This window comes from Phoenix dactylifera, unplaced genomic scaffold (assembly GCF_009389715.1).
Source record: "Phoenix dactylifera cultivar Barhee BC4 unplaced genomic scaffold, palm_55x_up_171113_PBpolish2nd_filt_p 000840F, whole genome shotgun sequence".
Lineage (NCBI taxonomy): Eukaryota > Viridiplantae > Streptophyta > Magnoliopsida > Arecales > Arecaceae > Phoenix > Phoenix dactylifera.
This window is the reverse complement of record NW_024068205.1, coordinates 145,675-204,456: the sequence shown is the minus strand read 5'-3', so window position 1 is coordinate 204,456 and position 58,782 is coordinate 145,675. Positions and strand designations below refer to the sequence as shown.

Below are 58,782 nucleotides of genomic sequence, written 5' to 3'. Positions count from 1 at the left end.
AAAATCTCATAAGAGATTTTCTACCATCTCGTGTACAAAAAAAGATAGAAATACATACAAAATAACCTTTACTAAGGTTTGACTTTTTTATTGTAGCTCGAGTTTGATACTCTGAATATTGGAATTCTGAAGAATAGAAGTCATCTCTTTTCTTTTCCTTTCTTGTTCACTCTTGATGTTATGGTAGAACTCAATGATTGGAAGTTTGAAGATCTTTTCTCTATAGATATTTTGAAAGCTCTCTCTAAAGTGGATGGAGGCTTTGAATGATCATTTCTCTCAGATTAATCCTCAAGCTGAATCTCAAGAAGTGGTGGTTGATTTTATTTCTTTTTTCTACCTCATCCATTTAATCTCCTTCATCTACTATCTTCTCCAATTCAATTTGGAAGCTTTTATAATATGAAAAGTTATTAGAGCCATTTATACTTGTTGGAGAGGTGAAGATAGCTGTTGGAAGTGAATATAGTCATTCTATTTTCGCAGAAAAACTAGTCATTACTATTGTTAGGCTTAAACAAGTCCACTCAACTTCTTCAGGGGTTGGCTCGACTTCTTCAGAAAACGACACAAGAAAGTGCTCATTTTTGCTGTGCTCTATCTTTCACCTATAATCATTGAGGGGTCGACTCGTGATCCACTAGGGTCGAATCGCAAAAGGGCTAGTTTACTAGGAGTTATGCATACTTAATTCATTTATGTAAAATATAAAGTAAATAAATATATATCTTAAGAACATACATCATAAATGCTTTATAAAATATTCAAATTAACTCAAGCTAATATATGTTCAATTAAGTATATACTCAACTTACTCTCTCCTCCTTTTTGATAGCATCAAAAAGTTACATTTTAAAATTTATAGCAACTTTAAGTTTATCCCCAATCAAATTTTAGGTTAATTGAAGAGCTTAAATATGCAAGCATGAAAGGTAAAATTTAGAGCTTTTAATTAAATTTTAGAGCACTTTAGGTTCAAGAGTTAGTTTTCTTCAGAAATTTTAGACTCAGCAATACTTAACTTTCTCTCTCCCCCTTTTCATTAAATTAGAACTATTCAAAATAAATTTTATTGGTGCTAAAAATATCAATATGAGAGTCTAATGTTGCACTTACACTTTGCCAAATAGAAAAGATCTTTTCTTCTAGGTTTTTTATATTATAGTTCATCTACTCATTCACTTAGTGTGGAAGCTAAAGTTGGTGGACCGGTTCATTACGATGGATATATCCTATTAAAAGGTGATTTTGCTAAACCTTAATGTCCATATTTAAAAATTATATGCCTTGCAATATCATTCTGATGATGATATTGATTAAAAAAATTATTGTTGAAGGTTTCTTGTGTGCTTAAGGGATTATGTACACAATCAAGCTTATCTTGAGGGCTCGATTGTTGAAGAATATATTAATGAGGAGTTTTTTGATATTTTGTTCGAGATATCTTGAAGGTGTCAAAACTGCTTCAATCCATCTTAAAAAAAATTGTGACGTTGTAGAGAAAGCAGAAGTTTACAAGTCCTCATGTGATGGAAGAGTTCTAGGAAAAAGTTAAAAGTGTTGTTCTGACAAAAATCTTTAGCATAAAGGAGATATACCAAAAATATTAGGTATTTAGTTAAGAAATTTATGGGCCCAACGATTGATAAACATGGTTGGTTGAATTATTTTTTGAATGACTTTTCAAACAGGTTAGACATTTAATACATTATTTTTTTTTTAATTTTAGTGGATATTAACATTGAATAATTAATCATTACTTCTATCATTTTTTAGGACCAACGATGATGGAGAGAAATTGTTCCGATGAATTAATAGTCATTGCTTGAGGTTCGAACAATATTATCAACATATATGATGGGTTCATCATAAATGATTTTAAATTTTATATTAAAGAGCGTGTAGAAATTTAGAAAAATTCAAACAGTGGCGGTTATGGTTGAGGCGGGATAGAAAAACTTATTATGGTACCCTAGCAGATATTTATGAGCTAGATTATTATAAAAGTTTAAGGTAGTATTATTTCAATATGATGGGAGATATAAACTTACTTAGAGGTTTGAGGCAAGACATAAATGGCTTTATACTTACAAATTTTAAGATTGATACATACTGGTGTGTTTGTGGTCGAGGAGTCATTATCATCCAGCGAGATTAGCACATAAAAGCTCAGGTGTTTGCCAAATTGATGGGCTTGAGGCGTTTATGGTTGAGTGAGAAATATGCCATTAGAGTTATCCCCACTCAGTAGTCTACAGTGAGTAGATATACCCAGATATTAGACAAAGTAGTAGCACTGTAAAGATTTATAGTCTGAAGGCAATGATGAAGGACAATGAGGTAGAGCCCATCAGACGAAGATGGAGGAGATGAGGCAGAGCCATCATATAGAGATACAATCTTTGAGGGCTTAGCTTGACCAGATTGCATCTATGTTGCATAGGTTTGTCCCTCTTTAGGTAATAACTACATCCAATTTGAATATTTTACATAATTTACAATATATTTTTGTATTAGCATAATGACTTTCGTATTCTTAACTTCTAAAGTTTCTATCTTTTCTTGCAGGTTCTTGATACTTCTTCTACTCGTAGAGATGATGATGATGATGCCATCAACCCCCTGATAGCTCTTAGACTATTTTTTAGGAGTTTATATGTATAATTTTATATTTTTTCAAAGCACATTATAAATATAAATTGACAATGTAACTGTAATCATATTTGGCAATATGAATATTTCGAATAATCTATTTGATTGTGACATGCGTCTGCTTATATGACTTTTGTTGTATATGCGTTTGGTGTATATATGAGTTTTAATTTTTTTTAAATTAGTTTTTTTTTAAATAACTTTTACGACGCTTTAAATAAAACTGTCTATACTTATAAGCATCGGTATATTACAATAAAAAATGTCGGCAATGCCTAATTTTCTTATTGTGATGGCTTGCTCATCCTGGTGGATTACCTGATGCTCAAAAGCCACTTAACCAGACTCAAATTCAACTTCTAGTTATAACTACTTTACCTGATCCTCAAACCTCCTATTTACAAGGGTTGGCGAGGAATACATAGATGAAGAGGATGGTGGCTTCATTGCGGTGATGAACTACGTTATGGGAAAAATTCACATGCAATGTTTTTAAGACATCAAATCTAGAAATTGAAAGATTATTACATTGAGACTGTCACTATGATCGCTCTCCACGATTTCTCTATATTGTAGACTTATGAAAAATGGACCATGCTTGATTCCACTTTAGACTCTGGCATTTGCTGCTTCTCACAATGTATAGGGCGAAGTTTGACATCAATGGTTTTGATGAGGTCTGCAATATCTACCCTAGAGGAAAGGTTGAACTTGTTCCATCATTGACTGTGCCATTTATTTTGATAATTGTTACATGGAAACAGTAGAAGGAGAGTTTCTATTGGTTATCAATTGTTCAGAGAGCAACGAGGAAGATGAAGAAGAGGACTCATCCTGGATGAGGAGCATTTCCTTCTTTATACATTGGATGAGAGTAAAAGACACTGGTTGGAACTCGGTGACAGGATAGTGTTATTAGTTGGAAATCATAACTCGTCTGATTCAACTTATGCTTCTAAATTGAAAGGAAATTATCCTTTCTTTCATGCAGACCAATAAAGCTTATTTGAAAGGAGACAACCAGCTTCATCATTTGGAAGTGCTCAAAATGGAGAACGACGGATGCAATCTATTGCCATGTTACTGGGATAACGATCGTCCAGGTTCCTTAGGACCTACTAGGGTGATATCTGATCTCTGTTAGCAAGATTATGAAGCTTATTCAATTTGTCTTAGACTTGCAAGTTGTATTTAAACTTAATTGTTGTGGTGATGGTGTTTCAAGGAAGAATTATTCATGGCCTGTTGTAATATGGACAGCATATCCTATTTTCTAAGAAGTGTTCCTTTCTCCTACAATTGATTTCTATCGAAAAGTTTCTATATGATATGATTAAAATGTCCTGCATGACATCATTCTTCTCCTAACAATAATGTAAAAGTTTTAGATTTACAACATTCTGCAAAGTACATAAAAATCAAATCCTTGACACAATCAAATACCTAGTACAAGAAATACAAGTTATCATGTCATCAGCTTTTGAAATATGTTGAACTAGCACTGTTTCTCCTAATTAATCACCTTGGGGGGTGAAGGGCTGCACCTAGGTGGTCAGTCCCCCCAAGAGAGACTAGTTTTGTGGATGTTAAACCCTGATTCTTTGGTTTGCATGTAGGCTTGGTGTTAATTACTTGGCGTTTATGTGCTCAACATCACTGCTCAATTATAATCAAAATAGTACTATTCATTCCTCTGAATCATTTTTTCTGAACCAACAAGCTTTTATTAATGACCTATTGGAGTTTCACATGCATGCTACCTATGGATTGTCCCATATTTGACTAGTCCTGCTGAAGAAGACCTATTGTATTTCCTCTTAAATTCAATCACCATGTCTGACTTCTAACTTCTTGCAGGCAAATAGAAGATGGTAGGTTCCGGGTCAACCTGTAATAGATCATTGAGAGTTGTGAGAAAGCAGGATGCACCCAATGATAGGAAGCTGAACTGCTTCAATTCGTATACCAACATTATTTTACCATTCCACTTTCGCAGTTTTAGCTAATGATTTCCTTTGCACAGTATTGATTAGGTTATCACCATAATAACATTCCCTTATCTGCATATTGAGTATTCATTTATCCTTATAATTTGAATGATAAAGCTGGTTGAAACATCAACTTGTGAAATTTGGCAAGATCAAACCCTGATTCTCAGATTATAGTGAGATTAATAAAGTGTTTAATAAAAGGAACATTCGTCTTGGCTATTCAGGAATAGTTGACGCTTTTGACTGGAATCTGAATGATTTCTTAATGATCAAGGATGCATGTCTCGCATCTCTCTTGCAACTAAAGTTGCAAATAGTGCTATTTTGCATAATATTTAAGTTCCCAGTAGCTAGAGGTAACGTAGTAATATGATGGCAATGGGCTGCCTCTAAATGACTTATAATTAGATTTTGACTGCTGCAGTCACACGTCGCGCAAGGCAGGCATAGAACTGAGTTTATGCAGCATTTTTGCAGTTTATAATAGAGAAAATTATTGACCAGAACCAATGTCATAGTCTCACATTAACTAATAAAAAGGATGCCACATTGATTTATTAGCCTAAACCGATTCTCCTCCTAACAGCTTAACAGAGCCACACCCCATTATAAGTCACAATTTTTATTAGTCATATGGGCCCTCACTAATAGATATTGGAATCAACGAGGATCCAGTGGTCAAATAAGACTCGAGCTATAGGTAAGCCCTATCTATAACACCTACCCCAGCTAATAAGAAATTGGGCTTACTTCGCTTGATCGGCTTAGATATAAGAGTTGGAATAGAAGATCGAAAAAAAATGGATAGAGCCTTGTTCGACTTGGAGTAGGAGATGAACTCCTCCATTTCGATATTCTACAGGAGCTAGGAAACTTAGTCTTCATCGGTTATTTAAAGATCCCCACACCTCCTTCCGCCTCACCACTGACAAGTTTTGCCGATCACCACCGCTAGACCACTATCGATTCCGTTTTTCTTTCCTGTCCGGACTTCCAACGACCTTGAGTAATGGTGCTCACCAGAGATTTTAATTGAGCGCTCGTCAGAGTTTTAGATTTTGAATGAAATTTTTGAAATTAATTGAATCTATAGTTTGGTTTTGCTAAAGTAAGTAATATAACCATTTTTTTAGATTTATTAGTAAATTGTAAGATAATTATATTAATAAATTGAAACTATACTATTTATGATGCATGAATTTGATGGATGGTATTTTATTACTGAATATGCTTTATTTTGGAATATTATGATGATTCATGGTCAGAAATATTGAACTTGTTAGATTACTTTCAATATCTCATGAATTTTTTGTATTTTTTTTTGAACTAAGACATGAACTGCACGATTATTTTGAACTCTCGGCATAACTATATTAAGAACCTCGCCAATGGACGCTAATACATTGGCACTTGGTTAGTGCTAAAGGTTATGTCATAAAAAAGATGCGCGACATACCGTAAATAGATATGCGGTCCAAAAAGACTTTGCCACAAGATGATGCATGGCACATCGCAAGAAGATGAGAGGTATCATGATCTTATGAAAAATATGGTCATAGCTCATGGTTGACGAGATAAACTTGATGTTTTGAAAGAATTTAAATTTTGAGAAATATTGAATTTGGCATGTATAATGTTTTGATAATGTTGCATATCTAGATTTGACTTTTAATTGATGAATTATATATGCTTATTTTCTATAAATAATTATTTAAACTATTGTCTGATTAATCTGGTTAAAGTGTTTATTGCTTGCTGGCTGTCTAGCTCATTATTTCATATCATACTGTTTTTAAGATTCTGTGCACTAGAGGGCACGAGGTTATGATGGAAAGAGTGATTAGAGGCAAATTTGACATCTTAAATTTAGATTAAAATTGACTAGAGTTTGATATAGGATCTTTTGAACATTGTTGGTTCTGTGACACATTAAAACTTAGTTCTAGTTATTTAAATTAAAGTTGAAATATTAGTTATTTAAATTTATTTCGCTGGTTGCTTTATGATATCGTGATGGAATGCCTTGCCTGCTTATAGGAACAGTTCCCTATGAGAATGCGACAGTTTCCGCGACCCCAACTCACAAACTCGGGTCGCGGGCGTAACACCATCTCGAGTGTGAGCCAACCATGACAAGGGCATCATAAAATTGGGTAAGGGAGATTGTCATAGCCCTACATTAGCTAATAAAAGGGGTGCCACATGGATTTTATTAGTTTGGCTGGTCCTCCTTCAAACAAACTCTAGGAATGGCAACGAAAAGAGTACCTACAAAATTTACCCAATCCATATTCAAACCTATTTAAAATCCTACTACTCGAACCCATCCCAAATTCAATTAAAAATTTGTCCAAGAATTGCAAACCCATCCGATCAAAAAATGGTAAATTTGTTAGATACCCAAGCCTATTCAATTAATCTTTATTCGTATCAATTTATTCGGGTCAAGTCAGATATCCGACCCCAAATTACAAAAAAAAAAAGAGAAAAGAAAAGAGAAAACATAAAAAAAGACCTTCGTATAATGACCTGAATATAACTAATATCAAATAAAAATCAATAACATGTAAAACTTCCAATTGAAACTTAAATAAACAACTATAATCCATAATACCAACATTAAGTCCATAATCTCCTCACCTCTCTATTGTATAATATTTTTCTAATATTTTATAAAATATATAATATTATATATAATTAGAGTGGAACAACAACTACACAAGGGTCAAACCCAAACACTATGTGGTTTTGCTAAATGGTTCTATTAAAGTTTAGAATAGGGCGGATATCCCAAAGAAACGCGTCTAGCCGCCATCCCCATCAAACACTGACAAGAAGTCCCTCCATACCTTTTTCCTTTTTAACACTCAGTCCGCTTGACCACTTGTCTTTAATTTCCGGTCCCTCTCCACGCTACACGGCGCATAGAGACATGGCATCGGAGAAGGACCGCAAACTAGGCCGTTCAATGACCCCTTTCCTTTACACGCAAGTCCGCGGAGGGGCTGCGTGTTAAAGTGCACCATACCATCAGGCCTTTCTAGGCGGTATCTAGGTCATCCATTTACAAAGCCAAAAGCTTCAGATTAAAACTTGCCAACATAACTTGAATTGCATGCCTTGTTCATTGATTGCTGAAAGCTTGGTCCAAACAAAGAGAGGAGAAATTTGCCACCAAGATGGTAGCTTGGTGGTAAGGGGGCGATAATTCCACCCGAGTTGTCCGGATTCGAAACGCACGGACGTCGATTAAATCAGGGAACCGGAAGCCCCATGCCCGGACGGCTCGTTGGCAGATATACTTTTCTTCCATCTGTACCGAGGTGGCGCTGGGACAACATACCCACACGTGAAGCGGTGAGCCTACGGATCGGGAAAGGCACGCAAAAACCTGCGACCTGTATCGAACATTTCCTGGTGGAAGGGGGGCCCAGTAGTGGGGCTGCTACGCGGGTGGGTTGGTTGCTCCCCTCCCCTCCTATTTTTCCACCAAAAAAAAGAAAGAGGAGAAATTTCCTTTTCCAATCCTCTAAATATGGGTCTCATGAAAAAAGTTACAAAGAATTTTATAAAAACAATGCAGGAACAAGATTTTTGCCACTTTTACATTTAAATTCAAGGTACAAAATTATGGTACAGGCATTTAATAAAAGTAAATCTATGTCTTCAAATCCGAATGCGATTCATATTCTAGTTAAAGAGATTAAATCCTCCTAAAATAATTAAAAACAAAAAATAGTCAAAATTATCCAGGAAGCTTGAACTCGACTATTATATCAACTTTGTCAATCTATAGGTGTTGCCAGAATCTTCACAGGATAGGAGATAAAACTTTAATCAATGATTATTTTGAACTGTAATTCAAGTTTGATCCGGTATTTCAGAATCCCAAATAAACTCGAGTCAGGGCCATTTCAAGCACAACGAGCCAGTTGATGGATTGCCACATCATAGATCTCATTGATATAGTCAATTTTAAAAAATAAAAATAAAAATAAAGAACAACTGAAACAGAGATTTTGTTGTGCAATCCAACTCGAGACGTGGTCAATTTTGCTTGCAAACTGTCTCCAGACCATATTTAAAGTGGGCTGGTTGGGCTGCTACAAGCTCTCAAAGAAGATGGGCATCACCTTATTCCTCTTCTTTTATTCTCATACAACTTTTTAAACCCTTAATCATAAATTCATGGTTGGAACCACATGTTCATCTTTGGAGATTCGCTGAATCTCTGCCGATGCAAACTCTCAGAGATTGTATTTATGCAAGCTTTTAATGGAATCCCCATGATCTTGATTCTCAACAGAGCACCATAGGAAATGCATTTCTCTGAGAGGGGCTCCTACCAAAATTTTGAGCAAGGGCCCAAGAACAAGAAGAAGAAATTAAAGAAGCCCCTTCAAATTTGAGATGTTAGAAGTCTCATTGTCCCTACATTTCTTGCAAGATAGATTTCTTAGATCTCTCTCTAAATCGAATTGATCCTACGAGTGGTCATGAGTGGCCTTAGAATAGGAAACCGTTCAAAGGTCAAAATCAGCTATAAATAGTATATCACAGTAGACCAGAGACTTTCCTAGTTTCCTCCAAGAAAAAAACAGTAGACCAGAGACTTGGCTTCTGTCATCATGTAAACTAGAAATAAAGGGGAATAAATCTGGTAAAGATTGTTGACTCTATTTGGAATGCAAAATGTATCTAATTATGAACGTGATTTGGTGTGGAAACTACTAGTGAATGTGAGTTTAAATTAGGTACATCCATGCTCTGCCCAGTCATAGGTGTACATTCCCACAAGGTAGACAGCCATGATGGGCAAGCGATATTTCTATTGTTTACAAAACTACTCTAACAATTGAACAGGATGGTTTTTATGGGAGTCATCAGCTGCTTACCTAATTTTGGCTGGTAGATGGATTGTTCTGTACAAGCCTTTGGAAAAAGGAAAAAATTTTAGATGCAGTAAAGCATCTCGACACGAACAAGTAACCATGAAGATCAGAACAATATCAATACAGTACGTATCCCTCCGTTCTGTATCATAGGAACCGTAAGTCAGAGACAGTTATAACCTGGTGCAAAAACTGCAACATCTAAAGGGGCTTCCACTGGCTGACATGATTAAGATCATGCTAATGTATAAAAGAATCACATGACTCCTTGGACCGATACACTAATTACTATGGATGAAGAACCTTTAGACACATCTAACACCTCTAGAGCCCACTTCTCTGTAGTTACATATCAACCACACTTCGTTGCTCGCCATTCAAACTGGCAAAACTGCAGCAGGAACAGGAGATGCAACAGAAAAAAAATTGGTCTAAAACTCAACCTCGTAGTCAAATAATAACAGGATATATCTGAGCATTTCAGTGTCAATGGCAAAATGCCCACAATGGAATCCATTTTATTTATCATTCAACAGATGTATATGAGACCTTGTAACTATATATCCATAAAGAATTAATAGGCCAAAAAGATCTTGCACTCCAATTTCAGAATGAGTAGGACATTCATGACAGGAAAAAGCCTACAGTTAAACATAAATAGGAGAATAAACAAAGGATAAAGATGGGTAGATGTGCTACTACTGAAGATATGCATGCAAAATGCCATGAATTGCACACATTACTGTGTATGTCTTGGTTTGGAACCCTGGCCCAATTCTGACCTTTGTTTTGCAAATTCAACAAAAATGACCCTGCCATCCAAGAACTAAGAATAAAAAAGAATGGTGAGTTAGTGCGTGAATGGGACGATTTTTCTTTTCTTTTTTATATGATTTCAGTTAAATTGTAGTAAGTACAGAAATGCACATAAATGAATCTAAGAAATATACTAAATAAAGCAAAATCATATCATTTTAATTACTGTTATTATTATTATTATTACACTAAATGGCCATTCAAGTAGAAATATAAGTAAACACTATAACGTAAAAGATAGTTGTTGATCATAGTTATTTTTTCTCTTCTAAATAAATATTCTGTTACTATTTTAACGGTATTTCATCCATAACCTTCAATAATGTTCAAGTGCAACTAATTAAAATTGATGCAAGATAGAGAGAGGAGGAGGACAAGAAGAAGAAGAAGAAGAGGGGAGAAAAGAGGAGGAGGAGAAGAAGGCAGAGGAAGAAAACAATATTCTGAATTCTTAAATATCAATAATGCAAACTATATTCTCAATTAACATAGCAATAAATATATATAGACAACCCAAAATCCTAATAAGACTCCGTATAAAAAAAAAAACTGAAGTCCACATAAAATTCTAATTCTAGAGTCCACAAAATTCTAGATCTAGAGTCCACATAAAAATAAAATTTTTTAATTTCTATATTTGTACCTAACATAAGTACGCCTACATTCCTTATTAATGGACAATCCTCCATCAAAAATACCCTTGCAATGACAGTTAACTTACAAAGTGCCTAATGGATAAGGAAGTATGTGGTACTTAGAATCCACAGATAGAAAGCATCTACTTTGGGACATCTTTGGATACCTAACTACCACCCTATCCTAAGATATTTCCCACCCAAAATAGAGCCCCAAACCAAGAAGTAGAAGAGGAATGGGGAAGAGGGAACCCTCCAATCACGCACCCAATTTTAGTATCTTGAAATTTGAACATATTGTAATTCAATGAAGAGTTGATTGTTGTCATCTTGAAAAAACTGACTTTTGGGTACCCATAATTAAGGTCAGAAGAACCGGTACCGGGCACCGGGCACCGGGCACCAGGCACCGTACTAGTTCTCCGGCGGGACGACTCGGTACAGGTCGTGCTGAGTCCATACTAAGGGAGGGCACACTGCTGAAGCTAGAGAAGGAGAAGAGAAAGAGAGAGCGAGCAGGGGAGAGAGGAAGAAGGAGAGGCGGCGGATGCTGGCGGAGGGCCCTAGGGGGCCGACCGAAGGCCTCGATCAGTTCTCCTGTTTCAAATGAAACAGGGGTCCGACTGCGGCTAAGAAATTTTTGAAATTTTTAAGTGAAGTCGGTATTTGCCGATTTCACTTAAAAATTTCGAAATTTCTTAGCTGCAGCTGGTTCTCCTATTTCTGCCGCTCGCTCTCTCTTTCTCTTCTCCTTCTCCGGCTCCAGCAGCGTGCCATTTTTCTAGCCTGAACCGCACCGGTGAGCCACCGGTACGGCTCGAAATGGGCAGAACCGCCCGGTTCGGGACGGTTTCACCGACCATGCCCATAATCCAGTGAAGCATCAAATTGAGCACATGATATAGACAAGACACTATATCATTATATTGAGATGGCAAATCCTAGAATATATGATACATACATCACAGGGATCCAATAATAAAACAAATTAATTTTTTGCACATGCAAGTATGTCATATATGACAATATTAGTTCCATTAGACTATTAAGTGTCTGTGATCCAAACTCTCTCCTGTAATAACCCTACCCAAAACTAGAAATATGTATATAGATATATGGGTATGTAAACCTTGAAAATAAATCAGCCTGCTGAGGTACCAAGTGTTGTTTAGTGCCATAATGGATGATATCTTAAGCACCACTATGAGAGTTTTCTAACGAGACTTTTGGCTCTAGCAATATTTAGGTATAGTAGAATTTATGAAACTTTAAGTTTGAGAAATTCTTTAGCATTTGGAAGTTTAAAATTGTACTCGGAGCTAAAATATGAAATTTTGAACTAAATTTGGGAAATCAACTTTATATTCTTGAAGAATTAGAAATTTTAAGTAGTCTTTTTGAATTCAAATAGAGGGACTTCCCTATTTACCTGTAATGTTTTAAGTAAATAGAAATAGAAATGAAAAAACAAAAGAAAAATAAAAGCTATTCGAACCCCAAGGCATGACCACCATAATCAATTGAAACCAACATTCAAACTCAATCATCCTCAAACGAATCATATGATAGAATAGAGCATGACTGGATGTGCATCATAAACAATAAACTTCAGTTAGAATCAACTTAAACTTCAGTTAGAATCAACTTACAAATTCAAACATATCCTATTATATTCAATACTATACCTTCAAGGAATATAACATATCTACTATGATTCTTATATCGCTTCGAATATAATACAATCCAAAGCAACTCTAACAAATATAGTCCACTTCTTTTCATAAATCCACTAGAGTTCTCACCAAACACTCTGAAGAATTGTATAACAAAGAAAGTGAGCTACAAAGCATAGTAAGCAAGCTTCTATCATGATTAAAGAACTAAAGGGTCCATAAAAAACAACTTGAAATGAAATACATGACCAAATTGTCACTAGAAAGCTCAGGTAAAGAAATTCACCAAAATCATTTAATTATCAGATCTCAAAAGTGAAATTTTCAATAAGAATAGAATATCTTAAAAGGTTCAAAATCACGCTTAAAAAAGGGTCCAAATAACTTACACAAAAGCATAAGTTGAATAGTTGTTCAAAAACAAATGGCCAAAGTAAACTTATATTTTCTCTTATAAAGCTTTGCCACACTTTGAGGCCATATAAATCCTTGCCACAAATGAGGCCACATGAAATCCTTACCAGCAAACTGCATGAAGCCACTAAATTGTTGTTGATAATGCGTACGAAACCACATAAGTCCTCAAGATCCATATATACCACTTGCTAAGAGTCCCCATAAAACCTCATCCACAATTATAATGAGGCCTTATACAACTATCTACGTGTCCGAAGTAATCCCAATCGATAACTCGAATGGGGACAAATATACTACCTAGCTGGAGATTTACATGTTTGATCACCATTTTTCATATTTTCCATTTATACATAATTGCAAATGTCTTATAGAACACATAATATATTCTGATCAAAACAAATTGGTGTCAGAGTTCAAAAATAGGATAAAACTTCAAGTCATAATGCATAATTTCATATTCCAAAAATATAGGCTTGAACATGCAAATTTAGAATTTCCAAATTAAAAACGAAACAAAAATCCCAATTAACAAAGTGCCAAATTTCCAAAGAAGAAACAAGCCAGTGAGGTTCACCAGATTACAAAATCCAAAATTTTAAAAGAGACCTAGGTAAGGTTCACCATCTTGAGACATCCTGTTTCATCCTTCCACTCCATCTTAATTTCTAACCAAAATATTTGTTTATCTTCCAACTCCATGTTTGCTCATTGGTGTACCATTATGCTGGATAGCTTGTCTTTTGTTAAGAGAATAGAACATGGAGTCCCTGCATATGATCAATAATTAGTTGTTTTCATCGCTAAACCTTTTCCTGCTAACAAATCAGCTTCTAATCCAAAACCAACTACTCCTCCAAAGTACAAGATTTTATTTGATTTTTTTCTTTACTGCCAAAAGTTTTCATTCCTAAAAACTCCTATTTCCAATCCTACCAACCTACTTTTAGATACTTCCACAATTATTATGCTTACCTCATATCTATTGACTTACATGCTAGGATGAGTACCCTCCCTACTTATAGGAGTGCACATTTTCTCAGATGCACTCATATTGAATGCTTTGATCCTGAAAACCATGTTCCCTTCATTACAAAACATGATGAAGTGGCTGAAAAATATTCACAAGCTGATGACCTGAAACCGAGCCCAATCTTGCAAACTATAATAAGATTCTGTTGTCAGTAGGTAAGAAGGGTGGAAATTTGTTCACATGACCTTTGTAGCTCCTTCATCTCCAAAACCTTTAGGGCAGTGGAGGCTTATTACGCATTACCTACAATGGATCACATTATAGTTGATGCAATTAAAGATAGCCTGATGAACAGGTATAGACGAGACTGGATAGAGTTTACTCCGATCCTTTTAGTTTTTCCTTTAAGTGGTCATTCATTAAGATTAAGTAAGTCCTTTAGTTTTTTTAATTAATAAAATGATAAGATAATTGTGATTTTCTAGGTTTCACAACACGTATGTGTGATATCTAACAGTTGTAAGAATTGATAGTCACTAGCACAATTCACCCACTCTGCAACGCATTCACTACATGTGTCACTCCTCAAGCTCCAATTAGAACAAGTAGAAGTGCAGACTAGGCAATATCCTGGAGCCCTTCCTAAGGCTGGCACACATGTTTCCAGTGGTTGCAAACAAGCATATGGGATTTTCCAGTCATAAGACATTAAGACAGTCATCTGACATGTCTAGAGTTGCATACATGACATAGGACAATGAGAAAAATGTTGAATCATTAAGAAAAGAAAAGTCCTCCATGACTCCAAGAGAGAATAAGAGGCTTCAAGTCATTATGTTGCTGCTACCAGTTTTATTGCTAGACTAGGCTAGTAGGATAAATTAGTGGATCTCAATTAGCTGAGAACCACTTCTTCAGGTCACAAGGCCTATTAAAGATAGTACATGGTTCAGCATTTGGTTGATATATTCCCTGAAAATTGCTAAGTCTAGATCCACTAACCTCTATCATAACAAGATCTTTCTGATAAGTTTGGATCCACTATATTCTTTACACAACCATATGCTTCATTCTGTAATACTGATATAAACTAGATCAAGAAGGAGATATAAATCAAGAACACTTGTCTGGATATGAGAAACAGACAACATGCCCCCAAGCTAAAAGGCAGAAGCTTGTCATCTAAGCGACACATTTCTACGTCTAAATGGAATTCTTTGGGGGTTCACAAAATGGATATGACTACAAGGAGAATTAAGAATGGCAAGGTAGCTAAACTTAATTATTAATAACAAGAAACAAGCCAACATGCTATATAGCCAATTCAGTCAGAGATCTCTCGTACACTTCTAAGTTCTAACAATCGTACCCAAGAAAAGGTCTATAGGATTACCTTCCCATGCATCCCCTCAATGGCCTTTCTGGATTCCTCCTCAGTGGCATAACGAAGAAAGGCAAAGCCTCTTGGTCTGTTTGCTATTCTATCCATCACAAGGGTAACTGCAAAAATCATAAGATAGAAGCTTCAATGCTTTTTTTTTACCGGCCCATGTATGTTCCTCGGATACATATATGAATGGTCCATTAAGGTATGCAACAAAAACAACTAAACATTCCAGAAGCATTTCCATACTATATTTATTTTCATGTAATTGCTGTGTTTCTCACCTTCTACAAGCTGACCAAAATTCTGGAAAGCATTTCTTAGACTTTCCTTGGTTGTATGGAAGGAAAGACCTGCAAAAAACAGATTAGCAAAATAAAAATTCTGTAAGAGATATACTACTATCATCTGCTAGCTTCATGCATGGCATTCCATGAAGACAAATCCTTCTACAGAAGTGGGGAGTAATATCTCTGGCTTTTAAATAGAATAATGATAATAATGCTGCAAACTAATATTCAGCACATAAGAGTACAGATAATTAAGCCCTTTTAAGGAAAACAGAATAAGAAGATATTACTTATTTCAAATTGTCTAATTTGACCACGGTCATCAGCAATGCCAAGAGGCAAAGACTCTGGCGTGTATTTAATATTATAAGGATCAAAATAATTAAGCATATACACATATATCCTGCCACTAAAAATACATGGTTATAACTTATAAGTATAAATTTATATACTATAACATCCTTTGTTAAAGGAAGAGATAATATATAAATGTGGGCCAACTGAGTATCCCTTTATCAAGCATATCAAGCCCAAGGAGTAAAGAAATTGCTTATATGGGTATAATCACTTCCACAAGTAGTTTTGTTTGAGTCGCAACATCCTTAGGAACTCGAGTTCATAGCTAATATACCCCACTATCAGAACCTACAATCTATTTGTTGAGATGCAGCATGGTAGTGCCTAAGGACTTTTTCTGTGCTCTAACAGCTAGGCTAAAACAATCTCATCATCATTTAACAAGGGCCTCACTAATTATTAGCTGCTACATTAAGCAGCTTTGTCAACCCAAACTGTCCAATAATAATGTGTGCATTAAAAGTAACAATTAGGAATAAGAAAGCCCAAGAGAAAAGAAAAAATTATATGGATAAATTGATTACAACCACTTTGCACCCATGACTTGGACTCAAACCACATGCGGGCATGGCACAGCCAGCTCAGCTTGGCGAAGTTAGCAGGCCACAATCATGGAATCACCAACTGAAAAACTTTGTAACATATCAAACAATGTTGGAGGGTGTGTCTTAGTGGAAGCACAAGAATAAGACTTTTTTTTATCTAATATGGAACTAAACAAAAGCAACAAAATCATGAACTGCGAGCTTTAAGGTTGGAACATTTCAACCTAAGTCCCACTTTGAAGTCAAAACAGCATCAAATTTTAATCAATCAAAATTAAGTTAAGCCAATAAATTATGAAGAAATAGGAAAAAATAGAAAATATAAAATATTGAACAATCATCCTACAAAATGTCAAAAAACAGAGCTTATAAAAATGAGTGATGTCATTTTTTCCAATAAATTTATACACTTTTGTTCCTAAACCTTCACTTAATATAGATTGTATCCATCTAAAGTAGTGCTAACAAACTAGGCTTTGAAGTAGGTCCTTCAATCACATATCCACAAGTGATAGTACAAATTGATCTATCAACTGCCATGAGCATGTATCTTGATTTCCACGAGAATAAATAAGGTTAGCCAAAACATGTAGCAACAACGTCACAACAACTCTGGCATGGATGAGACCTCCAAGGACTTGGGTGTCATAATACCTTATAGATTCATGGTTTGGATCCATTTAGGGTAAAATTCAGCCTAATGTCACTTATACAAGTGTTTCCACCATAAGCATGAAGAGTTTTCTTCCATGTTCAGGCATATTCACTCAATTGAACTTCCACCATCATTGAACTTTGGTCTAATTGAACTTCCGCCTGCACCGAACATTGGCATGAGGTGTACACCGTCAATCATTTCGTTGTGAGATTAGACATCATCATCCTCCTGAAAACAAGGGGTGGCAATTTACTCCGCTCCATCGGATACCCCACCTAATTCGACCCTCATGGGGTGGATTTCACCTAACCCGCAACAAATTCAGAAAGGATATGGGTAATGGTAAAACCAACCCCAAACCCAACCCGGATATATACACTCTTTACAAATTCTATCTCCGAGACAATAAAATGATTTATATGCAAAAAAAAAAATGTAGCTTTACCCAACCTGATCCATCCAACCCACCCAGTCTAACTCTACCCACCCCATCCCATCCCAAGACTCCACCCGCCTTGCTCCATCTCGAAGCAAGTATGGGGCGGGTAAGGTAATAGCCTACCCAACCCATACCCCACCTATTGTCATCCCTACTAATAACTTCAGGACTACCCTCCTTGGTCAACCAAATTCATTTCAGACTTACCTTGAGGACTACCTTCCTTGCCATTTGCTTTATCCAAAAATGTTGGTTCATCTTTCATTCGTGCACTTTAATTTCTTAGTCGATAATAGATATAGTACAATAATAGATAAAGACAACAGGAGTGAACAAGTTTTGGAACCAAAAGGATGTCTAAGAAGACCTTTGATCATTCTAAGCTTTGTTCAATTCATACTATACTCCTAAATATGAGTCTATTTAGACAATAGCTATAGCATCAAGATCCAAACGAAATACATAAGCATATACTCGATTTATTCTTTAGAAAGCTGATCACCATGATGTCATCGAGCGTAACCCTCTACTGCTTTTGGGAAATTAGTATAAAGTAGACTATAGTCTATAGTGCCTATAAGGTATTAAAAAACTCGGTAGAATTATCCAATGAGTTTGACTATACTTACCAATATATCTACTTAGTCTCACTGCCATATATCCAATTTCAAATTCAGTCATGTTCCAGGTGCATAGCAAAGAACCAACCTGATAGTTCGACCTGCATCCAACCGAACCAATGCCTACCCTAGACGGGTCGGCCATGCGGGTCAGTTGGCGTATAAATCGCTGCAAATCCGATGCTTTGAATCTAATGCCTTTTTTTCCCATTGAAACATCCATGCCTCTTCAAGAGCCTTCAAGGGCTTTCTTCTTGACTCTCTCTGCTCTCACCGCCTTGCAATCTCTCCACCACTACATCCTGCTTGCCGTCAATAGCCAATCCCTCATCTAGAGTCTTATCTTGATATCGACCTATACACGACTGCTCCCTGATTTCTCCTAGACCTTGTCTTTGTCGATAACATCGCTGCCCTCACCTTCACCCCACTCAGGCCTATCTCTCGCCCCCCCTCTCTTGCCCTTCCTCTCCTTCTCCCTCTCCCCCCTCTCCCTCTCCCTCTCCATGATCTAGGGTTTCATCTCGATGTTGATTTGTGCACGAATGCTCCACGATTGCTCACTGACCTCATCCTCATCGACGACATCACTGCCCTCGCCTCCACCCTACTCCTCAATGGCATCAGACCATCCTCTCTCTCTCTCTCTCTCTTAGGTGAGTAAAGGTCTCTCCCTCCCCCTCTCCTCTCTCTCTCCACCTTTCTCTCCTTCCTTCCCCCCTCTCTGTCCCCCTCTCTCTCTTTTTTCCTCCCACTCCTCCCTCTCTCCCTCCCTCTCCCTATATCATTATGCTCTAGCATGGCACAGTATGGACCCGTATCATACCATACCAGTAGACGACCGATATGGGTCACAATACTGGTTCAGCAAACCCTGGATCATCCTATGTATGGGTATCTAAGCTAAGATACTTATCCACCTAACTTTTTTTAGGGAGTACACTGGATTAATTGAAAGTTGAAACAGCTTTAAGTTCAAAGGATTTAAATTACCTCAATATTTTTTAAATGAAGTGACAAATAGAGGACTATCCCATTAGCAATCCTAATCAATATCATGCTTAAGATCAAAAAGGCCTATTTTAAGTTGTTCATCTCAAACTTTTGGAAAACAAATTTTGGTTTCATCATGATTTCTAACAAGGTGCAACAAATAAGAATATCATCTAGATACAAGCATGGATAATATATTAATCATCATATGTTTTAGGAAGGGCATACACTTTTGTCTTTTCTTTCTCATTTATAAGTATAATGAAAACTAAATCACAATATTCTTTTTGTTAATTTTTTATGCCACTATCTAGAGTTTGTTGGGGTCCACAGATTGATTTTAAAAAAATATGATACTTCAATTCTTGTCCTTCCATCAAAGATACTTGAGTTTTTCCCATGTATATTTCTTTGCTTAGGAATTTTGGTTTTTATATCATTTATGGATTAGTAGTGTATGATTTGATAGGACTAATATTAGAAGTCTTAAAATTGCTTAGAATTTAAGGTTTTAAAAAATTATTTATTTGCATTCATTATCGATGACTTCCTTTTGATACAAAGCATCAAACAAGGTTATAGTCTCAATGAAAGTCGAAGGATCATCAACAACAAGCAAGTCATCAAAAACTTTAGCCATGTCCTCTTTTCTTAGCATGGTTGCTTTCTTTTTAGTTCAGATGTGCTTTCCATGAGTCTAACACATGTTTGGTTCCTCATCCCTGATTCCAAGAGTTAATAAAATCTTGTAGCAACTAATGGTGTCAAGCCATTTAAATGCTAGAAGCAATAATACTATAATATTATCTGTAAATATATAATTCAATGACATAAGCTCAGTCCACTACAGTTCCTTCTTTTACATGGATATAGTCAACCCTAATTGAAGGTCTGATACTTTTCATGAATAAAAGAGAAATTTGCTTATTTTATGAGTTGCAATGTTTGAAGTTTGGACCTTAAAGCATATCCTAGAAACTTATGTACAATTTCCAAACTTATCTTGGATACTCTAGATCAAGGTATGTGGAACTGTCCCAAACCGCCCGATTCGGAGTGTCCCAGGCCGTACCGGCAGTGGACCGGAATGGTTCCGGTATTGAAACCGAGATGCCGCTACTAGAGGGGGAGAAGAAGAAGAGAAAAAGAGAGAGAGCAAGAGCACGAAAGGGAGGGAGAGGGAGAGGAAGGAAGAGAGGCCGGCCCCGGCCGGCCGGCGGAGACCGAGGAGCCTCCGTGCAGAAGAGGCAAAGGCCGGGGGGACGCAGAAGCGGGGCTCTACCTCCGCGTCTCCTCGGCCTTCACTTCCTCCGCACGGAGGTTCTCCAGCTTCTACCGGCCGACCTCTCTCTTCCTTTCTCTCCCTCTCCCTCCCTCCTCTCTTTCTCTCTTTTTCTCTCTCGTTCTTCCTCTCTCCCGTCTCTTCTACTATGTCAATATGGGCGCGGCACGGCATGGCGCAAGTCCGTACAGACTCATCCCACCGAGCAACCAGTACACTGCCCGCTACCTGTTCCGCCGACATTGTTCTAGATTGTTGTGGTTTTTTATTGGTTTTATTTCCGTGGTGTAACTCCATCAAGATATTAGCCCAAGAGATTCAAACCCTAAAGCCTCTAGTTCATGATCTCTTTTCTTTTGTTGAGTTCCACATCGAATAAAGAGAAGTTTATTGTTGTGCTTATATTAACCCGACCATTGGTAGTAGGAATCTTCTACTTAGGGTGGCACACTCGCTTCAGAATCTCCTCGGGAACTCATCCAAGCACTTCCTTCCTAAGCATTTCTTTTTAAAAAATTTCTTGTACGAACTACTCCCCGTACCCCAGCTTCAAGACAAAAGCTACATGCTAGGTTATTGGGCTTTTGGGCTGGTAATCATGCATGTATTTGCCTCAACAAGACAGCCATCTTGTTTGTTTAGGCAGCATAGTCACGGTTGTGGACATAGTGTGGTATGATTGCAAGCCAATGAATGAGACCATTGTTGGGTGTGGATATAGTTGTTTAAGCCTAGCCATTGAAGCCCATTCCTTTAAGCAGTTATGATACCAAGCCTCTAACAAAAAAATCCTGAGACCGATTAGTTCAAAACTACTAGTGCTTGCAACTAGAGACATCCCAAAATTGTTACTCATTTATTGCAAGGCCTTCTGATGTTTTTTTTTTTTTTCATTTCCCTACACAATTTCAACCAATTTAAGATTTTCTCAAACAATTGAAGGAGTTGTCTGGGTCGATCTTTCTTCTTTTGGTAGTTTGCAGTTGGAGGCAGCAGGACTGAATTTAGGCAGCAGCTGTTACACTATGCAAGCATCTCCACCAGATTACCAGTGTAAATGTGTACACCTTGAACATTAGCATATCTTGCCTAAGATCAGTAAAATAGCATACCTTCAAAATATGATATGCCATTATGTCTTTTGCGCCAAAACAAATTATGTGAGATATCCGCAACTTGAAGCATGAAAAATTTGATTTGAGCTTAATTTTAGTCTTATTAGGTTAAGGCTAAAATTACGGCCCAAATCCAATGTACCAAGGATATGTTAATACTGGAGATGTATAGACAGTAATTGTTAATAATAGCCATTGAGGGAGCTTAAAGTTTAGGAGATTAGCGAGTTTGTATCCTTTTTTTTGGTTTTCTAGACACGATGGTGTTCTCTCATCGCATTAAAAAGACTGAAGATTACCCACGATAAACACTTTAAGGAATCAAGATAAAGCCAAAATCGCGAATTCGAGGGGGGCGGGGAGTGTTACCGCTAACATAGAGTCTGGTGGATGCTCTGCTGGCGCTCTTGGGAGCAGGAGGGAGGCACGCCACCAAGAAGCCGCTGCCCCGCCGAGCGTTCACGGCCGATTGACTCCAAGATAAGGAGAGCGGAGGGGATTGAAGAGATGGACAGCGGAAGATGAAAGAGGAGGAGATTTCTACGGCGCCCCGCCGTTTAAGAGAAGGGGACGAAACCAGTGAAGCAACAGAGGGAAGAACGGATATAGCCATTGTTGCCATTTCTCAATACAAGTGGGAGAGTGGATGGGCGTTCTTCCTTCCGTGAGCTGCTTGGGTTTTTGGGTTTACCAGAGCAGGTTAAAGCGGGAGCGGCCGGCTAGCCCGAAAATCCTACCGCAGAGAAGTCTTGCAGACCCTGGGCCAACGGCCCAACACTGAACTCGGTACTCTTGGGCCCTGTAAAACCAACTGTGCTTTGGTGTGCGACCACATGGATCATGTAATACAAAGTCTTGGCATCAAGTTCAAAATCTACTTCACAGTAGTTCTCAAACTCAAATTAGAGAAGCACGAGCCTAGTTGATGTGATTTACTAATTATAGTATATATATTATACTATATGATTTTTAAGTCTAGTTTGCACATGAATTGGAGAAGGCGAGTTATCTGATCTTGGCCATCCATGATTGGTGCGATGATCATAATTAGAATGGGTCCAAGTGGTTGTTGCCTACATATTATGTAGGGCCCATCCAATAATTGCCACCATGACAATTACTAGTTGGAGAGAGCATGTCTTCCAATTGCAGCCCTCGCACTTAACATGGACAACAATGATTGGAAGACAGGAAAGGATTTGACTCCTTATAGAATCCCCTTTCTAGTAAGAGAACAAGTGTTGATACACAGAGACTTCTTTTATAATCTAAGAGAACAAGTGTGGAAGCTTATGTTGAATAGCTTCACCTTAGGAGCTCGTGTCATAAAGTCATTGGTCCTTGCTGGATCTCATCGTCGGATGACTTGGCATGTCATAGTCGCTCAAAAGAGAAGCTACAAGAGACTTCTCTAAGTCTCCATGCATCAAAACCTCAATCTTTAGATGGAGACCCAAGAGAAAGCAAAAGAAATAATAGAGAGAAGAGATGAGGAGAGGAGCTTTCTATGAAGAGAATCTATCTGTAAATCTCAAAACGCAATTCGAATATGTCCCAATCTCCTCTAAATAACCCTGTTTAAATTTGGGAGCTGATATGGATTCTAATCCACTCGATGGGAGTCAATGTGGATGCTTATCCATTCAGGTCAAGTTCAACTTTGGCCTAGATATTTAACAATGCCCACTCAGATACGTCGAGCTACCACTACAAATATTCTCATCTCATCTCTATAAGTATTTGCTTTTTCTTTGATACAGTTAGTGAGGCATGCGACTGACAAAAGAACAATAATGTAGGAGCAACAAAATATTAAGTTTTTATCTGACTAACATGGTGCATCACTTACAAAATCTTGCTTTTTTTCAGGAGCAGCCCAATGTATTTACGGGCCTAAAGCCGTTTCGTACTTGAAGCCTTCTCTGCAGTGAGCCAGCCGATGGCACACTCATAGGGGACCTTTGTTTTTTTTCATTTTGTCTTTGAAGCCTTTTCTATGGTGCGCTTTCTTTGGGCCGGTGCCTCGGTCGCCTAAGGGTTGAGCCAGCCTTGCTTATACCCCAAATAATTTGGTCATATGGAATCAAGCATCACCCTCGGAGGGGGTCTCGCCCCGCCCTCTTTAGTCATGCTAGGTCGCCGACCCACACTGACCTCCAATCCCTCCGGCACGCTTGCGCTACGCACCACCATTAACGCTGCCCACCGGTAGCACAATTTTTGAAGCAACAGGGTCTCACAATCGCACTAGGCGTTTAGTCCACTTCAGTGTAGGCTTTTAGCGGGACTGACCTTTTGGGTCTAGCCTCTTCTTATGTACAAATTAAAAAAAAAAAGAGATATAAGAAAAAATAAAGGCTTCAATCTTCATGCCCAGAGAAACCTGTATGCGCTCTTACCACAATGCTAAATTATATAAGGCAATAGGCTTGCTTACATAAGCTGAGGCTATTGATGTCTTTCTTGATGCTCGCCCTGCTGTAATATGGAAGAGCAAATGGGTGTGTTTTATGTCACCTACAAGTAGCACCTTGGTTTTCTAGACTCCAACTCCAAATAATCCCGATAAGAAGAATATTAAAAGCATTCTCAGATGAGTTGGGTCCGTAGGACTATGACTTCACCCCATATACAACCTGTACTCGACCCATTTACCTTGTTGATCCAATAGATTACCCGTTTCCAATCAGGTTATCCCTAGCAAATTGGTCTCCTCATGTTAAGTTGACAGGTCCTCTCATCACAGCACAACTCAAGCCCACTTATTAAATGGCTTATACCCACTTGAAGCATTCATTCAGTAGATCATATTGGTGTTGGAAATTTGTCTGACCCAAGACACTGCCACCCATATCTCTGCACGAGAAAACACACGACAAAAAAATAAAAAAAAAAAACAGGCCCAAGAATCCTAAAAAACGATTTATAACAGGTAAAGTATCTCACCATTTTTCTTGACATCCTGATCTCCTAGCCCGCAAAGGACCACAAATATAAGGAATTTAATTAGTTATTTCATTGATATCTCAAGTTTTCACAGTTCGATCGTGGTCTAGGAATATGATACTAGGGAATAAATAAATCATACTAGAATCTTAATAGAAGACTTACCCAAGGGGGATAAGGCCACACATGCCTCTGTAACCATATTTTTCTCATCAAGCATTATATAGTAGGACAACATACAACATTATACATTGATGAAGCTATACCTTCCTTTACCACAACCTGCCACAACCCAACCCTGACCCCCCACATCCCACCACACACAAAAAACAATAAAGAAACAAACGAGGATAATTTTTAGGACTGACATTTGGCCAAAGTAATGTGTGCAAGTCCTCTCGGAGAGAGATTTTTGTCATGTTTGATATAATTTCTGTACATTTAAGGATGGGCAAGATAATTGCTGGTCCAAGCATTCTACATGATCAGGCTTCTCTGCACCAAACTTCTAATAAGCATGACTACAACTTCTCGAGCAAACATCTTACCTTATGTCGCTGCCAAGCAGATGAAACCTCTCCAGCAAATGATAACAGAATGCATAGTCTTCTTGCTTCTAACTTTCCAGTAGTGCCATAATCCATTTTGGTTTCAGCATGAGTGCAATTGTAACGTCTGTGAGGAAGAGTGTGGTAAATTAGTCTTCTGTTTTGCATACTACATGCGGGGATACCGATATGGATCACTTATACTTGCTGAAGAAGGATTTAAGTCAGATTGTTTTATCTACTTTGTTGATGATGTGACAATGCGTTCAATATCGTACTTCAGATATACCCTGCTCTGATTCTCCTCCCACCATTTCTCCGCTTCCTTCTCACTGAAACGCCTCCGACTATACAGCACAACACCCAAAAAGCATGTTATGGAACTGAAGTAACATCGTTAAATAAGAAAAGATCTTATGCAATATTGTCCTCAGAGTAATAGCGTGAAACTTAAATACACAAACAGCAAAAAGAGTAAGTATTTTCTAGAACAGGACCTTACCTAAATCTTACACGCTTGAGACCTTTCTGACCACTTGGCAGAGTAATGAATGTAATATACACACCGGGTTCATCCTGCTCAACCCATTCATCTTTCGATGCCTTTGGAGTACATTGTCTTGTACTAGTCCCTATCACATGGGTATTGACAAATAATTTGCTTGCACTATGACGCTGGAATTTTCCATCCCCACCTGTTACCACCTTCAAGGATGCTGTAGAGTTGTCACGTATGCCCTCTATATCCCTGCCCTCTTGAATTTGAAAATCATTAGATAGACGAGGGTCTCCATACACCAATTTCTCAACTTCACACCTTGATGAATTTGCTTGGGCGGGGTGAGACATGCTCATGTTATTCAGCCTGGATCCAATACTGCTTGTCTTTCTTCCTGCTGAAAGTTTTTCTGACAAGGCATTCATCTGTTCCAAATTATGCATTTGTTAGAGAAAAAAATGATAAATAACAAGTTTTGCAAAGCCATATGCCAAGATCAGGTTTTTTTTCCATATTTTACTTCAATTTCACACAAACAGAGAGATATACTATATGACCTATGCAGTTAGTCTCATATCGGCTATGCATTGGGTAAATCTTGATAATTACAGAGGGCCAAAGAACCCAAATAATACCTTTTTGGCTGAGGTCCTGAGTCGTTACAAATAGTATCAAAATGGAACCAGCTCATAGCTCATATACACTAGGGGCTACTGTAGCATGGGCATATTTGGACTGACTATGGTGTTTGTGACTAGATTTATGGTATTTGTGATTAGATTTGAATAAATTTTGATCCTTAGCCTAGCAAGAACACCAGGGTTTAAACGAAAGGAGTATGTGAGGATCCATGCAGGTATGTGTTTAGTCCCATATCAACTATGCATGGGTCGATCTAGGGTACTTATACAAGAATAAGGAATCCAAATAACAACTTCTGATTAGTCTTTTTGGATGAGATCTTGGGTCATTACACATACATATATGCACATATACCTAAGTAGATATCTATGTATGATAACCAACTTTGCATCAATTCCCCCAATGACTTCATTTGGGCTTGTAAGCACAAACAATGCAGAATGGAGTAAAATATTCTCTATGGATTGAGAACAATTCCTAATAGGGTTGATGTATTAATTAATTGATAACTTCTTTGTTCCTCTAAAGCTGAAGTGTAGGCTAGCAGGAGTGACTATTAGGTATGTATCAGAAATTGTATAACAATCCAGTCACATTAACCTATGGCAATCTTTAGCAGAAGAGATATTCTCGCAACAGAGCCATAAACCTGATGCAGCAGTTTTGTCCAAAATATTATAAGATGTGTTAAATAGTATTTGGAGATATTTCTAGTTGTGTTGATGTTTTCTTGCTCCACTTTAAAGACAGAAATAAACAAGAAACAGAAGTAGAAATATTTACCTTTGTTCATGAAAGCACGCTCAAATTTGATTAAAATTAAATTAAAAAAAATTAATAAACAGAAAAAACCCTTTAGCACCAATGTATTGTAAGTATCCTATAGCTAATTATTCATAACCCTGGAGGCAAGTGTGCTTAGTTGTGTCGATATAATAAAGCACATCTACATTAAGAGTGTAATGTATCATGTATGAATTACTTTTAGGTTGGGGGAAGATATCTTTAGAGTTCTTTTCGTTTAATTTATTCTAAGATTTGAAGGACCAAGGTATGAGGCATAATGGTCATGTACCATACTGTACGTGACAGTCATATATCATACAGTACATACTGCAATGTCATATATCATACAGTACATACTGCAATGTCATGTATACGGTAATACTGTGATACATCCCCATATGAACTCATGGTTTGTCATTATGGGGCAGTACAGCAAGGTAGTGCTACAGTATGCACCATTATATAGTCCAGTTTTTCAAACTTTCAGTTTATTCTGATATCTACTATCCTCCTATTGGGCAACTGTGCTTATTCAGTGCTTTATGATACCTTTATTTCTTTCTTGGGTCTACCTCACACATCCTTTTAAATTATTGAACTTGCTATTTGTAACATTTTAGGAAAATACATCAAGTCTTCTGATTAAATAGCATCATGAGGCTTTTCATCTAAAAACATGGTAGTCTTCTTTCTTGTTACCTTTCCTCAGTAATCATGTTCCCCATGCTGAAGCAAAATGATGTTCTTGTGCAGAGGCATCATTTTTGAAACTTCAAAAGTCCAAATCTTCCATTCAAGCTTTAGTAAAATATAAACAAAACTACATACTGGAGTAGGATAATGCATAGCAGTGCATTTATACAGACTTTATCTCACAATACATACACAAAGCCAACAAATTAAGCATGGCTTACAAGGCCTACAATATGTACATGATTAGGCAATTACACCATAAATCACAGGTCAAGATATTGACATTGCTATCATGTTGTTAACTTCTACATCTCATCGGTTTTAAGAGGAAGCTAATCTTTTGTCTCCCAAGTATTTATTGTACTTTCTCATATGTTCTCAATTGTTGCACATCCTAGACGCACCTTTATTCTTCTCCAACATATGAACTTCATCTTTATTCATGTACTTGCCACATTTTTCTCCCTTTAGTGGAATGACCCAAGAGCTAGAATTACTACTACAACATATCAGGATTAGTTTTTGTTAGCATAATCTTAGGGATCACATAACCTGCATCACCCATAATATTTTTCTTTATTAGTGTGATCCTGTATCAACCTATATTATTTTTCTTTATTAGCATGATCTTGTTAGAGTAATTTAAGGATCGCGTAACAACCTATACCATATTTTTCTTTATTAGTGTGATCATATATCAACCTATATTATTTGTCTTATATAGTGTCTGTAAACAAATATATATAACCCTTGAAATGTACCGAATGTGATGGAACAGAGAAATAAAATCATTTTTCTCTCTTTTTCTCTTATTTTTCTCTTCTTTTGTAAATATTTTAACATGGTATCAGAGCCACCGATCACCTAATCTACCGCCACCATCTCTTTCGCTTTTATTGTGGTCGTCGTTGCCATGTCTAGAAGCTTTGATAACTTTCGTTACCGATCTATCAATCTCTATTTCTAGATGAATCAACACCCAAAGATTCTCTATTTTTCGGTGGATCCACAGATCCTCTATGTTCTAGTGAATCAATATTCAAAGATCTCATATTTTCTTAGTAGATCTACATATTATCCATTTTCGGTGGATTAATACCCAAAGATCCTTTATTTTCTAATGGATCTGCAGCTCCTCTCTATCGCTTTTCTTCACATCTTCAGATCTTCGGTTGTCTCTTACAATGGCTTGGCCCCTTTCTATCTCCGATTTTATTTGCTACCTCCAATTTCTTCACCATCCAATTCGAAGTCTCTTGCTCCTCTTTCATGGTGTCTCCGTTTATGAGGATCGTCGACCTTCGGTTGTCTTCTCTCTGTCTATCTTCACTGCAACTGCCATCTTCTATATGTCTTCTCACTGTCACAATATCAGGCAAGTCAATCAGCCACATCAATAGGACACATCGATAGACACCAGTTTTCTATATTAGTCAGTTATGTCAATGGACGTATTAGTCTACTGCATCAGTTAGCTACGTCAGCATTGCTAAACATATCAGTTTGCTAGATTAGCATTCTGATTTGCGCATCGATTACTTAGCTTCTATGTCAGCTTTTATTCTATCATATCAAATTCTATAGTCACATCAGCTTGACACATCAGTCTGTCATATCGGCTTTTGAGTTATTATGTCAACTCTTAATTTGCTACACAGCTTCTGAGCTGCTATATCAGCTCGTGTTCTGCCACATCATGCTCTGTCCTGCCATATCAGCTCTTGATCTACCACCATGTCAACCTCTGAGCTGCTATATCAGCTCCTACTCCATCATGTCAGCCCTGAGTTGCTACTTCAGCTCTTCATCTAGTACGTCAATTTTTAAATACATTCATGATCTAGTTTCCAAACTCAAGTTGGCACCTATAATACCATCTTGAGTTTGAGGAAAATGTTAGCATAATCTTAGGGATCACGTAATAACCTGCATCACCCATAATATTTTTTTTATTTACGTAATCCTATATCAACCTATATTATTTTTTTTGTTAGTATGATTTTGTTAAAGTGATTTTAGGAATCACGTAACAACCTGTATCACCCATAATATTTTTCTTTATTAGCGTAATCTTATATCAGCCTATATTAATTTCTTATGTAAAGTCTATACACAAATATATATATAACCCCTGAAATATACGGAATGTGATGGAACAAAGAACTAAAATCACTTTTTTCTCTCTTTTTCTCTTGTTTTCCTCTTCTACAAATATTTTAACAGTTTCCCTTCATTACTCCTATCATATAAACTTCTCATTTATGTGTGCACTTTTTTCATTCTTCTCATTTTAGTGGAATGCCACCACTCTCCCTCTTTTTCTTCAGAACATTTTTATAAGTATACCTCCAAAAACCAAGATTACCACACTAGTTGAAAGGAAGTACTTTCTAAGAACTAGGTACAAACTTTATGCTTAGCAACTATCATATTTGGAAGCATATACCATATATAAGTGGGTATTTCAAGGTACGGCATCTAGAAATTGAACCCCATACCAATACCATGCTGGTACAGTGTTGGTATGCTAGGTGGTAGGGCTCCTTAGATGGTAGGCTTTAATTTGTAATATAATTATATGGCCACAACCAGCCAGAGGCGGAGCTAGAGCCATTATTGATGTAGAGAGAGTCAAGAAGTTCGTAAAATGTTGAGTAGTGAGTTTTTTCCTAATTTCTTTTTATCCCTATTCCCTAAAATCTGCACTTGTTCTCATCCATTTCTCCATTACTCTCAACTACCCCTAGAGAATTCTGACGTGGAACCTCAGTGGTTAACTCAAATGTGAACTCAAGAATTCCAGAGTACTTAATTGTCTCAGTACAGTCAGGAAATAATATTTTCCAAGGAATGAAAACATAATTAGCATGCTTAATCCGAGTGTAAACTAGATGTCGCTACATGATGTTGCATGTTGCATGTTGCAGTATCAACATTACGCTCCCAATTTCTTGCTACATGACCTATCTGATGACATACTCAAAATTTTAGAATCTGGGATAATTTAAAGAAAGTCAAAGAATAATATCTTGCAAACAAAAGAATACAAAAAGTCTGATAAACATTAAAAGATAGAGGAACAGAGAGAAAAAAAATTATGCAAGTTCTTTTTTCTGTGTGCGCATGTGTGCATGACTCCTTTCTATCCTATAAAATCAGTTCAGAGTACTGTGGACTTTAATACACTTTATCAAGAAAAAAGAATGTGAAAACTGTTTCCCTCTTTTATAAAGCCAGACAAGGAACTAAGAATCATATGTAAATGTAAATGATAAATAATACTAATACATAATGGAGCTTTACGGTAATACATATACTTAGCACTTCAGAAGATTATAACTACAGAGACTAAAGAGATTTATTCATTGCATTTCTTTGTTTCATATGTTGTAACCTTCAAGACCCAACAAAGTTCTACTTGACATAAAAATGTGTCAGATAGTTATGACTACAACTACGGATTTTTCCCTCCCAGACTGCTTTTTGATATATTTCAAAGATCTAGGTAATTCGTCTTGACTAGTCAATGGACTTAATTCCATTTTACAGAGGCATACTTTATTTCTACAAATTGTTTATGCTTCCTCTCAATGGAATATGGTTGTAACCACGAAGGTAGAATTTTTGCACTAGTACTAGTTCATATTATGAAGGGTTTTAGCAAGAGACAAGCAAGAGCTGACTCTGTATGTTCCAAACAGGAAAATCATTCTGATACATCCATATCACTTTATAAAGGTTTGGTCAAGCAGTTCTGCAAGTGGAAATGCAACTGTTCGTATTAAATACATCCTTTGTTGCGAACTATCCTGTACAAAATCCTTTCCTCTCAAACAAGTTCTAGTAACGAGCAATCATGCAGTGAACACAGTTTGTTAAGAAATTATATGCTCGCACCTGATTTGTCAGAACTTTAATTACATCTTTTGCTGCTTTGCATTTTGCAGCTTCATCCCTTGCAAGTGACCAAGTTTCCTCGATTTTACATTTATAATGTTGGAGCTTCCGACTTCTACTTTGACATTGGTGTGTAAGGAACATTGCCTGTATCAAGAGCATGAGAAGTTAAATCAAAAGGTATTCATCTTCAGATATGTAAAAAATATGCATCTAACTGATAAATAGTTTAACTGATGCAAAGTGCAAGAGAACAGACTCCAAATATAAGGGTTGGAAAGTGAACTTATAAATTATCAATAATATTCAGTTTTTCAAATCTTAATTATCAAGGGCGCTTGCATAAACTTATTGGTCATTGCTATAGTTCTTTATAGTTTTGATGCAGGCTGAAAGCATGCAAGGATGGTCCAGACTAGAAGTCTGAACAAAAGGGAATAAGATAATCGCAGGAATCATTAATCGAGGAAATGGACACCACTCAACATTGTTAATTGTAGAATCACTCACACAACTATAACAATCCAAGACCTTACACCAACAAGCCAGCTAGAAAGTACTATTTGGGTTCCCTAGCCCTATACGAGTACCAACGATCTATCTATTAGATAGATGATATGGGGCTAAACACACACTTGCATGGGTCTTTCACACACCCCCATTTAAGCCTCATGTCCTCACCAAGTCAAGGGTTCAAATCCAAGCACAAATATTGCCATCCTAGATGGGCAAATGCTACAATATACCCTAGTCCATATGGGCTATTGGCCAGGTCACCCTGATACCATTTATAACAATCCAGGACCTCACCCAAAAAGACTAGCTAAAGTGTTATTTGGGTTTATTGGCCCTACACAAGTAGCTAGAATTTACCCAGTGCATAACCGATGTAGGACTAAACAGACACCTGCATGAGTCCTCACAATGACCAAGCTAGCCACTTGATTTATTGGAGTAACTCACTCCAGAAGCAAGATTACTTGCTGAGACTAATTTGCAAGAATAGTTATAGGCTGCTGCACTATTAATTGTTGTTTATCTTATTAATCTAATGCTTTTTTCTGTTCTATCAGGTGTATCTCCAAGTGAGCAGTTATTTTCTTCCCCACCCTTTTATGACCATTTTCATGTTTTTTTAGTTGTACTTGTTTAGTTTTTTTACCACCACATGAATGAATTTAGTAATCACCTTGATCTACTATTTGTATATTTCTTGGTTACAATTCTGATCCAATTGCAAGGCACTTTTACTCTCCCATGATATGATTTTATTTGAACATCTACCTTATTAGCCTAAACCACCCTCGAATGATACCATGTGTCCTTCCACTATTGTTGGTTCATCTTTCTTAGATCTATTCTCTTCTCTTTCTAAGAATTCAATCCTTTTCCCACAGATGAGGGCACTACACCTGCTCATACCCCAAACTATACCCCTCAAATCCTCGCTGTAGGTAACAATGATGTAGCTCCAAATCCAACTTAGGCTCCTCTAGTTATACCGCTGGGTTATGCACCTGCTCCCTTAAAACATTATTATCCTACTCAGGTATGTCAACTAAAGCAATTTTTTGGCTGCATTGCCTCTCATTCTTCTCTAGAGTATCATACTTTTCTTGCAGCCATTCATCATCACCGGGTACATGCAACATAACACCAAGCCACTAGCCTTCCTGAGTGGCAGGATCCTAAATCAGAGGAGCTTGCAGCATCGCAGCATCTTCATACTTGGCAACTTGTGCCCTTGCCTCTTGGGGAACTGCCAATTAGTCAAAAATATGTTATAAAATTAAGACTTGTTCTGATGGCTCTGTTAAGCATTATAAGCTTTGCCTAGTTGCTTGAGGCTTTATTCAAGAGCAGGGTTGCCCATAGCTGAGATGACATCAATGTGTGCTCTTATAGCAGCTATTGCTGAAGTTCATGGATGGCCTATCTAATAACTTGATATAACAAATTTATTAAGGTACACCGCTCTTCGGTACCGGGCTCCATACCAGTGACAGGAAGTATGCTCGATACGGAGGCCGGTTCGGCGTATCGAGTGTCAATACGCCCTTTATACCTATACCGGTACCGAATCGGTATGATATGGTATGTACCACTCGGTTCAATAAGGTATGATGGTGATCTTTAGGAGGAAGTGCCTATGCAGCCACCATCAAGTCCTCCTCATCCTCTTGGTCATATTTCTTTGCTTCATCATGCCATGGTCGCAAACAAAGCTTCTTGTGTTTGATTTGAGAAATTTAAAGCTACTAATTTGGCTATTGGTTTCTTTTTTCATAATAACCATAACCATGCCATGTTTATACCAACCTAAACACCATGGAAGACCATTCTTCTATTTTATGTTGATAGCATGATTATTTCTGGCAATGTCTATAGTGTTGTTTCTAGGTATTTTATCTGTCCGGTACCAATACAATACAATATGGAACCATACTATACCAACACTCAATAAGTAGATGCTTATTAATTCAGTACTAATACAACATTTTTTGCTTTTCTTGCTTTTTAAAATTTTTTTTGAAGATTATTTTAAGATTTATGGATTTTTAGATTGTGATTTTAAGGGTATTTTAATATTATTTTATGTTACATTAATCCCGAGAGACCCTATGACTACTTATTGGATCCAATTTTAATATTAAACATAGCAATAGACATTTTTAATCTTGAAAATACATACATCAACTTGATTTAAATTAAAAAATACATATTGACAACTAGTGCCTCATGGAGTGTCTATGCCGCTCATAGATGTCAAGATTTTATTCATTATCGAGACCTTGGATACGACTCCAATGCACATACTATACCTACCCCTACTTCCAATAATCTAAGCCTCTTTGAAAACCACCCTGATACTAATCCTCTTTCTGTTACTGGATTGGCCATCCCACTCGCATCTAAGGAAAGATCGCAGCAATGAAATCTAGCTCGTAATCTAGCTACAACTATGAGGGCAGTAGTAACTCGAATATGATATCTCAAAAAGAGGATATTTATACAAGTCATACCCTATTTGTGCACAACAGGATCTCATATACAATGAGGATACAAATATGTACAGGGACTCAATTGTAGAAATGTCATATCATGAACCACTTCGAGGAGCCCATCTCCTACATGTTATCATATACTCCTATGTCTTATGACATACACCGTGGTCTGTATCCTGCATGGTAGGGTGAATTGTGATTGTCCATGAATCATCGCTCGAACTATCACTAGTATCATCACCCCATTGTGAAATGATTTGGGAAACCGTTCATTTGAGGGCTCGATGGTCTCCTCTCTTCAACAAATCTATAGCTTTCTTTTCTTTTCTTTCCTTACTGCTATGAGAAATTGCATTCTTTCACTGGCTATCCCTGTGTGTCTAGCTTTGTTGGGTGACTCGACTAGACCCACCACCCTGACTAGCCCTATTTTCCTGACCAGACTAGGTACCATGGTGACCTCTTCTTAGCATCTCCATATCATATCTCTAGATGGATGTCTCAGGAATAGAGCTTTGCATTCACAATCTGCTCCCCCTAGCCTCTATGGTTGCTCTGCTACTGGGCATCGCCTAATTTATAAGTGTGGCATGTGAGGCTCTGCCCATTGCTTTTCATTCATCCCAACATCTTTTGCCCCATGATACTAGCTGGTCAAAGAGGTGACATTAGCTCATTAAGCTCTAACTGCCGCTTCTAGCCCTCAAGCTAACCAACCATGGGATCCTCATCATCATATACAAAATCACTATGAAGTGGATCATCATATTTCATCCCTCTTGGATGCTCTTCAATTTGAGACGTAGATTGTATTGGATGTATACCAAGTCATTTAGTCTCTTCTGTATTAGGCGGTTGCTCTACTTTCTATGCATTAAGGAGAAGGTTGACGGGTTGCGCTCACAATCACTAAATGAGACCATTTGTGAGAGGATCAAAAACATTTTAGTGTTGGTGTCAAAAATACCCGGATTCATATTGTCTATGCATTCCACAATTGGCCTCTCACCATAGCTGTTGAAGTCCTTTATAACAACTTTAGTCTATGAAGCACACACAATATATAGCATTATATATCTTCTTTAATTGGTAAGGTATTCTTCCTATTTCCCATTATTTAACTTCCCTCCTCCAAACATCTAGTAATAATGACTACATCAAGCTCCATCTTGTAGATGATATTGCACTTGGCAGTCAATGATTCTTCATCCATATCCATTCCTAGGACACTATATTGAAACTTTGGATGGAGGTAGTAGGTTGCCAAGACATCAATCTTCCTACTTGGAAAACAAAAAATTGCACGATTCTATTTTATAAGAAAAAACAATTATTAAGAAATGCACTTGGTTTGCATGCAAGATGCAACTTCCTACTCATTTGGTAATCCCACCTCTCCTCAATGATATCAATATCTCATCAACATACTTTAGATCCATTTGCCTAATCTCAGCCTTGGCAATCAGCATCATATGATACAAGATACCCATTTGGAAGTACTTCTTGCTATTTATGGCCCTACTCGATACAATAGTGCATATACCTTCACTACGCTCTCAGTCCACTTCAAGAACTGCTGGCTTGTCGTTAACCCGTCCACATTACTCCCTATTGTGCCACTAGGGGCATATCTACTCTCTTTCCATGACACTCATGCATACTTGACATAGGCCTTCCTTCTTCTCAATAAGGTTGTCAAGTGAAATATAATGGGTAACAAAGCAGGTGACTATTGGTCTCAGTATATTATCCTTGGTGTGCTTCCTCATCAAAGCCAACACCTAGATGTGGTCATATATGAAATTTGTGATGGTTTGGGCTGTCTCTACCACTTGCTTTACCCTATGGAACCTGCCAGTATCCATCAACATCAAGTCTACATAGTAGGCAGCATAAGGGGTCTAGAAAATGCATGGCCTCCTGATCGTCAAAATATCCTTAGCAACATTTGTATCGTAGTTCATTACCATTAACCACCTGCATGATATGCTGCTTTCCTATCTGATCAATTACCTGCTCAATCAAGCTTAAGATGTACCGGACATCGTGCACCTTGTAAGCATTAACTTAGGAAAGCATATCTTCTCATCACCATACATCAAAACATTGATAATGTTTCACCTATTAAGCCTTGTCCAACCACCACATATCAATGTCACACCATAAGTGTCCCACTTGCTCTAGCATGATGCTATCCATCTCTCTATAGCTCTTATCTATTATCATTAAGTAGCTTGCCATAGATATCCTTTGGTCCAGAAAAATTGACACCCTGATTAACTCTTTGTATGCAGCTGATAGTAGAATGGTAGTAGGTGGTGCCTACAATATTTGCAGGGGTGTGCTTGAAATAGAACCACAAAACAATAGCTTTCTAGGTTTCCTTTTTCCAATCCTTGAGAAGCATAGAATCAGTCCTTGCTGCTTTGAGTCTTTGCTGGGAAAGGCACATGTATCCAAGTTATGGATGGTGGCCCCTATTGGTGTATTTCTAGACTTCTTTCCCTTCTTGCTGGTGAAGGTCCCAAATATAAGTGCTATCCAATTGCCATCTTTACCGACCTCTCTCATTCATTGGCTCCTCTTGTAGCCTAGACTTGTCATAGCAAACCCAGAACCAAACCTTCCCTCATACTATATGGGACTCAAATTACACTGTGACTCACAACCTCCTCCCTCTGTCACTGATCATTTAAACTATCTTGTATGGTAGCATGCCTACATGTTATCTATATCTAATGGCTCCTAGTTTTGTGGATCCCTAGATTAATATCATGGTGGCTCAACTATCCGACAAGCAACCTCTACTTTGTTTCCCTGCACTTTTTCTTGCTCTCTCAAAGTTAAAAAAAAACTTTTTCGCCAACTATCAAGCCTCTTCTGGACATTCTTTACATGCAGTTACATCGGTGTAACCACCAACCAAATGCTACTTCAATATTGTCACCAATATTTGTCGTACCGGCCGTTACTGATGCATACCGGCTACACTGTATCGGACCAATACCAAACCTGTATGCGATACAAGAGACCAGTTCGGCGTACCGACGTAGTAATAGGATGGCATGGGATCCAGTACTGAGATGGAGAACCTTAATCATCACCTCTCCCCCTCTACTCCTCACCGCATCACTTGCACCTCTAATGGTCCTGGCTTAAAATCATAATACTATACATCCACCCTATGTCAATATCCTTCTTCCGTCTTGAGTCCATTTCTACAAGTTTGATGCACTTCTATCCTATTCTTTGTCCAACTTTTATCTTTCTATATATGCACTACTATTTACTTGAAACAAATGTGTAACAAACTCATTTGTCTTCCCATCCCAATAATCAACATTTTTCATCACCGGATAAATTTAGTCACTTCAAGAGTTTCACAATTCAAGCTTTAGGAATAGCACATAATTCATGCAGAGTAAAAGGGATGAGGAATAAAAAAATGATAACAGGTATATATAGATAAGTTAAAGAGGCCAGCCAATCAAACACCTATGCCAATATTTTTTTGTTTAGTGCATTGATGCCTTTTTTGTTTGGATGCAAGATGTATAGCTATGTAAAAATGTGAGATAAGGACCAAAGTCAGACTTTAATAACAATTCCAGATCACTGACGCATGAAAAGAATGCAATTCCAAGCCCAAAAAATGCTTTACTTTGCTCACCCTTCATAACAAGATGGATATGAACTGCAAGAATTTGTGTTAAAATTTACATACAACACGACAAATCATGAATATAAGCAATGGTCCATTACTATAAGAGTAGGATTGTAACTTTTTTATAAAAGGATTAGCAAAAGCAATGGTCCCTTACTATAAGAGTAGGAATGTAACTTTTTTAAAAAGGATTGGCAATTTACCTCAGTTTGAAGTCGCTGCACTTCTTCTTTTAGTGTCTTCTCTATTTTATTTATATCTTGCTTCAAGTTGGTAGTATTGTGAGTTATAGATTTTGATGCAAATGAGTGATATTGTGCACGAACATCAGAAACATCAGAAAGTTCTTGGGACATTGGGAAAGACATTAAAGATTTTTCTCTAGCTTGTTCACTGAACTGCAGCGGGCATGGAACCATTCCCCACCTCTCAGTTTTGCCTTGGCATGGTAGATATGAATCTTGATAACTTTGCTCACCCACTTGCATAGGTACTATTTTTCCATCAGCTAGTGTAATTTCCTTGGGTGCCGATGGTTTAGGATAAAACATGCTTACTCCATGAAAGAATTTGTCTTGTGTTCTTATTTTCTGGTCTGAGTATAGCTTATGCATCATCTGTAGTGGTCTTGGACTTGCAACTCCCTTACTTAATCCGGGATCTATAAGCTTTTTCAGCTGAGCAAAGCATGGATCACAAACACGGCATTTCTTGTTTTTATTTGGTGCCAGAGCTGCATTTATAGCCTTCTTGCTGCTACAGGAATGGCAGAATACAAGGCCACAATTATAGCAATTATGCTTCTTTCTTGTAAATCCAAAAATCATTCTGCATCCAGTGCAGATGGATTGGTCCTTGCTTGAGATTGATTTATGTAAACAGATTGCTGCAGTAAAATTTGATCCACAGGCCACACTTTGTACATTTCTATTTTCCAGGGCCTCTAGAAGAGCTGGAGAGCTTCTGTCTTTAGTGTCACCTAACCCAAGTTGTCCACTTGCACCCTTTCCCCAAGTATACACTTTTCCTTTTGTTGTCAACACTGCCACATGAAAAGAACCTGAAGAGATCTCCTTAACAAACTCACTTTTAAGTAATCCTTCAACAGTTGCAATTGATACATCCTCCGCCTGAGGATTTCCCAATTGTCCATTTACTGCACTTCCCATGGTAAAAACTATGCCAGTAACTGTGAGTGCAACAGTTAGAGCTGTTCCACAAGAAACTTGAACAAAATCACAATCCACAAGTGATGCAACACATGTGGGTAGAAGCTTCCTCTCCTTATCTGCATGACCCAGTCTCCCCTTGTCACTGTCACCCCACGTAAAAAGTTTGCCACCAGGAGTATTGCTCTTGTAGTTACCTATTATGATTTCCACAACTGCAGCTGTATGCCATGGTCCACATGCAACAGACTTTACTCTTAATCCTTTTAGAGACTCGACTGACTTTGGTTGAGAAACACTTTGAAGATTTCCATGTCCAAGAACTCCAAAGGTTCCTTCCCCATACGTGAATAATTGTCCAGAAGAGGATACAATAGCTGTGTGCCACTCACCACAAGCAACCCTTGATATACATATACCATCTAAAGGACCAGCTATTCTATGAGGAAACCACTGGCTTCTGCTACTTCTGTCACCTGAAAGCCCAAAGCCATGATCGTTATCACCCCACACATAGAGTTCACCTGACCTTGTTAATGCATATGTGTGTTGTCCTCCACAGGCAACTGTCTGTACATGCACATTACTGAGAGATTCAATAACTTTGGGATAATTCGCATCCATATTGACCTTGTGACCCAGTCTCCCCCCATTTTCCTCACCCCAACAGAAAACTTCGCCCTGTTTAGTAACCAGTGCAGCATGCCTTTCTCCACAAGAAATATTTTGCACATCAAGCATCCTGGTGGAGTCCAATAACTTCGGAAGTAAAGCATTAACATTTGAACGATCTGTGTCCAAACTACCGCCTAATATCCCTCCTAAACCTTCTCCCCACATGAACACATCCTTCAAGGAATCAGTTTTATCTACTATAGGAAACACATGGTCAGATGAGCTGATTTTAGAAGTCAAAACCACTCTTGGTTCCTTAACAAAGTTAGAATTGCTAATATCTCTGAAACTGTCTGATACAGTAAAGGGTATATGGGGTAGCATTCTATCCCAATGTGGTTGCACATCTGATAAGGTTCTTTTCTTTGGAGAATAAAATACATCTGAAGAACTTAACACACTATCGGAAAAATACCTCTCTAGTAGTGACTGAGAAGGGCTCCCATATAAACTGTGCACCTTCAGAAGAAAATTAATCAATGGAATATTGTCAGCTTAAATTTATCAAAATGAGATTAAGAAGTTCATGGAGTGAAGGAAAAATACTGTATTCAAAGACTGCAAATACAGCATAGGCACCTTCAACAGTATAATAGAAAGCTGTACTGCACTACTAACCTTTGAGAATTTCACTGAGTCCTGTAAAAATCCTAGTTTATGTTTTGTTCGGACATGGCCAATGGGGCTATTGACACAGCTATATGCCCCTCTGCTATTTCTTAGGTTAGCCAAAGTTCTTGGATGATGAGAAGCCGAAACCAAGGCCTTCAATCCAAGAAACCAGGATTCAGCTTGCTCCTTGTCTTTGCAAATCTAAGATAAAAGACGAAGCAAACAAGCAAGTTCAGAAAACAATAAAAATAATAAGTATTTGAAGGACGAAAAGAAAATTTATTTAAGAAATGGGATGCAATTAGATTAGCACTTAAACAGACAAAAGTCAATAACGAACTCCAGGGCGACAGTACCAAGTCAAGAGAGCGTTCACCATTTTGATAGATTAGTGAAAATGACCGAGACTCTTTCTCTGGCTGACAATGGCGCAGAAAATTTACCTGCAGGATCATATAGTTTGTAAATGTAAAATTGCAATTCAGTATTAATAGATAAACACCAGGATTTTGATTAAGCTTTTCAACTTAAAGTATTACATACTGTCTGCTGTCCAAGAACAACCTTGGACACAGCAATTAACTTCAAGTGTTTTTCCTTCTCTCCTGAGTACCAGATTAAAATTTTCTCATCCTGAAAGTCAAAAGACAATATTTTTTGTTAACAAAATGTTTTAGACAGATTACCTAAAACAAATTTTCTTCTACAAGTATTGTTGAACAAAGACATGAAAATTAATTAAAATCTATGAAACATTTGTTGCTCATGATGTTCCTGGCATGTACTTCAAATGGTTATATTTATGGTACTACGCAACAATAAATTATCTTTCGTAAAAGGAGAACTTTTTATGCATGTTCACATCATGTTATGGAAGTATGCAACTCAAAGTAGCACCTTCTCAGATTCCAGGAATGCATTGCATTTAGATCTAACATAAATGATACTTCTTCAAAAAAGTCAGTTCTCTTCCAGGCATTGCTCTGTCCTAAAGGATACCTCCATTTGATTACTTTTTAGTTTTATAATTAGATTTCTTCAAGAACAGTGTCTTTCATCAATGATCCCTTCCTATTAACCAATATCTTTAGTTTCTTCCCTCAGCATCAAATATGATAGGCCAAAACAAGCCTCTATTACTTATCACTATAACTCACTGCATTAGAAGCATTACTGTTACTCACTCCTGACTCCCCAAATGATACCAAAACTTCTGCCTCAGGTCAAAGGACAACGAAACCATCTTACCACATAGACATTCAGCTAAGTTGTTAATAAAACCCTTAAGAAAAACCCATGGTACATAAACATTGTAAAAAGTTTCTAGTCGGCTAAGAATTCTGCTGAGACGAAAAATGTGTTTCTTCAACAATAACAAAAAAAAAAAGAAACTTCATGGGGCCTAGATTTGTCGGAATGGACTGAAACTTGATGTTCCAGAAGACAGCTCTATGTAGACCTACGCATAATATCAGCGAGATCTGCTTGCGGATGGAAGGGCAAGGGTTTCAATCTCACAAATATTTTATGGATCAAACTTTGCAGCTGCAGACATTTTTGTCTAATCTTACCATATACCTGGCCTGAGGTTTTGAAATGCAATTCAGTCTTCAAAATATATTAGCTGACAACAGTCTGATGTGAACCCTAAATTGGAACTCAGAATGTCTTTTGTTGAAAAGCATTTTTATGATTTATTTCCTCATTATAAAGCCATGTCCATTTTTAACTAGGTCAAATTTAGCTTCCCTACTTGGAACCTCCAACGACACCAGACATGCATGTGAATATTGAAGAATAACCTTGCCATATATAATATAGTCATATTAGCTATCGTTAGATATGTTTAGGGTTCTCAATTAACTTGGTTCAAACTTCAAAGCACTAATCTCATTTCTAGGGCTCCATATAGACTGGCTCCAATTGAGTTGAAGGATCTGAAGGAGCAATTGTAGGATTGTTAAAGGCTTTATCGGACCTAGTGTTTCTCCTTAGGGTGCTCCCATATTATTTGTGAAAAAGAAAGATGGGAGGTTCCAACTATGTATTGATCAGGAGCTAAACAAAGCAACAATATAGAACAAGTACCATTAGCGAACTATTTGATCAGTTACAAGGAGCGCAAGTCTTCTCAACAATCGATCTTCGCTCTCACTACCACCAGCTAAAAATTAAAGCTAAGGATGTGCCCAAGACAGTCTTCAGAACAAGGTCCGGGCATTATGAATTCCTAGTAATGTCGTTTAGGTTGACAAATGCTTCTGCAGCTTTCATGGATCTAATAAATAGGATGTTCAAAACAAGGTTTACCGCATCAGTTAGTACCATACCATACTGGGCATACCATACTGTATCAATACCGAATTAATATACAGCCTCGTACCATACCGACACTCAGTACGCCTCACCATTTCGTACCATACAGTCTACCAACACTAATAAGATAGTATCGATACGAGGTCCAGTACCGAGACGGCGAACCTTGGTTCAAACCTTTCTTGGATTAATTCATGGCAGTGTTCACTGATGACATATTGGTGTATCCTGAGGGTCAAAAGAGCATAAAGAGCATTTAAGCATAAAGCTGCAAACTCTTACAGAGAATACTCTATGCTAAGCTAGAAAAAAAATGCAAGTTGTAGTTGAAGTGTTACATTTCTTGGGCATTGGACTCTTAAGAATGGCATCTCTATAGACCCAAAGAAAGTAAATGCAATGGCTAAGTGAAGTCGGTCTACTAATGTGTCTGAGGTGTGCAGCTTCTAAAGTTGGCTGGATCTTACTTGATTTTTTTGAGGGGTTCTCTCACATTGCGATGTCCATGTCCTGCCTAACCTAGAAGTGAATTAAGTTCAAGTGGATAGAAGAATGCAAGCAGATCTTTTAAAAGTTGAAGAAGCGATTGGTGACAGCCCTGGTTCTGATCATTCCATCTAGGACAGGATGTTTCACCAATTTTATACATCTCAAAAAAATTATGTTGTGTTTTGATGGAGAATGGAAAGGTAGTAGAATTACCCCACTCAAGACTTGGAACTAGCAGTTGTGGTTTTTGCTCTAAAAATATAGAGGCACTATGCGTATGTGAAGCCCTATAAGACCTTCACAAATTATAAGAGTTGAAACATATGTTACTTGGAAGGAGCTAAACCATCTAGGACAGGATGTTTCACCATTTTTATACATCTCAAAAAAATTTATGTTGTGTTTTGATGGAGAATGGAAAGGTAGTAGAATTACCCCACTCAAGACTTGGAACTAGCAGTTGTGGTTTTTGCTCTAAAAATATAGAGGCACTATGTGTATGCGAAGCCCTATAAGATCTTCACAAATTATAAGAGTTGAAACATATCTTACTTGGAAGGAGCTAAACCTAAGACAGAGTAGAGCTATTAATGGATTATGATCTGAACTATCAATTATCACCCGAGGAAGGCAAATGCTACGTCATATGCTTTGAGCAAAAAATCTTTGTATAGTTTGGTAGATCTAATCACTTCATAGAAGAATGTTTAGGGAGATTTGGAGAGGTTGGGATTTAGGTATAATTGCACAATCTTGATTCCCAGCTTACTATTCATAAGGTGCAGCTCACTTTGATTGAGAGCATGAAGCCATCTCAAAGAGAAAATCCAAAACTGCAGAAGATAAGAGGAATAAAATCCGATGCCCTATCAGAATTTGGAGTACATAAGGATGGTTCCCTAAGGTTTGGTAAAAGATTTTGGGTCCATAAAATTGCATAGTTGAAGAAAAATATTCTAAAGGAGGCCCACAACTCTACTTACACCATACATAGGAGGCACCAAGAAGTACAAAGATTTGAGAGATAATTTTTAGTGGACTAGTGATGCAGGAGCAGCAGGGGTCGACTCTTTGCTTTCAAGAGTCGACTCATGTGTAGCAGGGGTCGACTCTTTACTTTCAAGAGTCGACTCATGTGTAACGAGGGTCGACTCATTGCTTTCAAGAGTCGACTCATGTGTTTAGTGAGTCATCCTTTGATCCTGGCAGTATGACAAAGTTAGTTTTGAATTAATTCTGGGAACAATATATGGTTAATCAGCTAGCATGCCATATACCATTGGAAAGCTCTACTACTCTAGTTTCCAACGCACTTGATCTCGTGCCATTTGAAGATCCCTAGAGAAAGTTATGGCATTTTTACTACTGTACGTCTGGACTAGCAGCTTCTAGCGAAGTGCATTTAAGTTGGTCTTTTTCCAGCACATAGTTTCATTTTCCTAAGTGTCTTTTGGTATTTCTAAATATTGGAACTTGTAACTAGACTCTCATCAATGTGTTTTAGCACTGTTTTTTGTCTTACCTATGCTTGGAGGAATGTTCCAAGATAGCATATAAAGCTGGTACATGAATGAAATGAGAAGAAGAGTTGTTATTTTCAAAATTCCTTTCCAGCAAGCCTTTCTTGCTTTTGTGAGTTGAGTGGCATCCTCCTCCCAATCAAGCGTGTGGCTTGGTCGCATCGAGTGGCATCTGCGATTAGTAGCGTTAAGTGGCATCCGCTACCCCTGGTTGAGTGGCATTCCAGGATTATCTTTTTCTTAGTTGAATCCTTTTGGTTTGGCCAAGACTTGCAGGTTTCAGCCTGCATCAAATTGGTATCAGAACAGATTTCCGTATTGTGGTGTCCTTTATTTCAAAATTATTTGATCTTCTTCGTATCCTTAGGTCTTCTACAATGCCTCCACGGCGTCAAAGGAATCCTCCACGACGTCCAAGGGATACGGAGCGTGATGAAGTGCAAGCTGAACTTGCTGCATTACGAGAATCGAATCAAGCACTGACAGACATGGTAAATAAACTCTATCAGCGGATGCAAGATTCACCCACTCGAAGCCATAAAAGTCAAGAAAGTGAACACAATATCTTCTTCAACAACCACAGCCAAAATGACCATTCATCTTCTTCCAATTTTGTTCCAGAATCTGGTGTTGCTGATCAATGGTCCATGGAACGCTTGACCCGTGCTTTCGAGAATACTGATCGAAGCATCCAAGTTCAAGTGCAAGACTTTGATGGCAAACTTGATGCTGATGGCTATTGTGACTGGATAGCATCTTTAGAAGCTTTCTTTGATTGGAAATTTCTTACAGATGAGAGAAATGTGCAGTTTGTGGCTACGAAGCTGAAGGGTCATGCTCTAATCTGGTGGCAACAATATCAGCGTAGCAGAGATCGAAGAGGAAACCCAAGAGTTAATACCTAGGCTGAGATGAAATTGAAGCTTGATGAGAATTTTTTTCCCTTGGATTATTCTCAAACTCTCTACCAAAAGTTCCATTAGTTGCATTAGCGTGTGGAGCAATCTGTTGGTGATTATACATAGCAATTCTACAAGCTTATGAGTCGTGTGAACTTACAAGAATCTGATAATCAATTGGTGGCCAGATATGTGAGTGGACTGAAATATAATCTCAAAGGCGAGCTGATGATGCATTCGCTTCATTCTTTAAAGGAAGCATATCAAAAGGCATTGAAGGCAGAAGAGAAAATAAAATAGAGTTCATACCAAAAGGGTGAAAGCTCAAAAGGGGTGAAAGAGAAGGGTAAGAAGTTGGCTCCTACCTCTGAAAAACAAACCCAACATCAGGGTGGAGGGAGTAAGGAGAGTGGGAAGTTTCATTCATCTTCCAACAAATGTTTTCGGTGTGGTAAATCTGGATATAGGTCCTATGAATGTCCAAAGAAGAAAGCTGAATTGCATCTTGTGGAAGAAGAAGATGAAGAGCCAATTTATGATGAAGAACCAGAGGCTAATCTTAATGAAGAATATTGTGAAGGTGATTGTGATGCAGAAAGTCTTGTAATCCGGCAAGTGCTGAATGTTCAAGAGACTGATAAATGGCTGAGGCATAATATTTTTCGAACCTATTTCTTTCTTATGGAAAGAAGTGCATCTTGATGATTGATTCAGAAAGTTGTGAGAACATGGTGTTAAAAGTAATGATAGAAAAGCTGAAGCTTTCTTGTGAACACCATCCAAAGCCTTACAAGATTTTCTGTGGAGAAATCATGGTGACTCAGAGATGCAAAGTTAATTTGTTGTTGACAAGTATGAAGATGAAATTTATTTGGATGTGTTGCCCATGGATGCCTGTCATTTGCTTCTTGGCAGACCATGGCAGTTTGATAGGAATGCTTATCATGATGGGAGGAAGAACACTTACACTATTATCCACAACAAAGTGAAGTACGTTTTGACCCCTATGAAAGACATTCCAAATAGTGTGCATTCTTCGAACCAAATCAGCTTATTATCTTACACGGAATTTGAAGAGTCATACAAAAAAGATGGTATTGTTTATGCTCTGGTTGCTGCAGAAAAAAGTGAAGAATTTGAAACAGAAGTTCCGGACGAAGTTCGAGACTTATTAGATAGATTCAAAGGCTTAGCTCCTGCTAACCTTCCCGCTGGTTTACTACCACTTCGAGATATTCAGCATCGAATTGATTTCATTCCAGGTGCTATTCTTCCTAATCTGCCTCATTATAGAATGTCTCCTAATGAGCATGCTGAATTACAAAGGCAAATCATTGATTTATTGCAAAAGGGATTGATTAGAGAATCACTTAGTCCTTGTGCTGTCCCTGCCCTTTTAACTCCTGAGAAAGATAAAACATGGAGAATGTGTGTTGATAGTAGAGCTATAAACAAGATTACAATCAAGTATAGATTTTTCATCCCTTGACTTGATATGCTGGATGAGTTGGCTGGTGCAAAGGTGTTTTCTAAGATTGATTTACGGAGTGGTTATCACCAAATCTGAATTAAAAAAGGTGATGAGTGGAAAACAACCTTTAAAACCAAAGATGGTTTGTATGAGTGGCTGGTTATGCCATTTGGATTATCAAATGCCTCCAGCACTTTTATGAGGCTTATGACCCAAGTTTTGAAGAACTTCATTATGTTGTGATGTATTTTGATGACATCATAGCTTACAGCAAGGACAGTGTACAGCATGTGAATCACCTATCTAATGTTTTCAAAGTGCTCCTTGAAAACCAGTTGTATGTGAATATGAAGAAGTGCTCTTTTATGACTAATCAAGTTGTATTTCTAGGCTATGTTGTTAGTGCTGATGGCATGAAGATGGATGACGAGAAGGTAAGGGCTATTCTTGATTAGCCTACGCCTAGAAGTCTCACTGACGTGAGAAGTTTTCATGGTTTGGCATCATTCTACAGGAGATTCATCCGGTACTTCAGTACCATTGCTGCCCCAATGATGGATGTTCTAAAGAAGAAGGAATTTCAATGGACCAATGAGGCTGAAAGAAGTTTCCAAGAGTTGAAGTCCAAACTTGTTGAAGCACTGGTCCTAGCACTACCAGATTTCTCTAAGCCATTCAAGTGGAGTGTGATGCTTCCAAAGTTGGCATAAGAACTGTTCTCTTGCCAGGAGGAAGATCTGTTGCTTATTTCAGTGAAAAATTCAGTAATGCAAAGCTGAAATATTCAACCTATGATAAAGAGCTATATGTAATTGTTCAAGCTTTGCGGCATTGGGAACATTATCTTATTGGTGTTGAATTTGTGCTCTATTCCGACCATGAAGCTTTGAGATTCTTGAAGGGCCAAAAAAAGCTGAATTCTCGCCATGCTGGTTGGGTATCATACCTTGAGAAGTTTTCTTTTGTACACCATAAAGGTGGTTCATCAAACAAAGTTGCTGATGCTTTGAGTCGACGGCATAGTTTGTTGGCAACACTCTCTTATGAAATTACTGGCTTTGATCTCTTACCAGATTATTATGTTGCAGATCCATTCTTTAAAAGGGTGTTGCAGAATTTGAATAATGACAAGAGTAAAGACTATTTGCTGATCAATGGCTATTTATTCAAAGGCAATCAACTTTGTTTGCCAGAGGGATCTTGGAGATTATTTGTTATTGCAGAATTACATGCTGGCGGACTTGGTGGACATTTTGGAAGGGACAAGACTGAAGCTCTTGTGAAGCTGTGATACTTTTGGCCTACCCTGAAGTGTGATATTTCTCGGTTTGTGCAAAATTGTCTTGTATGTCAAAAGGCCAAAGTGGAAGTCCAGAATACTGGTTATTATCAGCCCTTACCAATCCCTAATGCTCCCTGGGAAGACTTATCAATAGACTTTGTTCTTGGTTTGCCTAGAACACAGCATGGGTTTGATTGCATTTTTGTGGTGGTAGATCGATTCTCCAAGATGTCTCACTTTATACCATGTAAGAGCTCAACTGATGCATTTCACATAGCTACTTTATTTTTCAGAGAAGTTGTTCATCTACATGGTGTTTCAAAGTCCATAACTTTATATCGTGATGTAAAGTTTGTTGGTCACTTCTGGAGGATGCTGTGGAAACTTTTGAAAACTTGATTGCAATTCTCCAGTGCTTACCATCCACAGACCGACGGACAAACTAAAGTAGTAAATAGATCATTGGGGAACTTACAAAGAAGCTTAGTGGGAGAGCACCCAAAGAAGTGGAAATTTGTCATTCCTCAAGCTGAATTTGCTTATAATAGTTCAGCCAGTCGATCAACGAAGAAGCCTCCATTCAAAGTTGTTTATGGCAGAAATCCAAGTCATGTTCTTGATCTCTTGCCACTACCAAATCAAACAAGAGTGAGTATGGAAGCTGAAGAGTTTGCTGATCACATAAAGGAGGTCCATAAACAAGTTCAACATCAGCTGCAGCATTCTACTCAAATGTACAAGTCACAAGCTGATGTTCAACGAAGGAAGTTAGAGTCCAAGGAAGGAGATTTGGTCATGGTATATTTGAGAAAGGAAAGATTTCTTACAGGTACTTATAATAAGTTGAAACAGAGAAAGTTTGGACCTTGTCGGATTCTAAAGAAGTTGGGTCCAAATGCCTACCGAATTGAAATGCCTGAAGGATTTTCAATCAATCCTACCTTCAATATATGTGATCTTTATCCTTATTATGGAGATGAGGAGAAGATTGTGTTTCAACCAAAAGACTTCGAGTCCCGCCTCTCTAATCCTCTGCGTGAGTCTGTTGATGTTCTGGATGTACGTTCTATCACGACTCGGCATGGCACTTATACACAATACTTGGTCCATTGGCAAGGAAAGCCACATTCCGAGGATGCATGGATTTCAAGTAAGGAGCTCAAGAAACTAGATCATCTGCTTTGGGAAGACTTGAATTCCAACTCGAAGGCGAGTTCTTTTCAAGCTGGGGAGAATGATGCAGGAGCAGCAGGAGTCGACTCTTTGCTTTCAAGAGTCGACTCATGTGTAGCAGGGGTCGACTCTTTACTTTCAAGAGTCGACTCATGTATAATGGGGGTCGACTCATTGCTTTCAAGAGTCGGCTCGTGTTTAGTGAGTCATCTTTTGATCCTGGCAGCATGACAGAGTTAGTTTTGAATTAATTCTGGAAACAATATATGGTTAATTAGGTAGCATGCCATATACCATTGGAAAGCTCTACTCTAGTTTCCAACGCACTTGATCTCATGCCATTTGAAGATCTCTAGAGAAAGTTATGGCATTTTTATTACTGCACGTCTGGACTAGCAGCTTCCAGCGAAATGCATTTAAGTTGGTCTTTTTCCAACACATAGTTTCATTTCCCCAAGTGTCTTTTGGTATTTCTAAATATTGGAACTTGTAACTAGACTCTCATCAATGTGTTTTAGCACTGTTTTGTCTTACCTATGCTTGGAGGGATGTTCCAAGATAGCATATAAAGCTGGTACATGAATGAAATGAGAAGAAGAGTTGTTATTTTCAGAATTTCTTTCCAGCAAGCCTTTCTTGCTTTTGTGAGTTGAGTCGCATCCTCCTCCCAATCAAGCATGTGGCTTGGTCGCATCGAGTGGCATCTGCGATTAGTAGTGTCGAGTGGCATCCGCTACCCCCGGTTGAGTGACATCCCAGGATTATCTTTCCCTTGGTTGAATCCTTTTGGTTTGGCCAAGACTTGCATGTTTCAGCCTGCATCAACTAGTATGACGAGAGAGATAGCTCAGTGTGTCGCACAGCAGGTGAAAGCCAAGCATCAAAGACCTACAAGGCTGTTGCAGTCTCTTCTCATCTATCAGTAGAAATGGAAGTACATTACCATAGATTTGTGACTAGTCTATGCAAAATCCCTACACGTAATGATGTTGTTTGGGTGATTATTGATCAACTGACAAAATTGGTATAATTTTTACCTTCTAGACTTAGTCTTTCCCTATAAAGACCGGTAAACTTGGACATTAAGTAGATTGTGAGGTTACATGCAGTCCCAGTAACTATTGTATCGAATAGGAAGATTTGTATCTCAGTTCTAGAAGAGCCTACACAAACTTATAGAAACTAAATTAAATTTTAGCACAGCTTTCCACCCATAAATTGATGGATAGTTTGAAGAGACCATTCAAATTCTGTCTTAGATTTGGGAGGTGCATCAAACAATCTAGTCGAGTTTGCCTACACTAATAGCTACCAAGCGAGCATTTAAATGGCTTTTTTGAGATATTGTATAGCCAAAAGTGTAGGTCCCCCATTTGTTAGGATGATTTTGGCAAGAGAAAACTGTTAGGCCCTAAAACAAAGCAGCAAAATGTAAAAAAGGTTCAGCTAATCAGGGAGCAGCTTCATAGAGCACAGAGCAAGTAGAAAAGCTATATAGATAATAAAAGGAGCGCGCTATAATTCCAAGAAGGGTATTATATTTTCTTGAAGGTGTCTCCTACTAATGGCATGACAAAGTTTGCAATATGCGGCAAACTAAATCCCAGATATGTGGATCCATTCAAAATTCTAGAAAGAGCGGGAGAAATTGCATACCAATTAGCATTACCACGTGCCCTTTCTAAATTACACAATGTTTTTCATGTATCAATGTTGATAAAGTATGTGCCAGACCCTAGCCATGTAGTGGAGTTTGAGCCATTACAATTTCGTGAGGAACTGACCAACGAAAAGTATCCGATTTGGATTATAGATAGAAAAGAGCAAGTCTTGAGATGCTGCACCAGTCCTTATAGATGCAATGGAGTAATCACACTGAGAGAATGGCTACTTGGAAACTTGAGGATGAGATGAGAGCTAAGTATCCTCGGCTTTTTGAAGGCCCAGTTATGACAATTTTGTAGTTAAATTTTTTTTTAAGAGAGATGTGAGGGTTTGTCCAATTGGACTAGCCTAGTTGAATCGACCCAGCCTTAACGGCTGGGCGGGTCCGAAGATGCTGCCTGAAAAGAGGAGGCGTGCATGATTTTGCAGCCAAAAAGGGGGTTGTTGTGGAGTTGTCATTGTAAATGGGGAAGGGTGTGGAACCGTTGCTAGATAAGGGACGTGTGCACAGTCCGCCCAGAACCCTCACTTGGATCACCAGTGAGGGCAGGGCATGCATGTCCTCTACTCTGTTTCTCTTATTTTCCCTCCTTCCTTCCCTAGTTTGCAATCGATGCAGCTGTTTCTCTCTCTCTCCAACTCTCGATCCCCTCCTTCCTACCGATGTCCTCATCAGCATCCACCTATCAATCGAAGAAATGCCCACTCTCCTTTGTGCCTACTATCTTCTTCTTACCCTCTCATGTTTCACCATCACTACATCTCATCTCTCTTTTTCCCAAGTCCTCGACGGTCTACCATGCTACCACTAGGTTGACACCTCTTCTTCTCTAGTTCCCCTATCAATCGATGCTTGAAGCCCTCGATAACTTCTCACACACCCTGGAGCCACTTCCTTTCTTGCCAATCTCCTCCTCGTCCCCCTCTTCATCTTACTAGCTCCATCGTCTTCGACTCCCTGCTATCCAGGTCTCCTTGCTTTTCAACATCACACCTATGTACTCATCGGAATCTCCCCAAGTTTCACCATTTAATCAGATGCTTGAACCCCAAACCCTTCCCATCATCTTCTTCTTCCCCGATTTCACAACCCCAGCCTTCATCTCCTCTATTTCTTCCTTTTTCCCCTCCAACTTCACCATACATTGCCTATTGCTGGCCAATCCCCACCAAATCTCTCCCTCCCTTCGCTAGATCTTGCCTTTGGCAACCCTTGCTGTGCTGCCTATACTTAGATCAGGCTTCTCCTCTAGATCCAACCGACTGCCACTAGGATTTGGCTGGTTTTCGCCACCGTGCACTGCCACCCAGCCAGCCTTATCCATCCTCCTCTCTCTCGTGTTTTCCCCACGGTTGCCCCCTATGCAACAAACCCTTCTTGCCTCTATCCGAGCACTTCTAGGGCCCTCTATTTTGCCACCAATCAGTGATGCCCCAACACCCTGACCACCCTCCAGTTCCATCACAGACTACCCTCTTCCATGCACTCTTTCATCCCTTATCTTACGATAGATCTCCACCCCAAATCGCAAATTTCCACTCCTCTGTTACCATCTCCTCTATTTCCTCCTTTAATTTAGCAAGTTTGATTTTGTGTAAGAGCACGACCACCCAGATAAGAAGATGATTAGCATGGGGTCCTATGCTTTAGTCCCCTAATTGGGGTAAAACCCTAGCCTCATGCTCCTTAATGTAGGACATGTAGCTGGATTAGGGTTAGGTTAGGGAAAACCTAGGGTTAGAATAAGTTTCGAAAACCAAAAAAAATGAGATTAGAAATTTGGAAAAATTTGTAAATGATTAATTAAATTTAGTTATGCTTGTGGGGTGGTTAATCATAGTCGAGTTGGTTCTCCGATTTTACAAGGATAATTAGTTTTTATAATTATACTAAATATTAATATTATTTTAATTGGATATGTTATGTTGAAATCACCACTTATCCTAAAAGCTTAAGCTTATAGGATGAGGTAGATTTATTTATATATTTTATATTTTCTTACACTCCTCCTCACATGTGGGCCGGACTTTCCTTTAATGGGCGAGCCCAACATGTGAAATTTTTAATAATGGGGTTAAAGAGTGTGGAGACAGGGTTCGAACTCAGGACCTCTGCTCTGATACCATGTTGAAATCACCACTCATCCTATAAGCTTACCACTGTTAGGACCGTAGGCGCTGCCATCTCACTAAAATCCGCAGGTGATAGTGAAGGCTTAACCATGGTCTTTAACCCGACCATCCCAAGCGCCCCTCCGGCGTTCGATTGCGACTTGGCCCACACCGGCCTCCGCCGCGAGCGAGCCTTGCTGACTTGGCCCACACCGGCCTCCACCAACAATCCCCCCGCAAGCGAGCCCTGCTGACTTGGCCCACACCGGCCTCCGCCAACAATTGCCCCTCTCCAGCAAGGGAGTTTTTTTTTTTTTAATCGCTTATCCTGGGAATCGAACCCGTGTCGCTGGCTCTGATACCATGTTGAAATCACCACTTTTCCTAAAAGCTTAAGGATTTTTAGGAAAAGTGGTGATTTCAACTTGGTATCAGAGCAGAGGTCCTGAGTTCGAACCCTGTCTCCGCACTCTTTAACCCCATTATTAAAAATTTCACATGTTGGGCTCGCCCATTAAAGGAAAATCCGGCCCACATGTGAGAGGGAGTGTAAGAAAATATAAAATATATAAATAAATCTACCTCATCCTATCAGCTTAAGCTTTTAGGAAAAGTGATGATTTCAACATGTTAGGTGTATTTTTGAATTGATTGGCATACCTTGTTTGGGTTTTGCTATCAGTAGAGATAAGTATCCCCTTCCATGCTTGCTTGTACAGCGTAATTTCTGATATGTGCATGCGTATCATAGTACGGATGTACTTGATTGTGCATGTAATATGATAATATTTTTGCACTTTAATATTGTGAATATGATGGGTGATTTTAATTAATAAATGAATTAATGAAGCTTGCATAACTGGATGATTCAGTAAGATGCATTCAAATTAGCCATGTTTATTGCTGCACTATTACGGGCTAGAAACGTGACAATAGTTAGTGCAAAGTCGAAGATAACTTAATCTATCTAGTATGCACTCTTGAAACAAATGAATGGATGTGGGCTCTGGGTTAGCCATGTTAATAAAGTTCACCTCTTCACAGGCAGGAACATCATTGTGGTCCATCTTGTCATGGGCAGAGATGTGATACTACGGTTCGCCTTGTCACAGGTAGGAATATGATACTATGGATTACCTCAACACAAGCTAGAGCGTGACACTATCAGTTGCCCATCACAGGCGGGAAACATGATCATGGCGAGACTAGAGCCAAAAAATAACTTACATTACTTATGATGTACAATCAGGATGTTTGCCAAATCTGTCCCCTGTCAAAATGTCATGAAATGTAAAACAAATTGATTGCTTTGAACCACTGAAGGACAAAATTCTTATTTTGGTTGTGCAGGACATATTGATATACATTGTGCCCTATTGAATAATGGATACGAAAAAAATTATTAACTATCTTAATAATAACATTCTATTATTATATTTGTTGTGGAAAAATTGCTATTAACTTTTATTTAGTTAATATATTTATTTGTGTAAAGGCGTTCTTATTGAGCTATTTGCTCATGCCATTTGGTTACCTTTCTTTTCAAAGTCACACTACACTTAGTACTTGGCCATGGTTTCAGGTTTGAGTGAGAGTAGAATAGTTAGAGTGTCTCAGATGCCAATTAAGTGTTTGAAATTTGTAGCCGATTAACTCTTATTATCTATTAATGGTGGAATTATTTTATCTTGTTTTGAAATGTTGATCACATTTCATATCCTGGTATTGTAAGATTTAATTCAAGTCCATAGGCCTTGCATATTCCCTGCAATCATACTTTAACAAAGATATGGCTATGTCATATTCCAGCTCAAATGGTGGGGTTGGGACGCGACAAAATAAATATAAATATTTATAAATATAAATAATTACTAAAATAACATATATCATTCATGCATTTATTCATTTTTTTAGCATATTGAGCCGAATATCAGCAGGCTATGCGGATCCAAAGCTTGGCTCATTGATCTATCAAGCTCAGGTTCTGCACAGAATGGCAAGAATCTGTAGCCCAACCGAAAACCAATGAAGCTATCATATTCTTTCTGGCTACAATAAACTAGTCATGTCGCGATCTTTTGCAGTCACTCCAAAAGGAATTCAGAGAACTCAAAGCTTAATTTGAACATGCATCTCTGCAAGAAAATCAATCTTTTGGGAAATAATGGCATACAGTGTCAGAAGCACTTACTGTGGATAGCCTGAAAGGACAGAATTTTGGCTTTCCTCTCCTTCCACACTTCAGAAGATGCGCACCCTTCTTCAAAGCAAGGATGCCCTTTGCAAGATATGAAAAGTTCAGTTTATTATTATGTAATAGCAAAAACAATCAAGAATATGTGCAGGAAAGAAACTTAATAATAAATGTGCAAGATCAAAAAGTTTCATTAAGACTGCAAATCAGCTGCAAAGTATAGATACCCAACAAAATTTCACTCTGGATATATGTTCATCAAACAATCTGCAATGTATGGCAAAGATACAACTAACTCGTGGAAGAGAAAATAGGGAGTGAAGACTGCAAGCCAAAGAGTATCATAACATCAAATGCTATACTATTTGCAGAGCACCTCAAAACTAGCAGTAGGGAAGAGTAGTCCCCACCACCATTAGCCTGTGCAATAATAAAATAGAACTGAAAGACCAACAAAACCTCATTATTTAAGTCATAAAAAAGAAGAGCTCGACCCACGAACATAAAGAAGTGATCTTCTCCACATGGATATAGAACCAGCTTGCTCCGTTCCCGAATTTTTGGAACTCGCAATCAAATAAAAACCTGGTTACTTAAAATCACCTACCAAAAATAGCAAGCACATCTGCCAAATTTAACGCATTCCACATCACAAACTCTCACCGAAAGTGGAAATTATTGCAAGAACAGGAAAGCAGGAGAGCAACCAAAAAGGAAAAACGGATGGAAACAAAATGAGCATCATTTAGAACTGATAACAAGCTCGTATCAAAGCCCAGACCTGCTCGATTCCTCGGTCTGAGGGGGTCCTTCTTGCAAAATTTTCAGCCATTTTCCTCCAAACCGCCTAGCCTGAATTCTCATGGAACAAGCAAATAACAAGAAGAGAGAGGAGAGGAGGACAAAAAAAAGCAAAAGTAAAAGGAGGAGCAATACAGAGACTGTGTCAAGAAGAAGTTGAAATTTTCACCAAAAAAGGAAACAGGGATGCGCTAAAGAAGCTCTGCAGGCAGAGGAGAAGAAGCAATGGGGTCACAAGAATAGTATAAAATAGAATTCTTTTCTCCTCTCTGAAGAAAAGCTGAGGGTGAGAGGATTCTGAGCTCTGATAGAAGCAGCAGTACCATCCCTCTTTCTCTTTTTACTGTCTCCATCCGCTTTCTTTTGTATCACTCCAAAACCACACCGGTGAGACATCCATCCCGGCGTCTATCAGACCAGACTTCCCCACTTCTGGACTACCATCTCCTCGACTTTCGAGCAAGAGAGAGAGAGAGAGAGGGATTTAAACATTTTAAAAAAAAAGATAGAGAAGAGTTGTGAAGGAACGTGGCACGTGTGCATCATTGGCTGTTTTTTTTTTATATTAAACGAAAAAAATTAAATCATACATCTAACGACCAGAAAATAAAATTTTTAGTAATTGAACTTGAAGATTTGCCAAAAAATCCTGTAAAATAATCCAAATATCATCAGATCAACTGCACTATTCTATGTATATAAAATTTCAATAAAGAATATTAAACAAAAAAATTAAATTATACATCCAAAGGACTAGAAAATAAAATTTTTAATAATTAAACTTGAAGATTTGCCAAAAAATCCTATAATATAATCTAAATACGCGCCCTATTCCATGTATATGAAATTTCAATAAAAAATAATGCTCATATCATTCACCAGTAATTTTTAGAAGAGGATGAATCTAGAAGTCATCTAATAATTATGAAAAAGTTTTTTTTTTAAACAAATACGGAAAGCTCTCAATGACTATAGGGGGCGTTTGGTAACCCCAACAGGATCACCATGGTGATCTAATATTCCCGGTGATCCGAATGTCGGGGTGATTTGATCCTCGGTGATCTAAGATCAATGTGTTTGGTAGACCATGGTCCAGTAATTAAAAACCTCCAGATATCCATAAATAACTTGTTTGGTATGGTATGGAAATCCAAGATCACTAACCACATTATACCATAAATACCTTTGATATATCTTAGATGGATTTTTTATGTATTTTTAATTCTCATGAATTAAAAATATAAGTCAATATACTAATTTCTAAAATAGCTCCATAATTTTGTCACATATTCTATTTTTAGTATCCCTTATCATATATTTATTAATCATATAAAATATATTATAATAAATATTAATATATTTATCAATATATTAATTATTAATATATTCTATAAAAATATATTTATTACTCCTATAAATTATTAATCTTATAAAAATATGTTATTTGTCATCATAGAATTAATATTTTTATTTATACTTATAATAAATTTTTTTAATACTAATAAATATTTTGATTAGAAAAATAAGGTAAATAAGAGAATATAGTAGTATATTAAATATTTTCATTATATAAATATAAAATATAATAATATATTTCTACTAGAATTTAAAATTACTCTACAATAATAATAAGTTAATAATATAATTAGTAATATATTATAATATAATATATATCATTAATATAATATATAATATCAACATAATATATATATATAACATAGGCATAATATATTGATGGTATATTGATGTATCAATTTTCTACTAACTTGAGGGGTATTTTTGTCTTCAACTTTTAACCCAGGATCACTGTTTTGGGATGATCTTGGATTTCTGACCTTAAGAACGGGTATCCCATCACCGAGTTGGAGGGTGATTTGAGGAGTGGAGGTGATTTAAGATTACTGCTACATAGGATCACTGTGGTGCAACCAAATACGGTGATCTCATCATCTTTACCCACATCATCCTTGATTCTAGAACGATCATCCCATACCA

The 58,782-nt window shown here is 37.7% G+C and overlaps 2 protein-coding genes across 4 annotated transcripts; both read right to left on the bottom strand.

The window, feature by feature from the left end:
* Positions 1-10,003: 10,003 nt before the first annotated feature.
* Positions 10,004-22,429, bottom strand: LOC103710543 (organelle RRM domain-containing protein 6, chloroplastic). 2 transcript variants are annotated; one of them, XM_008796308.4, is made up of 4 exons: positions 22,099-22,424; positions 15,715-15,783; positions 15,440-15,546; positions 10,004-10,361 (listed from the first exon to the last, which is right to left on the bottom strand). In XM_008796308.4, exons 1-4 carry the CDS (start codon positions 22,349-22,351, stop codon positions 10,275-10,277), a joined length of 516 nt encoding a protein of 171 aa, XP_008794530.2. In that variant the 5' UTR covers positions 22,352-22,424; the 3' UTR covers positions 10,004-10,274. The 2 variants fall into 2 exon arrangements, with proteins under 2 accessions (XP_008794530.2, XP_008794531.2); XM_008796309.3 differs by lacking the exon at positions 10,004-10,361 and adding an exon at positions 13,497-13,843 and having other exon boundaries at positions 22,099-22,429.
* Positions 22,430-24,862: 2,433 nt separating this feature from the next.
* LOC103710544 (PH, RCC1 and FYVE domains-containing protein 1) lies at positions 24,863-57,309 on the bottom strand. 2 transcript variants are annotated; one of them, XM_039120608.1, is made up of 9 exons: positions 56,768-57,309; positions 55,984-56,070; positions 41,430-41,498; positions 41,222-41,308; positions 40,872-41,066; positions 38,613-40,712; positions 31,741-31,887; positions 25,726-26,147; positions 24,863-25,570 (listed from the first exon to the last, which is right to left on the bottom strand). In XM_039120608.1, exons 1-9 carry the CDS (start codon positions 56,816-56,818, stop codon positions 25,462-25,464), a joined length of 3,267 nt encoding a protein of 1,088 aa, XP_038976536.1. In that variant the 5' UTR covers positions 56,819-57,309; the 3' UTR covers positions 24,863-25,461. The 2 variants fall into 2 exon arrangements, with proteins under 2 accessions (XP_038976536.1, XP_008794532.2); XM_008796310.4 differs by having other exon boundaries at positions 41,409-41,498; positions 56,768-57,308.
* Between the last annotated feature and the right edge of the window lie 1,473 nt (positions 57,310-58,782).

Bases quoted from the DNA above. Each gene is read 5' to 3' on its own strand.
- LOC103710543 (XM_008796308.4), bottom strand. From the start codon at position 22,351: ATGGCAACAATGGCTATATCCGTTCTTCCCTCTGTTGCTTCACTGGTT. The intron at 15,547-15,714 runs GTGAGAAACACA...TGATTTTTGCAG, and splicing joins TTTTGGTCAGCTTGTAGAAG to TTACCCTTGTGATGGATAGA. The intron at 10,362-15,439 runs GTAATCCTATAG...TTTTATTCTTAG, and splicing joins TTGAGGGGATGCATGGGAAG to TTCTTGGATGGCAGGGTCAT.
- LOC103710544 (XM_008796310.4), bottom strand. From the start codon at position 56,818: ATGGCTGAAAATTTTGCAAGAAGGACCCCCTCAGACCGAGGAATCGAG. The intron at 41,499-55,983 runs GTAAGTGCTTCT...TTTGACTTTCAG, and splicing joins GTCCTTTCAGGCTATCCACA to GATGAGAAAATTTTAATCTG. The intron at 41,067-41,221 runs GTACTGTCGCCC...CTTTTATCTTAG, and splicing joins GTGAACGCTCTCTTGACTTG to ATTTGCAAAGACAAGGAGCA.